Genomic DNA, 72,089 nt, shown 5'->3' with positions numbered 1-72,089 from the left:
TTTTAACTTAATTTGAACAGACTGCTCTAGTAAGAAAAACCCAGGTTATAGGAAAGGCATATTGCATATTCTAAATGAACTTTCATTTTAATAGCTCACATTAAATAATTCCATGTAGTCAGTACTCTATATTTTAGGCAAATTGCTCAGAATATAATAAATTGTTCAACTATTAAATATAGATGATTTAATCCTGAGTATTGTAGAAATATAAATTTTTCCTTTTATTAATCAACCAATTAAGTTAATCAAGTGGCCCCAAATAGAATGTGACAATTTATAACATATACCAGCAATAAAAATATAGGATTAATCTCCCTGTGGTAGCTGTCATTTCAAATGTGAACTTGTAGATGTTTGTAAGTCTTGAAGACTATCCAAATAGAACTCAGTGCTTAGTTGAATCTTGTAATAATTATATTACGACTCAAAATAGGCTCCAATAAAATAATTAAACAATTCAAAACTTATGCACATACACAGGTATGTTAACACACTGTGATTCTCTTCCTTTAAATAAGAAGCAATACTGGCAATTTACAACTTGAAAGAATATGAGACATCTTCTGTCTCCATTTGGGTTTTCTTCTCTTTCTCCGTGGCGTTTGTGGTAATCAAAACCCATTGGCAATAAAAATCGAAGAAACATAAGTAACTGTGTTTATTTTATATATGTTGCTTTTTATTTAGTCTTACATGACATTTAAAGAAAGAAACATGCTAAAGTTTCAACAGGACAGCTCATAGTTTTCCAACAAGTTCCTGAGATCAGCGTTGAGTTCACTTTGCCTTTCTATTCCGGAAACCTCTGATATCTGTGTGCTACTTGGAGCATCAGAGCAAAGCATGTTGCCATGATAGATAAGAAAAAGAGAAAAAGTCATGTTTACTCCTTCATAAAAGTTTTAATTTTTTATTGCCTATGTATGTTAGCCCAGGTATTATTACCCACAATCAAAAGGAAATGCTAAAATGCTAAGTGTATTTTATATTACTACTCTGAACAAAAAAAAAAAAAAAGTGCTATGTACCTATGTACCTTATATGTACCTTACTTTTTTTTTAAGATTTTTATTTTTTTAATTCATTTATGCATACAAGAGCTGGCATGTAGGCCAGAGGTACAGGGGTGGGGGCAGAAGATTCACCAGAGACATAGTGGGGAGCAGAACAGGTGGATCTATTGACATACACTGATAAGGCAAGCAGCCGGGGAGACAGGAAAGGTCTGCTGCGCTGTGTGGGTCAGCTCCCTGACCGGAGATCAAACTTGTGCTGCAGTGGCTGCTGATAGCTTCATAGTGCTGAGACTTAACCCCTACCATCATCAGGAAGGCCCTGAATCCAAAGTTCTGATGAGATTGAGTAACTCCACTGAGAAACAAGCACAATACAATCCATGCTTAGAAACATCCTCATTAAGCAGGACTTTAGAAGCTTGCAAATGTTGCCAAATTTAATTTAATTCTGAGTGTTTTAGGAATGTTGCCAAAACTTAGGGCTGGCAAAGTTACAGCTAAAAATCTCCCCTCCCCTCCAAAAAAAAATTGGAGATTGAAGCTATATTTTTTAAACATTACGGTCAATTTTTCTGAGTTTTATGTGTCTCACTAAAAACACACATGAATGTCAGTGCCCATGCATTTATCCACTTGGAGAACAATTCTTAGTGATGTGACCACTTTTGTACAGGGATTAGCTCTTAACCTTGCATGGGTCCCTCTCTAGGGATCCCAGACCTGCTGATTACAGCCTTTAACTTAACTAGTTCAAACACTTAATTGCTGAAATTCACAGACCCTTTTTCTTCAAGCACCTTGACAGTCTGAAAGTCAAGTAACAGTATCTTCAGAATGGTCTATTGTGAGGCTGAATTTTGGTAATTGACACCAATAACGTAACAGCATTAAATCACCTATATTTTTATAGTAGATAAGCTAGTCTGCTTGTAAATATGTTCAAGGATAGCATGTAGGTGGCAGAAGAATTATGCTACAACTTTCACAGCTAATAAATCTTTATTTAGGCAAGGGACCTCTAACATTTAATTAGGCATATGAAAGCAGAGATCATTCTGAGGGTAAAAATATGCCAATTCTCACAAGAAAAGACATCTGCTTCACGAAAAACCTTCAAGTTAAAATTTACTCTTCTGTTACTTTGTCAATAGAAACGCTTTCTGGTAGAAAAACAAATATCTAACTTAAAAAAAATGATAGAGGCAGACAGGAGGCATTCCTGGCACACCCTAGAGAGGAGAAAGAAAGGCCCGTTTGTGAACTTTGTGTGCATAATTTACCTAATTCAGGTAGAACCCTCTCCTTTTTCTCTTTTCCTCCTTCCTGGGTCATGCAGGGGATCTGCATGGCAAATTTGGGAGGACCCCAGAAGTAAAATTAATGGTCACCTGGTAATTAGATACTTCAGTGCAATGGTCCCTAACTGCTCCCAACCTAAAAGTGTCCCCTCTGCTCACATCACATGACAGCACAGGACTGCACTAAGGTAATATCCTTCATTCCAAAACTTGTAACTTATATATTTAAATTACAGTGGGCCCTTGAGCCCTTTATAGATTACAGGTGCCTCAGTACCTAAAATCACTCCTGTCAGAATGCAGAAACTACTGCAACTGGTCATATTCTAATCCCAGATTCTTGTTCTTTTTATTTATTTTTTATTTATTTATTTGTTTGTTTATTTTAAAGATATTTATCCACTTATGCATACAAGAACTGGGATGAAAGCCAGAGGCACAGGGGGTAAGAGGATAAAGCAGATACTATCTTTGAGGGAAGACATCAATGTAATGCAAAGTAATACAAAGAACTGCAATGGAAGGAGAAATGCAATTAATTATCTTTCTCAAGATTCTAGGAGTAGACAATTCTACACTGGACACCCATAGCAAGAATTCACTAGAGACAGAGTAGGGAACAGAACAGGCAGACCGACCAAAATACACTGCTGAGGGTAGCAGTGGGCAAGGCAGGAGAAGTCCGCTGCACCATGTGGGCAGCTCCCTGGCTGGGGATCGAATTTGTGCTGCAGGGGCTGAAGGCAGCCCCATAGGCTGCGTCTTAACCCCTTGCGCCACCAGGGATGCCCTTAATTCCAGATTCTTGTAGTGTGATTCTGTCTTCCTGTGACTTTCCTTCTTTGGTCTGTGAAGCCTTCATGATGACCTCGGGAAAGAGAGCAATGGACTGTAACCATCACTAGTACTCTTTCAGCAACTTTTCTTCTTTTTTTTTTTTTTATAGTTTATCTTTTTTATTTTTTTAGATGTATTTATTTATTTATACAAGAACTGGGTACAGTCAGAAGCGCGGGAGGGTGAGAGAGCTCACCAGAGCCAGAGCGGGGAGCAGAACAGGCAGACTGAGGTACACTGCTGAGGGGAGCAGCGGGCGGCAGGAGAAGTCTGCACTCCATGTGGGACCCTCCTCCAGTGGCCGGGGAGCAGCCGGGAATCGAACCAGCACTGCAGAGGCTGCGGGCAGCTTCGCAACCCAGTGCTCAACCGCTGCGCCACCGGGGAGGCCCCAACTTTTCTTCTTTTTGTGTAGAATTTGGTAGGCATTGTGAAGGTAGATATTAAAACAGTCTCATCTCTCATAGAACTTGATCCATTTCAGGCGATGAGACATAAATACTTGAAACATGCAGTTACATTTTATTTGTAGAAAGTACAGCCCAAGGTAAGATACACATACACACACAGGGCTGGGATAAACAACCCTGATCCCCGCCTCCCCCCATGGGCCAAACTCAGTCATTGAGCCAACAAAGTTGTTTTTGTTGTTGTTTGTTTGCTTTTCCTTTCTCATGAGTCCTTCATGTAAGAACAGGATAATATATTTTAACAAAATTAACTTTAGGGATGCATCCTTTGTTGATACACGAAAGAAAGTGAATGAACATCATGAAAACAAAACCAGTTTGTGATAGGATGCGTACTTGCTTTGTGTTTTTGTTTTTTTTTCCTGCTACCATTTGGTATGTCCTGCAGATGTTCTTCTGCTTGCATGGTATTTCCTCTAAATCACTTATTTTATGCTAAGAAGGTAACATTGGTGACTTGCTTCAAATGTCAACAAGCATCATAAATAATGAATTCAGAATCAAGCTCATATTACCCAATTAAATAGTTCCTTCATCTGATCAAATGTCATTTAGGTCTTTTAGTGCACTTCATGCTACTTTAAAAGTCATGCTGGTGTTGTTTGTAAAAGAAAGTAAAGCAGATACTATCTTTGAGGGAAGATAGTAAGCCTAGCCTTAAATAGCAAAGTAATGCAACATAATACAAAGAACTACAATGGAAGGAGAAATGCAATTAAGTATCTTTCTCAAGATTCTAGGAGTAGACTATCCTACACTGGACACCCATAGCAAGCACTCAGAGTCCCTAAGCCTGCGACTGAAAGTCAATGCCCAATGAAGTAGAAATAGGAACCTGGTTGGTCATGAGATGAGTGGGTGGACATGGGCAAGTTTTTTCAATCTCAACTCTCTCATCATCATATTTCAGGAGAATAGATGACCTCTGAGCTTCTTTTCAGTTCTGAAATTCTTTGAGCTCACCCAACTCCATCAAAAGCCTACTGTATGAGATTTAATACAAAATGAGTTTTAATGTGAGAACCTGCAAAATTTTTTAGAATGCAAATGGTTTCAATCTTTGCAAAACTGACATCAGGCTGGGGCCTCCCCTGGTGGTGCAGTGGTTGAGCGCTGGGTTGCTAAGCTGCCCACAGCCTCTGCAGCACCAGTCCAATCCCTGGCCACCGGCCACCAGCGAGGGTCCCACATGGCTCGACAGACCTCTCCTGCCGCGCCCGCTGCTCCCCTCAGCAGTGTATTTCATCAGTCTGCCTGTTCTGTTCCCCGCTCTGGCTCTGGTGAATTCTCTCACCCTCCCGCGCTTCTGACTGTACCCAGTGCTTGTATAAACAAACAAACAAACAAACAAACAAATAAATAAATAAATCTTAAAGAAAAAAAAAAAAAAAACTGACATCAGGCTGGAGTCTGTCATCTCCAAGACCTAGCGATAGACTTTTAGTCTATTGAGAAATGAAAGAGATTTTTTGGGAACATTTGGGGGCTTCTGATTCATTGTATGAAGGACAGCAATACTTTTACACAGAAAAAAAAAGTCTGTTCAATACAGAGATCTTCAAGGTTTTGCTTCCAGTATCCACTGGCTCATGGTTTCAGGGTTTTGTGGAGAAGTCAATATTATTCTATTCTGATCCACAGTTTTCTCAAATGTGAAATGGGTAGGTATAATACATATTTTAGGGGGTTATTCTGAAGACTGAAATATAGTGAAAATAATCTTGTGTATCAGTTATAGTCTTATATGTATCAATTATGCCAAACCTTAGTGACTTAACGTAACCACCATGGCATTGCTTGTGATTATGTCAGTAAGGGGATAGGGGCAGACTCACAGAGATTTGCTCATCTCTGCTCCATGTGGTGTTGGCTAAAACTAGATGTTCTCTGTGATCATCCAGGTAGCCTCTCACTCCATGTGGTGTCTCATCCTCTCCTCATGGGGTCTCTTGATCTAGCAAGAGAGGTTGGACTTCTTAGCATGATAATGAGATTCCAACAGGGAGTCCCAGGAAGCCATTTCTGCTATAGTTTGTTGGTCAGAGCAAGTCACCAGCCCATCCTAAATTCAAGGGGTAGGGAAAAGATTTCTTTCTTGATGGGGGCAACAAAAATGTTACTTTGCAACTGATTTAGACATAGAAAGACTAGATTCATTGGGGCCATTAATCACTCCTTGATTTGGGGCTCATGGCACACAATTGATGAATGTCTAATGTATACCCTGAAATTATGATTAACTTTCAACCTTATTAGCGAGGCAACACATATTAACTCTCTGATTTGAGGAAACTGAGAAGAAATGTGTTCCCCAAATTCATACAGTAAAAGAATGATACAACTGAGACTTGAACAGAGTTTTACTGACACTAGATTCTCTATGTTTTCTTTAAAAAAAAAAAACAACTATTTTTTTATGCATACAAGAACTGGTGTGTAGGACAGAGGCTCAGGGGGATGAGAGGATTCACCAGAGACAGGTGGATCTACTGAAATACACTGCTGAGGGGAGCAGTGGGTGAGACAGGAGAGGTCTGCTGTGCCGTTTGGGTCAGCTCCCTGGCTGGGGATCGAACTCAGGTCTCAGTGACTGCTGATAGTTTGATAGTGCTTTAATCCTTGTGCCACTAGGAAGGTCCTCTCTATTTTTTCTGTAGTTGAATATTTGCTACAGATTTGGGGAAAAATGGACTATGGAAAGTGTTCCGTGAAAATGCCATGGCCATAGAAACCTTACATCACTTTGTTACATTAGAAAAGAGCACTTCTTTGTTTACGAGCCAAATGCTAGTTGAAAACAATGAAAGAATATTTTTCTTGACTACATTTCTTAGGTATCCTTTTCCAAAATTTAATTATATCTGGGGCGACTTTACAACTGAAATCTAGACATATAATTATTAGTAAACGATTTCTTGGAAATATTTGGAAACTTTTACATTGTTTCAGCTTTCACTAAGAAGTCTACAGAGAAAAGAGGTAAATTTATTGGAGTCGTGTCAGGCATTATCTGAAATCTATACCTATCATGGTCTCCTGAATTTAATCTCTGTTAATTCTTTTCTTCCTTCAACTTTGATATAAAAACTGTGACTACTTTCAGCAAGAATGCAAAATGAGGAACAAAGAAAAAATATTGATATTTTTAAAATTACAGCATACTCATAGTATAAGTCATATCGAGTTTGTGTAATACTTAACATAAATATAAAATTTATGTTAAATTGTCATACAAAGGTTTTTATTCTTTGCATTATAGTTGTTGTTATTGTCATTATTTTGATTGAGTCCCTTGTTGAACTCTGAATTCTATTTGAACCTGAAATGGTAATCAAAACTGTGGGCTATTTGATAATCCCCATGAATATGACTGAAAAGTTTTCATGAAAGCCCTACAGACTGAACCCATTGAATTTAGAATAGTTCTCATTCCAGTAGAAAGAAGCAGATGTCCCAAACTAAACACACTTGGTTTAATATACTTTTACATTGGCTTTAATGGACAGATGTTTTGACTATGACATGGCAAGACAAGGATTTGAAATGGTGGATTGGAAAGATTTTGTTCATAAAAGTAATTGCTCTTACATTACAAAGTGCAGGATTTACATGTGGAAAATGTCAGTCTGTTGCAGCATCTCATGATGGATCGTGTTACCACAAGCCATGGAGTTCACTGGAAATAACCAACTTACTTCTGCAGAACCCTTTTAATAGGCATCACATACGGAATGGCAGGGAAGGGGAGCCTCAAATCTAGAGCCATTCTAGTTATGTTGCTGATCCTTGATTATACACTTTTAGGATTATCTGTGACTTTTTTCCTATCAGAATTTGACTTCTCTCTATATTATTTTACAAACTAAAAGCAATTCTTACACAGCAGGCAGGGCTTTGCAAATATAAATAACCTATTTATATTCATCAGAATTCCTAACAACAGGTGAGAAAAATGATGCCCAGAGAAGTTACATAACTTGCTTGCAGTCACAAGTAAATGACAAAGACAGAGTATCTCTGTCTAGCTTCAGAGTTCATGCTCTTAACTCAGAGTCTACTTTCTCTTTTATTATTTAACAGCTGGTAGGAGCTACATCTGGTTATTTGTGTGGCTTAGGAATTTAAGTGACGTAAATTTAGGTAAGTATCAATTGCCCTAGAACTTCAAAAGCTCCCTCCTCATTTCTCAGGAAGTCAGTTCACCAGCAACTTTTCCACCCAAATCTGTTAAGTCAAAATGGTCTTCTAGTTCATGAAATAGTCACAAAGCCCTTACACTAATTTCATACACTTTATCCCTTGGACTCTCCTTCCTAATGCTTATTTTGACATAGAAGAGACAAAAGGGAAAGGGACAGAAAATTTATAAATAATAAACCTATTTGTATCATGACATAGCACAATAAAATTTTTATGATGATTCCACTGAATTGTTAGCAAAAGGTTAAATAATGTTCACTGCCCTTTATTTTAAAAAGCAGGGAAATAGACAATATATGTTAAAAGGTCTTTTCTCAAAAATGTTCAAATTCCAGTTAGTTGTTCTGTAGGCTCAGCTTCTATAATGAGAGATCATATTTGTGGAATAATCTGTTCCCAGCAGTGCCAGATAACTAAGTAAAAGAGGCATCGTTGTGGAAAGAACACTGGGTGAGTTGGAGACTCTCTCCCACTAGCTTGCTGATAAATGATCTGGGCAGGTCATTTATCCTTTCTGTGCCTCAGACTGCTTATGTGCCTCCCTCAAAGAGTTATTGTAAAGATTAAATGAAATAATGTATGTGAAAGTGCCTAGTATGTAGTGTGTTCTCAGTAAATATTTGTTAAAGAAAAAAGTAGTGTTGCATTCCAGTGTCAAAGATAAATTATATTTGAATTATGCCTTGGATATTGTCTGTGCAATAACACACATGTAGAAATATGGATAAAGGAATGGATTCTTCAATAATTATTATACCTTCCTTTTGATTTATTCAACTTTTTTGTCTTTGACTTACTTTGAAGAATGTAACTATTCAAAGACAGAATCCTTCCCCTTTGATAAAACCCAGATGCACCGGGCACATGCATTTTCTGCAAAGATTCATTCAAGGACTGAAAGGTCTGGGAACTTTTCTCTTTTAATTCCACCATACTTCTGTTTTGTTTGACTTGGCAAGTAGGGATGGAGAGTGGACCTTGGTTCATATCCTATTCTTGTGACGAGAGAATGACCTTGAAAGGATCAAGCAGGTTATCAGTCTCTGTCACGAACAATCCCAGGCCATAAGCATGGCAATCAACACAAATAACTAATTGTATTTTGCTGTCTCAAACAGTATTTAATGTGCAAGGGTGAGACTGGGCAATTCAGAGTATCAAAATGACTTGGAGCTTTAATTTTTTTTAATAAGAAATGTATATAACTCCTTTTCTCAATTTTAGATAATTTTTCAGAGATTGAAGGTAGCCCATGAATATTTTCTAATACCTTTCCAGGAGATTCTGATCCACACTCCCCACAGCCCCCCAACCATGAAAACTACTAGCTTAGTATATTAATTATGCTTGGCAACAATTCGACCTCACCCCAGTCAGCATAACAATGAGCTGAAACTGATCACTGACTGCTTCCTTCAGTAAGGTGACATCCTCAGTGTCCCTATCATGAACTGTATGTGGCATATGTCTTTTACACTAGGTCTACTGTATGATTTTAGCTGGGAATGAAGGGATGTATCCCAGTGCTACTCTTGATCTTGGGCCTCATCAGTCATGCCTCTCTGTGTAGGGATAAGCAGGTCTGCGTTGTAGCTCTGTGCCTTGCTAACATTAATGTGCTTATAAAATGTCTCTGGATCTTGCTGAAATGCAGATTCTAATTCAGTGGTCCTGGAGTGGGTCTGAGAGTATTCATTTCTAATAATCTCCCTGGTGCAAAAAGTAGCAAGGGTCCACATCATGCCCAGGTCCCCAGGCTCCTGAAATTCCTTGAACAAATGACATCAACTCTGCACAACCTCTTCCCTGGGTCTCTCCTAATGAAGACAGGATGTTTGGTCAGTGTGACACTCCAAGGCCTGAGAAGTAAGCAAGTGAATGCTTAGGGTGTGGGTCTGTGGTGACAGTGTAGATGTGTGAAGCTCTTGAGATGGTGCACAAAAGAGCAGAGTTCAGAAAATAAGAGGGGATCATAGGATTGACTCTGGGATTGGGATCACAGACCATGAACTAATTCTCCTGACACTGCCATATTCTAACACAGAATTCCAATATACAAGTGTTAGCAAGGAAATGAGGGGGTCCCTGGAACCACCATGCTCTAAAGGGGCCCAATCATCCATATGTATAAAGACAAAGCATACTCAGTATTAAAGAACGTTAATGGAATTAGTGTGCATAAAGAAGGATAGGATAATAGCTTCTCAATAAAACATCCCAAATTACCCATCCCCTCGTGGGTAAATGTCCAGCCAAACAGAGTTGGTTTGAAGTGGGCCCACTGAGGCCCAAAATCTTGCCACAAATCTAAGGCATCTTCTGGTAGGGAACTGTGGGAAGGGAATGAAAGAGGGCAGGCAGGTCTGGGATGAAAGGAGAAAAATCAAGATTATGACTATCATTGTGAGCCTCCCCATGTGTCTCTCACTCATATGTCTCTTCCAAGTATCTCTACATGTATCTCCTCCATGTCCCCCATGTCCCTGGTGCAAGTCCAAAGTCAAGAAGCAAGTGCCCTTCTTCTCCACGTGTCTTTCTCTCTCCTGGCCCATCTGTTTTCCATGTTAGATATCTTTACCTATTCACTCAGCTCCACCCCCTAGTTCCCATTAGCTAAGGAGGCAGTCCAAGGAAGCTGCTTAAAAGTCTGAGCAGGGAACATGGTTCATCCCCTTTTATGGAGATGTCTCTGCTATATAAGTATTATAAATTCAGTCATTCAAGGTTGTTAATTAATGTAGAAATATAAGACACATTTTTGTTTACTTGACTATGGATATTTTAAAATATGAAGACATACAATATGTGGTCCTTCATTTGTAGCCCTGCTGCCAGTCCCCAAATTGTTAGAGGTGTAACTGTCAATAGCCACGCTAATTTGTGTCCACAATTTAGCACTCAGCTAGAGCTTTCTGAACATAGACTTCAAATGATGAAAGGAGCAAGGGAAGTTATTAAGCTTTATTGGAACAGTTCTTTTGCAGCTGAATGCATTTATTTCCAATGTTATTTGAATCTCTTTCACTTTCCACACATGTCTCTTTCATATGCAACGTGGGTTTTTTTTAAGACCTTTAATATGTATATTTGTCTATACAGTACTGAATCTCTAGGGTATGAGGCAGTCACAGTTTCTTTTGGTTAACAGTCTTTGCAAATGTGACTCCAGAGTTGTAAGACAATGAAACCCACCCAGTTCAAAAGAGAAGATTGGCTTGCCATGCTCTTTGACTTAAAAAAACAAGCTAACCAAAAGCCAAAAAAAAAAAAAGTTAGAAAAAAAGGAAAAGAAAGAAAAAGAAAAACCACATTCTCTCATCTTTTTGTAGTGGCATATTTTTACAAGTTCTGGGTTAGCAGTCAAATCTCAGTTCCACTATTAGAAACTATATGATTCTAACATATCCAGGCCTCAATTTTTTCACCTTTAAAATGTAGATAATAATATTGTGCTTTCAGTGTTATTAAGAGGGTCAAAGGAAATGACACACATAAGGGTCATTAAAATGGTACCTAATGCAGAATTATCACTCAAATAATATTTTCTGTTGTTTAATTCATTCAGGTTTTTCTTTTTTACAGCTTTATTGAAGTGTAGTTGATATGTAAAAAACAGCAGATATTTAATGTATGTATTGTGATGAGTTTGGTCATACTCATACACCCAGTTTTCCAGTGCCACAATTTCCAAGTTATAGTTCAGTGGTGTTTTATCTCCTTATTGAAGTTGTATGAATGTTTTCTTCTCATATTGATTTTTCTCTTCTTTGAAGTCCTTCATCTTTGATAATTTCTATCTTACTATTTAGCTTTTGCTTATATTTCATTGTGTATCATTAATTTTACATGGTTTTCCTAATCATAATATCCCTCACTTATTCTGTGTCCTCCACAGTTCTGTGTTCAGTATTGAACACAAGTAAAAACCTCAAATTTTGTAAGTGTTCGATTAATTAATTATAAGAGAACATTTAAAACATTCTGACTTGATGTTCAAGAAAAAAGAAAAGAGAAAATGGCTCAAATAAGACTGGGGCTGGAATCATCAGAAAGCAAGAAAAGGTTGGAGAAGGGAAATCACACTGTTTGCTGAGCAGGAACAGAGATTAAATAACTGTCACCTGGCAGAACTTGGTGCAAAGGCTAACTGGCTGCTTTTACTGAGTGAGGGGAGCAGGATTACTTGAAATTTCATTAAGTAACATCTTCCTACTACATCAGTGATTGGATTAGCTCTTTTCTATGGATCCTACTTTCCACTATGGGTAAATTCTCAGAGCATAACTATTAAAAACTGAGCCCTAAGAACAGTAATGGACAACGGGACCATCAAGAAAAAGCAGAATTAGAGTGAGGATGTTTGTAGAGACAGTAATTTGCATACATGTATACAGCCTTGTCACTCTCTACTACTAACCTGAAAGCAAAATCTCGTCAGTCCCTTCCTACTCAACAGCACTTCATCTCTTATTTGCTTAAGGCATCCAGTGAAACCAAACAGCATAGAACTGGTTCCACGCCACAATATAGGATGAAAACAAGCAGTGGATTTAGCAAAATCCTAATTTGTTTACCCCCATCTGACAGAGAGAAATGTTTATATTTATTTCTGTGACTGCAATACCATGTGGCGTTCCAGAGTTGTGACACTTGAAAGCATCATGCAAGGTTGAAAGTCCATTTGTTCCTTCCTATTTGGTCAGCAAATATATTTGGGTTTTCACTTCACACCAGTGAATGTGGGAAGGGATGCAGTTTTGACATTGTTTCTTTACCCTCACGCTCCATGTAAGCAGAAGTTGTCTGTTTGGCAGTCTAGTGACTGTACATAAAGCCCCTGTTTACTTAATCTGAATGTCCGTTCCTTTCCTGCTGGGCCTGCAAAACAAATGAAATGAAAAAGTGTGTCTGATTATAATTGTGTGAGTCTGAAATAGACATTGGGGTCCCTGAGTAACTAAAAGCACCCTCTGTTTACATGTTTCTGCAGTTTCTGTCACTGCAGCTGTATTATAGCTTATAACAACTAATCTCTTTTTATTTGTATTGAACTTTATTTTATTTTGTATTAAAGGCGCTTTTAAGCTGTCTCTTCCAAACGTGTCCAAGGTTTCATAACTGTCTTAATGGTGTTTACACATTATAGTGACGGCAGAGAATTTCCTCCAATCTGGATTTTGTTAAGAGTGATTTTAAGAATAGTTTGCAGGACAATTAAAATGTGTTAATCTGTATTTGAAAACTTAATCCGGTTAAAATTGGTTTCCATCCATTTATATTTGCCAAAGTTTCCTACGTCATGTAGCTAGGGTTTTCTTGAAAGGTGGGAAAAGGGGGTTGTGGGGAGGAGAGGGCTGGTCTGGAGTCATGCTAGATTTTGGGCCTCTGGGCCAATGTCCTCTTAACATAACCCATGTTCCACTTCAGGAGAAAATGAAGCACTGAAGGGTCGGAAATGGGGCTTGAGCAAGCACACTTTTCATGCTCAACAAAGCCTAACGTCATTTCACTATGCAATTTGAGTTATGTGTGTGCTTTTAATAAACATCCTCACAAAAAATAAATAGATTTGTTCTGCTTAAACTGGCATACAAAGGGTTTGGGGGGAAAAAGTCTTTAATACCTCCTGGGGATTGTAAGGTAACTTCACACCCCAGCTTCCTGTGGGGTATGTGTGATAGCGATTTGACAGGAAATAAGTGGATCTTGTCCTGGGCTTGGAAGGAGACTTGACCCTGGAGCTTAATGGTGTGAGTCTGAAGGCCTGGGAGCTTCCCGCCCAGCAGGGGGTAGCCAAGCACTGGTAACAAGGAAAGAATTCAACCTTGTAGGCTCCATTCTCCCCTGCTCCAGCTAACTAGTCTCAGATTCTAGAAGCTGGGCTCTCCTTGTCAGTGATTAGATTATTTACTCTGAGGGAACCACCCATCTGAGGCACAATCACTCACCTGAGCTCAGATCTATGCAACAGACTCTTGAAAGGTGTCCCAATAAAGTGGTAAAAGAATAGTTTAACTGCCAAAGGTTTGGAATGAAAATTAGTGGGCTGGGGGGAGACAAGTTTTACTTTCCTTCTGACTTTTTTCTCTTCTCTCCCAGTGGGCAGAAACCCAGAGTCCCCTGGGGAAGGATGGAGAGAGAAGAAGGCAAACCAATTGCCCTGGTTGTGGTATGTGGATGTGTGAGTATGTGTGTGTGGTATGTAATTGTGTGTGGTATGTAATTGTGTGTGTGTGTGTGCAAGTATATGATGTGGGGAGCCTGTGGACAGAATCCCCACAACCACTCCTGAGAAAATCTGGGATGAAGCAGGTGAGCCCCCAGGATGGCTGGCTGGAGGTCAGAATGGAGGAGAATTCAGTGTTGAACTGCTAGGCTGCTGGGGAGAAAGAACTGCTTAGCTGAACTGGCTGATAGGGAGGAGGAGGGGGTAGGAGGGTGACAAGGTCACTAAAGAAAAAATATTTTGAAGGAAGCCTGTGCTCCTAACTGTCTGCTGTAGAAGGAGACTGAGCCTGCGTCACTGTGGCGCCCACCGAGAACCTTGGCCCCAGGTCTCCCGGGCACTTCACCTTGTTGCTTTCCACTCAGGCCATTTTCCGTTGATGCTGCTTTTCTTTGTTCTGTTTTCTCCCAGTGCAATGAACCCTTACATTATGGGTTTCTGTTGTAGTTCTAACCTCTAATACACAACCATTACATCTTATCTCGTCTTCTAAATTACTCTAAAATCCAATTATAAACCCCCCTCCCCCTCCTTCAAGAGCACACAACTTGCCACATTACTGAAATGCTGGGCTGCTCTTTTGTTTTTCTAAATTAATAATAACTACCATTTTCCGTCTGCTCTTAGCATGGGAGTCTTTTCTATCACCACACAGCTTTCCAAAATGCATATTATGATTCTTTTTGCATTTTTGCTGGGCTACAAAAAAGCTAAGGATAATTTTCCAAATATTCATAAAAGATCTGTCTTTTGGTTTTTAGTATCCAGACATTTGAAACACTACAATTCTTATAAAAGAAAGAATTTTAAAATGTATCAGCTAAAATTTCTCTACTGTTTTGTTTTGTTGTGGGTTTTGTTCAAGAAGTCCATCGCTTAAAACTTTGAAAACCATTTATTTGAAGGTTTTCAAAGGTTAGGATGAAGTTTGTTAACAATTTCATGGATTAAAAACTCTTAGTCCTATTAAGGGGTCAAAGCATAAGTGATGGTGTATTTTTTCTGAATACCTGTTTTAAGTTTGTTAAATCTATATGAGGGAGTGATTATCTTAAAGATGGATTAAACTACTACAAATTAGAGAAATATTTCAGTAAAAGTAAACATGCCAGGAATATTTTAGGGAAAACTTTAACACTACTGAGAATATCCTCAAATACTTTCTCTGGCAGAGGGATAATTGTGATTTGTAATAGAAAATTGCTCTTCGGAAAATACGGTGAAATTCAAATCCAATATTAGAAAAAGGAATCTGACGTCTTTTACTGTTTTGTAATCACAGATATATAATTGGACTGCAATTGCTTTTCTTACTTCCAAATTCTTACATTTAGTCTTGGAGAAAAATGTATTTGATATACCTAAAGCAACTGATTATGCACCAACAAAATATGTTTGATGTGTGATTATTAAAAATACATATTTGGCTAATCAACCACTGTGCTGTAACTTCACAAACTTGAGCAGTGTCCAGTGGAGCTTTTCAGTGTGCTGTGAATTTTTTTTCATGCTCAGGCTTTAACTTCTTAGCATAAATATACCATAAATGTCAGAAAGATCGGAAAAGTCACTCTAAAGTGCATGTTAAATTTCAATTGAACATTTAAATAGTAACATCTCTAGTTAGATGTTTTGTATATATTTTTAATATACAAATGAACTCTAGGCATTTTCAGTGGCCAAAGTGAAGACCCGGGACAATGACTGATAGTAGAACTGAAATGGCACCACAAGTGAGATGAACCAGAACATCCTAATCACTAAATAACATAATCACATACAAAATATAGGAACATGATTGCTATCAGGAGCATAACTCAGAGAAAATGGAGATCAAGGAAAAGAAAACCATAAACTATGAAAAAAAACAAGAATTACAGTTTTTTGTTCTTATAGTGGTTATATATTGCCTGTACAATAATTATAGATATGTAGTTTTATACAACAATTATCAAAATATATACTGTATATCATATGCTCCTTTTAGTTGTCTTGAACAAATAGACCCTATAATCTTGATTTAGACATGATGAAAGCATCATTTAACTTTTCAACAGTGTTAGAGTAGCTACCTTTTTCTTGTTTTTTTCTTTCTGAGTGCCTTTTTCCCCCTCTCTCTCTTTTCCTTTTTAAATTTCCCAATGAAATTAAACATAGCTGGGATTATTTCTAAATTCTGAATATTATCTTGTAGTTTCAGTGTGACCTAAAAGCCATCTATAAGGCTTTTTTTTTTAACCTACTCCAGTATGTAGTACAACTCAAATTTCATTCAGGTTTAGATGGCTTAGAAATTGACTTTATCTTCTCCAGTATTCTGGAGTTCTTTAAGACTCTATGATATTTTCTTTTATTCCTGTGTTTTAATGAGTTTCTAATCATCTGAGCAAAGCAGGTTCAGTTCACATAACTTAAAATACATGGGTAGGTTTTGTGGTATTGATCTTTGTTAATATAAAGAGTGTATTTGCTATCATATATGAAAATTGCATAGCAAAACCGAAAAGAAACATTAAAATTTATCATTACATTGTTGTCCACACTCTATGGGGCCTCATTTTTTTTTTTTATTTAAGATTTTGAGGACTTGTGGGTAAGTTAATATATAGACTATCTGATCTCTAAACTTTTAAAAATAACCTATTATTTATATCTACTAAACAAATCAAAAGCAGCTATATGATAAATGACATTGAAAAAATGGCATCTAGTAGATAAACCATATTCCCCTAATTTATAAGCCACCACTAGCAGTTGAGAATTTGTGTCAATTTAGAGATAGACCAGGCCTTGGGTCACAGGAGCACTATTTGGAGTGATTGTAGCAGTAATTACTCTGTGGAACCCTTGAGGCTTAGAAGAATTCATACAGCTTGCAGGGAAACTGCACACCTGACCAGTCACTCAGGTAGGAGGACTGCCTGATTGAATGTGTCATAAGCATGTCTCAACTGTGATTTTTAAGGAGCAAGATGCAACAGTGCAGTGGGACTTTCCCCCATTTCTCTACCCCTCTGCCAACATGCTCGTAGGGCACTGAGCACTGGTGCCCCCACCCCTTGCAGTGCTGCAGCACTGGGAGATTAGGATGGCCTTAAAAGTGAAAGCCCATCATTTAAAGTCATGATTCTACCTTCCAAAAAGAGATTGAAATACAGCGATATAAAAATACATAAGGCATCAAGATGTAGCAAATGTGGCCTCCCATTAGAGTTCTCTATTTAAGTGGGATCATAGTTTTGAGCCTATTTTCCGTAAGATTGTGTAGATTTTCCACAATCAGCTTTACAACTGAAAAAAGACTCCACTAGACCCATTTTTTTTTATATCTACTAAATGAAATTTGCTGGCCTTAAGTAAGATAAAATAAAATAAAATTTAAAAGCCCAGCAAGGAAAGATCCCACTGCCTAGAATACCAAATATTTCCTAGGAAACAATACCAAACAATTTATCAGTTAATGTAATGAATATACATCTTGTGTTTCCCCTAATATGCCAATAGTTTACCAAAACGTAAGAGAATGCTAAGTGTAGATAAATGATCCACATTTTCTGGTCCTTGACTTCAGGAACAAAAGAGTTCAAGACATTCAGTAAACTCACAGCATCCTCTTGCCCACCTTTTCAAGTCCTGTTTGTGTGTTTATTTCTTATAACACTTCAAAGCTTTTTCATGATGCTGTGTACTGATTTGAAAATACCAGTTTTAAAAACTAAATAACGGTGAAATAAAATTTCCTGTGAATCAATTTTTTAGCCATGTGAAGAGAAAATTATAGGGAAAATGACTCTACTTTCAGAGAGAAGGAAATGTCATGAGCCTCTGAATTGGGGAGAAGAAAAAAAAAACTTGCTGTGGTGCCTATTGGAAATTACCAGCAATAAGTATCTTTTTTCTCCTTGAAATAAAGTTCAAGGTAACATTTAAATGAATAATTATTTACCATTTTGTTAAATGCTAGCATGTATGGCAGGAATCATCTATTAGTACAAATGCTTTTTCTGCCTGAAATGGCTCATTAGTTTCTTTGTAGGCTGCACTGGTTTTAAGATTCAAATTCAAAATCTCCTCTGATTTTGCTGTTCCATTTCTGGCAGCTGGCCAGTGGCAGATATGCATAATATTTCACTGTTAGGCCTTGCAAACATTATATCCTGCTGTGCTAAAGAAAACATTGTGTTTCTTACCACATGAAAATAATCCATCACTTTTCAATCAGCACACACAAAAAAAGCTCTACCTGTTTTTTCCATCAGGCTCAAGAAAAATTAATGGCCCCAATGTGAAAGGTGGACCCTCCATACATGATCCATTAAAGTACAAACTAATCAAAATACATCTAGCATCTGATTTGCTAAGCAAGATGGAACAAAAGAGGTGTGATGAAAAAAAATAGATCCTCCTAAGACCCATACCACCTTGTTCTATCAGTATTAACCCTATTTGTTTACAGTGTGGCAGGGCATAAATAAAAGATCATGAAGCGGATCTGTTAAATTCAGTCAATTGAAGGAGATGATCTGTATTTGTCTGGAAGAGATGGTTAAAGACACTTGGAGGCAAAAAATTATAATGACAAAAAGTTTTGAAAGTAAAGAAAGACAAGTCAGCTCCCTCCCCCAAGTGGGTCACTATATAACAGTACAGATTAAGGTAAAAGTATTTTGTTAACTTGTCCATGCCTTTATAAATAATTTCATGCCTTTAGCAATACTGATGTTGTAGGTATTTTTCAGTGAGGGATGAGGACTTTTCTTTCTAGGACCCTATCTTATGACATAACATTCTAATCAGAAAGATAATAGCTAACAGACATCTTAAAGGAGACCCAGTTTAAAAATACATCATCTGGGCCTCCCTGGTGTCCCAGGGGTTGAGTCTCAATGCTATCACCAAGAAGGCCTGAGTTCAATCCTCAGAGAGGGAGCTAACCCACATGGCATAGCAGACCTCTTCTGTTTTGACTGCTGCTCCTCTCAGCAGTGTATTTAAATAGATTTGCTCTCCACTTTGTCTCTGATGAATCCTCTCCCACCCCCACCTCTGACCTACACTCCAGTTCTTTTATGCAAAAATAAATAGGTAAAAATCTTTAAATACATAAATAAGTAAATAAAAACACATCAGCTTACAAATCTTTAACAGTTCCCTGGGAATTGTTTGAATTTCTTTGCTACCATTGGGTTGGAAGATTTCTTATTCTTCCTCATTTTCCTATTTATTTATTTATTTATTTATTTATTTATAAGATTTATTTATTTTTATACAGGAGCTGGGTACAGGCCAGAGGCGCGGGAGGATGAGAGGATTCACCAGAGACAGAGCCAGGAACAGAACAGGAAGATGACTGAAATACACTGCTGAGGGGAGCAGCGTGCGCCACAGGGGAGGTCTGTTGCGGCCATGTGGGATTCTCACTGGCCGGCTGAGATCGAACCCCCACTGCAGAGGCTGCAGACAGCTTCACTGCGAGCTGCTCATAGCGCGGCGCTCATAGCGTGGCACTCAACCCACTCAGCCATTGGGGAGGCCCTAGTTAGTCTTTAGGTTGGTTTTCCTAAAGCATACTGATTATTTCACTTTTTACATATCCTTTATCCCCATTGAATGAAATAATAGATTTTTAGAGTTGAAACTCTCAAAAAACATGATTTTGTATACAAGGGAAGTAAAGCTCAAGAATTTTTTTTTTTTTTTAATTATTTATTTATTTATTTTTTTATAGAGGCATGTTTTATTTTTATTTGTTTGTTTGTTTTGTTTTTGTTTATACATGCACTGGGTACAGTCAGAAGCGCAGGAGGGTGAGAGAATTCACCAGAGCCAGAGCAGGGAGCAGAGCAGGCAGAAGGACCGAAGTACACTGCTGAGGGGAGCAGCGGGCGGCAGGAGAGGTCTGCGCGCCATGTGGGACCCTCCTCCGGTGGCTAGGGAGCAGCCGGGGATCGAACCGGCGCCGCAGAGGCCGCGGGCAGCTTCGCAACCCAGCGCTCAACCGCTGCGCCACTGGGGAGGCCCGAGAATTTTAAGTGATTTATCCAGAGAACTCAGTTTGGAAATGATACCCCTGCCTGGGATCCTCAGGAACCCCAATCCCATCCTTTTTCTCCTATGCAGATGGGTCTCCTCTCCTAGAGTAGCGATTCTCAAATTAACTAGTATACATATATGACCTGGGAATTTCTTTAAAATGAAAAGTCTGATTTAATTGGCCTGGGTTGGACAGGAAATCTGCAGATCTAACCAGTTACAGGACATTCTGAACAGTTGGTTTGGAGACCACTGTTGGAGTAGTATGGATTGGTGCTCAAGGACTATCTTCTGTTTACCTGTGTGAACATTCCAATCCAGTTATAGAGGGTACCTGCTCACTTATAGAATACTATTTGATTGTTTTGACTTCTATTTATTTTTTTTTCTTTTCAAGACTTTCTATTTTGACTTTTACTTCTATTCATTCCTTCTGCCCCTTGATGTGCCTTTGCAATTAAATATCTACCTTTGTTTTCAATAACAAACGTAAACTTCACTTCTCCATGAAGGCTCTCTAGTGATCAAATGTAAAGTGATATTTCCCCCCTCTTATCCTTTCTATCATTCCTTAGGAGTTTAAAGCTTTGTAAAAACTATCCTTTAAGCAGAAGAAGAAAACAAATATATGAGTGAATAAAGTAACAGCAGAGTATAAAGTACATTAAATTGTAGAAAGAGAATCTGTAGTCCCTAAACTCTGGAAAATCTCAGAATTAATAAAATGTTTTCCTCCTTTCTTTTTACTGCATCTTAGGCAGAAAATACTTCTAGGTCAATGGCAGAAAAAATATTTAGGGGGATTGTGGATTGTCATAGATCAAGGGTCATCAAATTTCATTCTTCAAGTTCCAGATCAGAAAATATTTTAGACTTTGCCTGTTGAATGGTTTCCATGACAAGTGTTCACTTCTACTGTTGTAGCAGAGAAGCAGTCACTGGCAAGATATCCACAAATAGACATTGGAAGTGTTCAGTAACACTTCCTTTACAAAAAAAGACACCTGTCTGCCATAGTTACCATCCATATCCTAGATGGGACCCAAATATATTGTAAACAAAGAAAGAGAAGGACTTTAAATATACAGTTGTTCCCATTGACTCTATAATGGGAAGCAAGTCTGAGAAACTAGGTCAGAACAAGTAGAAGATGCAAAGGGTAAATTAAGAAATCTAGGTGATTTTCCCATATAATCACCTTTTAAGGACAACCATCCAAATTTGTGTCCCTTATCTTCAAACTGAGTTTTCAAAGTCCTATGACCTTGCTACTAAAGTATGGTACATAGGTCATGTTATCGGCAATATTCTGGAGCTTATTAGAAAAGTTTGTTAGAAAAATGAAACTTACCCTCACTGAATCACAATCTGCATTTTAACAGGATCCTCAGATAATTCCTATTCACTTTACAGTTTGAAATTGCACAACCAGGTCTGTCGATCATCTGCAATTAGTATCATAATGGGGTTGATAAAAATGTCAAATTTTGATCCAATCGCAGATCTACTTATTAAGTGTCACTGTGGATATGACCTCAGGTTATTTTTGAACCTTATTGAAGTTTTAGAAACATAGATCTACACTTGAACTCTAAAACTAAAGCTCTTACTCCATAAGATAGTCACCAATTGTTCTCATTCTTCCTTATCATGAATCCCTAGCCTCATTTTTGGCCAGCTGTAGTTATTTTATTTGTTAATCTCTTCCATATCCCTTTTATTAAGTTCTGAGTTTGCTTTCCTTAATATATGAATACAGTGTACTTTTTGTTTACCTTGGTCAGGATTAGTATATGTCAATAAAATGATTCTAAGACTATTTTATTATCATTTTTAAAAAGATTTATTTATGTATGGATACAAGAACTGGGGTACAGGCCAGAGTTGTAGGGTAGGTGAGAGGATTCACCAGAGAGAATGGGGAGCAGAACAGGTGATCTACTGAAATACACTGCTGAGGGGAGCAGTGGGCGTGATAGGAGAGGTCTGCTGTGCCCTGTGGGTTGCTCCCTGGCTGGCCAGGATGGAGCTTGTGCTGCAATGGCTGGGGATAGCTTGATAGCGTTGTCTTTAACCCCTGCGCCACCAGGGAGGCGCTATTTTATTTTATTAACAGAGGTAGGAAGGTTCCTCTTTTGGATAGCCTTAAGCTTGGCTGGGAGAAGCTCCTGATAAAGCCACTTGGAGTGCAGAGTTTTCAAAGGCAAGCTCAAATAGCAACATAGTAATGAAGATATTTTCTAAGGATGGAGAGAAATCTATTAACCAACTTATTACTGCCTGCTCTTTTTATTTTTGCCTGTAAATAACCAGGTTGCACTAGAAGTGAATTTTTCTAGAGAACAGAGGAGACACGAGCAATCATTGAATGAAAAATCAGTAGGAAAAAAAAAAATCTGGCTTGCAATAAGGGAGACAGGGCTTTGGGGAAAGGTAAAGGTCAGTGGCTTATGGACTATATATTATAAAACCCCTGTTTTGAGTCCTCTGCTAGATCTTCCATCTTCAGCAAAGTTTTTATTGTTTGCTATGATTTCTTTTCATATTGGATTTATTTAGAGTAGGGCATGGGCTGGGAGGAGAACAAAGGTGATGACAAAGGTGAATCATGGTGGATATGGTAGACAAAATGGCCAGAGAATGAGAGGACAACAGACATCTAGGTTACATCAGAGTGGGAAACACAACAGGCAGATCTGCCGAGCAGCAGGCAAGACAGAAGAGGTCTGCCGTGCCATGTGGGTCAGCTCCCTGGCCTGGTACTGAACTCAGGCCAGAGTGGTGATAGAGTGACAGCACTGAGACCTAATTCCTATGCCATTAGGGAGGCCTCATGAAATAATTTTAACTTACTGTTTATTTTGTAAGCACTCAATACATGTGCTAAATTCTGACGAAGACAGAATGCCATTAAACTAATCAATCAGTATAGACATGCACCTCAATTATTATAATCTACTTAGTTCTGATTATTAAAAGGTATTAATGGATAATACAAATTTAGTAGTAATATATTACAAATAGATGTGCATCTGATTTGACAGTTATATGAATAAGTATCAGTCTGTGTTATACATAAGCGGCCTTTTTTTCCCCAGTTAGTAAACTTCCGAGAAACCATCTTTTTTTCAAAAACCATTTTGTTATGGACCATGATTTTAGGACTCGGGGTATTTTGAAAGAAACCTGTGCATTGAAAATGTAGACATGGCATTTCTCTGCCTGGCTGTATCTATGCAGGCATGTATATTTCCATTTTTTCCCCTTTCCTTAATAAAATTTCCTTATGCTGAAGAAAATGAAAAAGAAAATGTAGACAGGTCTTAAATGTTTTTGAACTAGTCTCCAATACCTGAACATTGTAAAAACTACAGAAATATTGGAAGAAATATCATATGATGTTGAAAAGATCAAAGGTAAATCATGTAAAGAAAGGATCCATTGGTAATAAAGCATTCATTCATGAGATAAACCCCGGATGGACTGACTCTGCTATGCTAAGGCATTAAACAGGCAGCCATAGGTATAATCAGAATAATCTCTCCTTACAAGCTCTTCTAAAATGGAGAGAAAATTTAAAAAATAATCTCCGTCTATGTCCTTAATTTAGAGTGTTATTGGAGAGTTATTTAAGAGACCCTAAACAGTTAAGAGTTTAATACAAGCATATATTATAGTTGTTTAATAGAGAAAAGTCTCAATATATTTGATTATTTCTGTATTTGCATAAGGACATGTTTTTTCGAACCCATCTTCTTACATAAGAATAGATAGCTTTTATTAGAAATATATAGCTACAACTTATCAGATTGATACAATATGTTATGACTCTTTCAAAGTAAAATCCTTCCTGATAGTAGTCCCATTAGCACAGATACTATGCTCAAGATTGTTCAATTAAGTGATTTGATTGATTGATTACTGCTTTATTGAGATATAATTGGCATTCAATAAATTGTATATATTTAAAGCTTGCTATTTGAAATATCTGGTGTATGTATAAACCCCTGAAAACATCACCAAAATGATTAAGATAATGAGCATACATCACCCCCCAAAGTTTCCTCAGGCCCCTTTGTAATTTGTCCCTACCCCCTCCCAACTCCTCTGCAGCAACCAGGACTCTGTTTTCTGTCACAGTAGGTTATAGTTTTGTCGGGCTTCTTCCTTGAACATAAATATTTTGAGTTTTTTTATTACATGTATCAATAGTTGATTATTTTTTCTTGCTGAGAATTATTATATTGTAGATTGTGCAAATGTGCGTTTACCTATTCCCCTGTTGAGGTGCAATTTAGTTTCCGATGTTTGGCTATTTCAAATAAACTTCTATGAATGTCTGTTTAGAAGTCTGTTTATGGACATATACTTTCACATTTTCAGGTTAATACTTAGTAGGGGGATGTGGGATGAGTGTGTTAGTTGCATGTTTAACTTTTTAAGAACCTATAGAACTATTTTCCAAAGAGGTTATGCCTTTGTACACTGGTAAAATATAGTGTATACCACCAGCAGTGTAGGACAGTTTGTGTTCCTTCTCACCATCAATGACCCATTGTATGAACAGTATTTTTAATGTTACCCTTCCATTCAGTGGGTAGCTATATTTTAGTGGAACTTTAGATAGTGATTTCAAAGATTTCCTTGCTAAGGAAATGAAAAGACAAGAAAATAAATTTAATCTTTTTCATTCTGCCTGTCCTAGATATTTCAGGTTGAGCATTGATTCTAAAACCTTCCTTTTTGCTCTGCCATGGTCAAAAGAGTTCATTCACCTCTCCCCTTTGACTCTTGCAGACAATTGTGTGCCCTTAAAGGAACTAACAACAAGAATTAAGATGCCCTGGAGGCAAGGTAAAATTTGGCCCATGTAATCAATCATATCTGCTTCACTGAACTATAATGACCCTGTGTACAGCAAAACATCTTCAGAGAGGCAGACTTATTTCCATTAGGTTTTTAACATTTGGGGAGATAGAAGGCAGTTTCTGCACTTAGTTTCCACAATGTTCAGTCATATCCACTCCATTTCTGGGGGCATATAATGTATTACATTAGTGCATAGTTATGCTGGTATATCAAAATATAAAGATAAGTAGATCAGTAGACCACCTCATCTGTTTTTTTTTTTTTAATATTGTCATTGATAATTCAATTTAAGGAATGGGATAAGTTACAGAATATCCAACATCACAGTAGCCACATACAAATAGTGAATAGTGATAGCTGCCTTGGGTTTCATCAAGAATTATTCCTTCAAAATGAAGTAAAGTAGAAGACTTGGAGATAGATATATGACCTTGAGGAACAATTTCCAAGAGACACGAAAGAAAATAATTTGCTGTTACCAGCATTAAGGAAAGTAGCTTTAATGTTTTAAGCAGTTGCCAAATTATAATAGTGACTAATTAGACTATTACAATCCCAAGCACCTGCAGCTTTATAGGAGAAGTCACTTTGTCATCAGTTTTCTGGTATTGTTTTCAGTGAAGGTCAGATATACACCTAGTATTTTATTCATCTTCCAAGGAGCTTTTATGCCTTTCAGATACATGACTTTTTTGTTCACATTTCTTGTAAGCCATGTCAATCTATTTTCATACAACATAAAGAAGAAATTGAGAAATTCTCCAGACAACTTCCACCTTTTAGAAAATTATTCCTGAATTAGATGCGATACTGTGGACATTATGACCTCAAAGAGTCTAATCTGCATCTCATATAAGTGCCTAATCTTGACCAAGATGATGGTCTTGATGAAAGTGATGATGAAGTTGATGATTACGATGAAAAGTTAATGATGATGGTGATCAAAAATACTACTAATGATAACGGCAGCTAACATTACTCTGGACCAGCATTCTACGAAGTGCTTTGCATGCATTGTCTCATTTAATCTTTGCAGCCCTGTCAAGTCAGTCTTATCATTATTGCCCTTTTACAAGAAAGTGCAGTGAAACAAATTACTTTGACCGTGCACCACTCTGTAAGCTTCCCCCATGTTATTCTAGTCTCTGTTACTACAAAAAAAAAAAAAAATGGAGCTTGTTCCTAATAATTATGATTAGCGGAAAAGTTGAAGGACAGGTAATGTACAATTTGGTTGGAGGAAAAGTTTGATAGTTCTCATCCTGGATAACAATCAGTTAAATGGATGTAGATATCAAGAATAGGGGGGAAAGTACTTCAAGCAGCAGATCATTATGCAGGAGCTCAGCATGTTTATTAATCATTGTGCACAATTAAAATGCCATTTCATCCCTCTAATTAAAACAAGTAGTTCCCTGAGGCTAGCACCTGAACTAATGAAGCCTGGTTGCCTAAGGTTCTTACTCAGGGAAGGGAATTAAACAATGGAGGAAGCAGTATGTTTACCAAGTTGCCTGGACAACGTCAACCTATCCATGACATCATGAAAGAGTGGACCAGTTGAGACCGTGATTTTAAAGAGCCAAGGAAACTCCTTTTTTTTTTTTTTTTTTTGACCAAAGGCTGAATTTAAACATTGAAATTATTCTCACTTTTCAACTGGTGGATCCCGTTTTGTGTCATCCTCTGTGCTCAACAATTAATTTTGAATTATCTTCCATCTTGGTGTGTGGGTTGGGAGTCTTAATGTTCAGAGGAAGGATCCAGGGATTGTAGATTGTTATCTAGGAATTGGGGTGGGTGTGTGCAGGGATTTCTACATTGGTTGGTCTAGCAAATAAAAAGGAATATTGACAGGTGGTAGAAACACAATTTAAAACAGTGTACTGATAAAATACACCAGATGAAGAAAAGCTTCAGATTCGGTTCTAGCACAGCCACATCAACTGAATGAACCTGAGAAAGGTCCTTAGTGTCTTTACTGGAAAATAAGAGGTTTGGACTAGGTAACATTAAGTTTTCACTTAACTCTAAAATTATATGACTTTGGGAAAATTTATGATTAATGAAATAGCTAAAAAATTTTAGTTTATTATAATGCCCTACAAGTTTGGCTGAATCAAGTCTTGCTTATTTTCCCCTTTTAATGTGTGTTTCTTTAACCACCGTATCTTTAGTAGTTGGCATTTTATCTGGCATGCTGCAGGTGTTCAGCTAAATATCTGTAGAATACATGAATCAGCTTAAATCTACAAATCTTAGTAACCCAATGGTTTTATTTTATTTTCCCACACCTCTCTTATATTTTTCCCCACCATCATCCCTTATATCCTTTTGATCCTTACTCCCTCTGCCTTACCTTCAGAAATATCTTTTTGTTATTAATTTTATATGCATTTGCATTTTTGAATCACTCACTATCTAAATGTCCAGTATTTCTCTTTGTCATACTGACTTTCTTTACTACACATAATCCCCTCAAACTTCTTCCATTTTGCTATAAATGGCAACATTTTATTTTTTCCTTTAGGTTGAAGAGTTATTTTTAATAACTTCAATGGTTTTAGTGATCTGTTCCTAACAATGTGGTAGTACAAACAGAAGAACTACACTGCATAGGATTCTACATTACTCACCTGGTCAATGGTAAATCTAAGGATTCACCAGAAATCTAAGGATTACTCCAGTCAAGTTGCCAATTCACTTTCCTACTTTTTTTTTTTTTTTTTTTTTTTTTTTTTGTGGGATCCTCGCGCGGCCGGGGAACGAACCGGTACTGCAGAGGCTGCAGGCAGCCTCGCAGCCCAGCGCTCAACCGCTGCGCCACCAGGGGAGGCCCTCCTACAATTTTGTGCTTGAAAGGTATGGTCCTATGTTGCCTCCTCTAATGTGGGCAAGAAGTCATGGTTCATTCTTCCTCTGCTTCACCTGTTACTCCAGAGAACTCCCCAGTGTCTCAGAAAAATATCTGTGCTAGAAGCTTAAAGAATTTAGAAATATTCATTTTTGTTTATGAGAATCTCATATATTTTATGAAATATCTCCCCAGAAAAATGTGCATCATAATTTTATTTTAAGATTTATTTATTTATACAAGCACTGGGTACAGTCAGAAACGCTGGAGGGTGAGAGAATTCACCAGAGCCAGAGGGGAGAGCAGAGCAGGCAGAAGGACCGACATACACTGCTGAGCGGAGCAGCGGGCAGGCCAGGAGAGGTCTACACGCCATGTGGGACCCTCCCCGGCGGCCGGGGAAGGAACGACGTTACAGAGGCTGTGGGCAGCTTCGCAGCCCAGCGCTCAACCGCTGTGCCACAAGGGTTGGCCCTGCATCATAATTTTACTAGCAACTATGGAATGAGAGGTATGAAGCTCAGATTAAGTTAAAAATCCTTATTTGAAATTATCATCTAAAACATTCCAATTGATATTGGGGGGGTCTATTTCTAGCCATCCCTCTTGCTTCTCCTCAGCAATTGAAGAAAAATGGCCATGTTATATACGAGAAGGTATTTCTTGGGCTGAGACAGAACCAGTATTACTTATGTGCCAATGGTGAATTGCTTTTTTACAGTGTGATTCAAGAATGAAATATCATTATGATTAATGAGATATCTTTATCATTACCAAGCAGTTGATTTCAATGTCTTTATTTTGATTGCAGTAATAAGACAAAAATGAGGTGATGCTAGCCATACTAGTAGAAAGCAGGTCAATTATAGAAAAATATTAGGACCTTAATTTTCTCACACAATTTATCCTATTCTTAGGGCCAGAAGGAAATTAGTAACTGAAAATTACAGACTTAGGTTTGTAATTAGGTCTTAGGAGCTAAGACTTTATAAAGATATAATCTTTCTGATTTTAGACAATTGTTCATATATTGAACCTAAATTTTTCTTTGAAACTAAACCTCAGTTTCTCTTGTAAGTCATAGTAGGAAATACAATTTAGTCAATAAGACTTCGAGAAACCAGCAGAAATCAGCCAATAACTCAGATTAAGTGGCATGATAATTGGGTTTCCTAAGCATTTTTTGGTATTAAAACAAATTAATCAACCATAAAACACAAACTCATCAGAATCCAAGGTCTTATTCAATTAACTTCTGGCCTCAAATACTTAAGTGTTTTTTTTTTTTCTTTCTTTCATATCATTATGTCATATTTTGCCAAGAGAAAGAATTGTCTGGGGTGGGAAATTCCAAAGATGAAATAAGAGTCAATTCTTTTAAATGATATCATTTTATCCATAATTATTATTTTAATAAAAATGAAAACAAAAGTTTCCTTCTTGCCCAGAAGGGAGATAAAATCTTGAACTTAGAAGTTCAAGCAGAGGGACTGAAGTTTTATGGTATTTTGTTTGAAGTGACCTTTATATTTTTATATCATATTTACTCTAAAACACTGGATAAACTAGAAGCCTGGGAGGCAAAATAATTATTAACGTAATACTACCAACACATAATTTTGTGCCTAGATTCTTTATTTTTAAATTGATTTACAATTTCTTAACATCTTTTTTTCGTATTAAGGTCATAGATTCATAGTCAAACAAGGTAAGTGTAAACCTTTACTAGTCCCCAAATCATAGCTCTAGCGTTAGCTTTCCTGAATATGAGCCTTTGGAAATGAAGCATGAGCCTGTATATTGTCAAACAATGTGGTAGAGTTAAAAAAGCAGAACACTTTTTTGGTCAGATAAAACTGGGTTAAAAATCCCATATGCCCCATATTTAACTATGTGACCCTGTCTAAATTATTTGATCTATATGAATCACAGTTTCCAGCTGTATTTGAAAAAAAAAATCTCTTTCATAAGGTTCATGGTAGACACACTCATAAAAAATCATCTCCCCCCATTCCCTGCATCATCATTACATTTGGATAGTATCACTGCAACTTCAAGGGTAGCAGAAAAGATGCCGTTAACTTTCTGAAATAGGTAATAAGTAGTAAAAGATCAGGAAAGGCAGTGGGTCAACATTTTGGTAGGTAACTTAAGGGTGAAGACATAAGTTACTGGTTTCCAGAGTCAAGGTGGCTTCCAGATGTCAGAATGTACCACTAATAAGAATATAGATAGTTCTGTCTATTGTCAGGATAGGCAAAGGGAAATCCAGGATGTTGCGTATGATCACTATGTATCAGAGCATACTGACCAACCAGAAAAAAGAATAAGAGTTAAATATTCATTCATTTACTTGAAACTGTATACTGAGAACATGCCTGCTTTTGGTCCTGGAGTAACTCATGGTCTATTTGGGGAGATAGATAATATACTCACAGAAATTGTAGTACTTTGGTAAGTGCTAGTGATATTAACATAATTGTTTGTATAAGGAAGTGGAACAATTATCATTGGAATCTTCCTGGTTCACTAAATGTGAAATGAGGAAGAAATATTTGATCTGGGTAGAAGTTTGCCAATCTGAAGATACTGGGTAAGGGACCATTCTAGTTTGAGGAAACTATATAGAAGTCATGAAGGTCTGATGTACAGAGTGGTGCAAAATTCAGCGCAATAAAGTAGGTTGGGTAGGGAGCGATATGGGTCCAGATCTGGATATCTTCACATGCCTCTTCTGCTCAGATGGTGTAGGCAAATGGAGAGCTGCCTAAGTTTGCTGAAGTGTTTGATGATATGACAATTTTGGTTTTTATGGAAAGTAGTTCTAGTAGCAGTTTGAGGATGGATAAACAAAGAGAAGTCAAGTCACATAAATACCATGAAACTCATTGATTTCCAAATAATTTTTTTGAGGGGTGAGAAACAGCCATGTTAAGTATACATAGTACATGCACTTTGAGTATTGCAGTGTTTCTGGTTTATAAAATTTTGTGTACAGCACTTCATTGATTTTTAGAGAACTCTATGGAGTAGGCATTATTTAGTATTATTCTCCTTTTTCAGAAGAAGTAAGTGAAACTTTGAGAAGATCAAAAGCCTACCCACCTTTCATTTACTAAGAGAATACTAGATTTAATTAAAGTGCTTGATACTAAAGAGCAATTTTTTTCTTCTATTATACCGAGCTCAAAAGTTAATTGCATTTTAAGTTGGGCTGAACTAATGTATTATTTTTCCTTCTATTTTCAAATATTCTCACATAAATATAATTTATTAGTTTGATAAGTTATAGAAAATGAATTTTTAAACAACTATAAATGGGTAGTAATCACACTTGTTTATTTTTTTTCATAGTGTCATTCTCTGTAGTTCCTATGGATTTATTGAATAAGGAAAACCAAACATTTAAAGAATTATAGACAGTAACTGAACAGCAGATGTTACTAAAGATTGGCAAGAAGTGTATAAGTTAAATATTTACTTTCATGTTGAGGTTAAGTTACTAATGGGGGAGAAAGGAAGGGAAAGGTAGGAATGTATTTTTAAGAGAGGAAAGAACTTAATCATTGGGGGAGTGTATATTCTCCCAAAGTAGAGCACAGACAGAGAGAAACAGAAGAGCAGGTCAAAAAGAAAAATGCAATGAGCTTGGTAAGGTATGACTTCAGAATAGTTTAAGATTAATACTTATGTAGCAGTCTCAAGTTTCTTCAGAGAATGTATACTGTATCATGGAGACAGCAAGATTCATGAAGCATAAAAGAATACTACAATGCCTGCTAAAGTATTGGTGTCTTCTAACCAAAGGAAAGGGGAGCTGAGAGCCAACTCCCAGCTGAATGAGGGGGTCCAGTTACACTATGAGCTCAATTAAGAGAAAATCAACTGGCTCATTATTATACACAAGGACATTCATTCTTCTGAGTGAGGAGAATGATTGCAACTTGAATAGGAAAGCCACAAACCACTAATCAGAGTATCTCAGGTTTGACCTATTCAAGTATATTTCAAATTACCCAATTAGCAGGATTGCCAATAAGTTCCTTGTAGCAGTTATATTGGCACTGATGATACCATAATCAGTTGTCTTAATCAAGCCTTTGACAACAAAAATGATGGGCTGAATATACTCCTAACAAGGACTGGGGAATTAGGGCCACCAGGTCACTGCTGTTGGGTCACTAAACTTTCTGTTCTGTCAACTGCTCTTGGAAGACTATGTGAGTTTTATTTGGTTTGCTTGTGTATCACCACCCACCCACCTGTCCACAGGCTGTGCTCCCATTTCTCAACTCCCAGTTTCTCTTCAAAATGTGGTGGTGTTACCTAGGTGACTCTTAAAACCCTTTAACTGGTCCTTAATTATTAATTGGCCTTCTTGAGCTCTATCTTGGTAGCCTGGAGTCTTAGACCTCCTCTTTGTCACCAAATTGGGTAGGTCTTTAATCCCTAAATTATAGAGGTGGAAAAGGGGGGGAGGGAATCCTCCCACTCTAGGCTTTTCTGATGATAACTGAGTGTTTTGTATTTGTTGGACAACTATGGTTGTTTAAGGGCAGGAACTAATCATTCTGTGGTCCAAGATACAAGCCTGACACATAGTACATATTTATGAATGCTTGGCAAATTAATCAGTAAATAAATGGGAAAAATGATATTTTAGCTCAGTTATGGCACTACTCTAGAACAGGACATGGCATTTAAAATAAGTCTGACCATAATAAACAGGGGCACTGTCAGTCTTATCCATGTTCTCCACATCCTAGAATATCTGGAATAGCATTTATGCTTAGAAGATTATGTTGGAATGGAATGAGTATCAGTAGTATTCTTATCCCACCTTACCCCAATTTTTTTGGTGGAAATTATGAAAAAGGACTGGGTTCAAGATATAGGTTATGGCCAAAAGGTAAATAAAGGAACAACCACAGCTGCAGTATAGGAGACAAGAGTTCAGCATTTACTGAACTTTGAATCAGAAACTGTGAAATTCTAAGTTCCCTGGTAGTAAAGATTTCTTGGGGAGGCCACTGGACTTATAGTTTTACATAAAGAATAAGGGTTTAAATCCATTTTCTCAAGAGGTTGAGGAACAGAGGGATACTACAACTGGTTACTCAGTTAATTAGAGTAACAATAATTGCCATAACAGAGTACAATACTGTAGGAACAAAAGGGTTGGGTAATTGTTTAAATGTGGGCAAGTTGAGAAAAGATCCAAAGAAGTTATATGTAGGCTGGTCTTTTTAAAACATTATTGGCAAATAAGGATGTAAAAGTCAATAAATGGTCTATGTTGTTTGGGTTCCCCTAGAAGCAGACACTGAGAAGAAGTATGTAGATATTGATGAGTTCTTTAAAAGGTGGTCCCAAGGGCCTCCCTGGTGGCACAGGCGGTTGACGGCCCACACTGTGAAGATATCCGCAGCCTCTGCAGTGCAGGTTTGATCCTGGCCGGCCAGCGAGAATCCCACATGGCGCAGCAGACCTCTCCTGTCTGGCCATCTGCTCCCCTCAGCAGTGTATTTGGTCAGTCTGCCTGTTCTGTTCCCCGCTCTGTCTCTGGTGAATCCTCTCACCCTCCTGCACATCTGGCCTGTACTCCGGTTCTTGTATAAATAAATAAATCTTTAAAAAAAATAAAATAAAAGGTGGCCCCAGAAGACTAGAGAAATAAAGAAGTGAGTATGGGAAGGAAAGGAGGCCAGCCAGCCAATGTGAGGTACCAAATCAGTTACTTAACTTGACCACATGGGGCAATCAGGTCCTCTAAAAAGCTGGTAGACAATGTAGTACACCCCCCAGCATTATTCCAACAAAAGTACCAAGAAACTAAGACATTTTTCACCAGTCCCCTACAATTAGTTGAATGGGTCTTGCAGGAAATTCAAGTATATGTTCTGAGTAGGAAAAATTCCCTGGGCAGACCATCACACAGTCACTACAGTCTCTCATTACAGTGCAATAAAACTGAAATCAATATTAGCATAACTTGATTCTGTTTTTGTCTTTGCAAACTGCTTCCCCCTCCTACCTTAACAGGGGTTCTATTATAACAAGTGATAGTTAAAGAAAGCATTGTCCCTTTTGTTCTTGCTCAACTAAGACCTTAAGCAGAGTTGGATTACTTCCACCAAGCTGGGTGGTTGGATTTCATTGCATCAGGCCAATAAGTAGTTTCCATGAGGCAACACCCTCATTGATGCCCCCACCTTCCTCTTTTCCAGCACCTGTATGGAAGAACAGAGTGTTCAATTCCCTAGCCCCTTGGTATTTGCTTGGTTCTCTGACATTTCTGAAATGTCCATATTTCAAACTCTAGTCTCTTTTAGCAATGTCATTATATTGTGAGCTATTTAAGGCAAAGTCTGATTTCTTTGTGGCAACTTTGTGTTCTTTCTTGACTCTGATTTTATCTTAGGACATGAAAGATGCTTAAAAATATTGATGAATAAATAATAAATGAAGGAAGAAGTAAGTGAATGACTGATCATTGCCCCTATAATGTTCTGTGGACTAGCACTTTGGATCAATTTGTCTCACCATTTTATTCCTTGTTCATTGTTTCATGTTATTCAACTTTCCTGAAATAAAGTGCCTTCTCTGCACATCCAAGACCTTCTTGGATGTTACTGTTCAGGACCTTGACTTTTACAGAAACATGTCTTGAACCTCAAATCCACCCTTCTTCCCACATCTTACCCTTTCAGTTCTTCATTAGCTTTCCCTGTCCCATTGGGATACAGACCCCTTCAAGGAGTTAAGCCTTCATTCATAGTAATCTTTAGTTAAATATTATTTTACCCTTCCTTAGGCATAGCTTCATTTAGAAAGATGATGCTAGAACTTACCTAAATTATACCGTTGCCAGTTCTCAAAACAGACAGAATACCTCTTTTAAAGTTGAAGTCTACTATGCTTCTACAGAGCTGTCATCTTATTCTCCTGTGGGCAGAGACTGGGCACAGGGGTGTGACTTACTTCCCCTATCAACTCAGTATATTCCTCTATAACTACTTATCTTATCCCCTCATTTCCTAATAAGAAGAAAGAACCTAGTTTGGGGATTTCAACCATCAAGTTCAGTAATGAGACCTGTGGAACTGAATCTCAATCTTATTCTTGTCTACGTATGTGACATTTGCTGCTACTGACCACTGTACTATCAAGAAAGGCCCACAAATCAAGAAATACATTTTTGAGGAAAAGATGGTAGTAAGGTACTGAAGGAACAAAATTCTAGCTAAGAATACTATATGGGTACTATAGAATGTACTGAAAAGAAGTAACAGTGACTCCAAAATTCTTTATGCAAATATGAAAAGAAAATGAGTGAGAACAGTAAGACTTATGTCTCTACCAAGAAAAAACAATCAAAAAGCTTAGGTTTACAAGTATGAAAAGGTATGATATTTGAGCAACTTGAAGATGGCAAACTGTGGACATTAACCAAGCAGGCTGAACAAATCTTCTTCACAGAGAAAACTTGGATGGTGGCAGAAGGTGGTATAGAGGAGGCATAGGATTCTAGGAGGAAAAAAAGTTATACAATTATAAAGTTAGCAAGGAAATATTTCCCTAGAAAGATGCAAGTGATCCTTCTTGATTTTAGTGAATAATTTTATAAAGACATCACAAAATCTTACTTCCAAAATTAATTCAAATTTGCTTGGATATGAGGACTGTTGTGTATATTGAAACCTAGCCAGTAATGATAAATGGAATAGGGCACCAATAAATGACAATATATCACAGGGAAGGGAAGAGTTTTAGTGCAGAGTTTGAAGGTCTGGTGTTTTGTCAGGTCTTATATAACGTCTTCATTAATGATTTGCAGGAGAGAGAAACCAATAATATATTGATGAAATCTGTACATTTAAATTGAAAAGCAAGCACAGTAAAATCTAAGAAATGATGTAAATGTATAGTAAGAAATTAGAAATTGGATCAGGAAAATACATATACCTATATATTTGAAAAAAAACTCTCCATTCAGCATATATGTATATATACAAATATATTCTAAAAATCACTGTAAAGAAAGATATTCTTTTAGAAGAAAATCTAGAAGGTAATATATGTAGCAAAATTGCAAAAGATTTACAAGACTGTGTGGCAGAAAAGCCTTTAAGAAGGCACGGGGACTGGTGTGACCACATAGAACAATAGCACATCCATTTAGTAGGAAATGTGTGAAATATTATTTTTCCTATCCCAACCCTTTGAGATTCTCATCTCTCTATACTGAAAATACATTCATATACACATGCATTCATGTACACATGCAAATATATATTAATGCACATGTGTGTATTCCCCGCAAAAAAAGAATTATTTTCTTTAAAGGGTTAGGCATTTTTTATCAACTTGAATTTTTAACAGCATGTTATACTAGATATAGACTTTTGAAGTGAAGTTCAGAGCATTTGATTCAAAAGAGAACAAGTCAAATTTAGATTTCTCAAATGAACTGAATGCTACCATTCTTACATATATGAACACGAAATATTCACAAATTTTCATGAATCTTCTATATAGGTTGATGTTTCTCAAACTTTTTGGTTTCAGGACCCTTTATACTCTTAAAATTACTGAATACCCCAAAGAGCTTTGATTTTGTGGGCTATAACTATCAATATTTACCATATTGGAAATTTATTTAAAGCGACACGTAAGTGCAGCATGCACAGTATACAATCACATAATTTATGTCATGAAAAATAACTGCATTTTTCAAACAAAATAATGAATAAATATGGCGTTGTTTCACATTTTTGCAAATCCCTTTAAAGTTTCACTTAATAGAAGACAGCTGAGTTCTTATGTTGCTCCTGCATTCAATCTGCTAGATATGTGTCTTCATTGAAGCATATGAAGAAAATCCAGCCTTGCACAGATATGAAGTTGGAAGAGAAGGAATAATTCAGACTGTGGAAGGATCTTAGTGACCCCAGGACAGTTTTCCATATTCCAAACCTTGAGAATTCTACCATAGATCAAAGATTAATTATATTACTTTGGATCTCTTTATACTGTATATGACCCCTAGTGATTAATAAATAAATCATATTTTTAATCTCTAGTTACATGGAAAAAACATTGGATAGCATGGAAATATCTGAGAGGAATGTTTAATAAGGTACTATATCGTAAATATTTTCATATAGGAATCTATCTTACAAAGTCATGAGAGTCAGATTAGAGACATATTTACAAATCAGATATGACTAGGAAAAGCTCATGGGTTTACCTGCTTACCAGTCTGTATTGCAAAGTGACCAATACAAACTGAAGCCAATAATTTCCAATGTTGAATACTTGATTTCAGTTAACACAAATACTGAGACTACAAAACTTGAAGTTACTGATAAACTCTGAAACATAAACCACCAGAAATTGAGTTGTTTTCCTGAAGAAAGTCCAAAGGCAAACAATAACACTATTCTCTAGAATGATAAGCTCAGAGAAATACTTTAAAATAGTTCCAAGTCAGACCATTGGGTCACCTTTCAGGCTCAGTTGGCCAATGAGTTTGGCAAATATTTTTATTGCGCTGATCCAATGGTTTGAATGACTTGACCAAATAGTTATTTTGGCATTTTCTACAATGTTACCAAAGTATTCAGCATGCAATTCCGATTAAGTAACTACCTTGCTTGCTCATATTTCTTTAAAGGCTTCTCTTTGTGGCGTGGTCTAAAAACCACATAGGGGGATTTGTACAAAGTGCAGAATCCCAGTAGCCACCTCAAGCTATTGAAGTAGAATTTTGGGGGTAGTGAGTTCTGTGGATACACATTTAAAATTACCTCTCCAGGTTAGTCTTTTGATATTAAACTTAAAAATCAAATCTTTGCAGAATTAAATACAGAAGTTCTTCATGATCAGTTTTCAAACTTCCCAACTTAATTTAACATCCCCCAAATCACACACTACCCACACCAACTACTTAGAATTCCCTAAATGTGCTCTATTTTCTTATCCCTTTGCCTTGGGCCCTGCTGCTTCCTTAACAATGACTTCTCCCTCAGTCTCATATATATTTTGATCAACTTCAATTTCTTTTCCAAAAGTCAAAATCACTGCTTCTGCAAAGCTTTCCTTGACTTACCCAATTAGTGTGCCCTCCTCTTTTTTGTGCATTAAACTTCAACTGCACTAGTATATAACTTATTCCACTGTAGAATAAATGTTTGGTTTTTTTTTGACTACATATATCTCTGCTGAACTGTTAGTTTCTCTGGGGACGTAAACTATATATTTTCACTTATATATTCCCCAGCACTTAGACCAGTGGCTAGAACTCTGTCTATGCTAAATGATTCCTTTTGGAAATAAACAGATGATTAGTATTAACTTTAGTTATAAAATTTTACTTTGGAAAGAAATGAGGTATACATTTAGTGAAAGCTCATTTTGAAGTAAATCTCTTTGATAATGGCTTTATGTTTTATTCTAATACATTAGCAATAACATAAATATCAAATGGCAGTGGTAGTTCCCAGAAAGTATGATGATAAGGGGAGAATTTTGAGAGCATGTTTTTGAATTTATTTTTTCTCTTTAAAAATTGTCCTTAGTTGTAGAAACAGAAAGTTTAAAAAATAAGGAAAAACACATACACACACAGAGGGATCTTTACATATGAAATTGGCTAATGTAAATCAGTTTTATACAAATTACATATGAAGCTGGAAAAAAGAGGGGACTGCCACATACCTTTGAGGCAGAAAAATCTCATTAGCATGCAATGGAATAAACAATGGATTCCAAATTCAAACTCAAAACAGTAATAAATCAAAACAATAAGGTGAAAAATGATGGCATCAGCAACAGCAGTGGCTATTAGCATGTGCACCTGCTGTGAGACAAAGCAACCCAGTGAGATGATTGGGAGAAAATTCCAATGCTGAGACCACGAGCAAAGATGTTATTTTGAAATGGGTGAGAGATGAAGTGAAGATTCAAGATGTTTTCATCATTTTTTGCAAGGTCAAGATGGAAAACTGCACTGCCCCAGAATCTTTCTGACAAATGAGCTCCAAGTAGTATTTTTATGGGCAAATTGATCCGCATCTTCTGAAGCTTCTTGATGGAATTAACATTAACACGCTGTTTGACTACTCCTGGTTTTATTGGTAGTTTATAATCTGGAATAGTTAAGATAATAGAATTATCCTGGGAGAAATAAAACACTCTAAACAGGTTTTAAAACTTCCAGAAGAGTAACGAATCAAGTCTGTTTCATTCATACCTACTTGCCATAATGATACCAATTTTTGAACCAAGTCTGCTAACCATGGAAGGCCCTGAAACTGTCATAATCTCTGCTTTCAGTGAGTTGGTTTAATTCTTTTCAGAGAGATTTGGTTTTTGTTTGTCTCTTCTTCAAGTTGAAGCAACCCACAACCACAGAAAAATTACTTCTGTTTGCTCCTAATGAGGAGGATAAAAACATTCAATATCACCCTTTCATATTAAGTTTATATATATTGATCAGACTTGTGATTTTTAAAATGAATAATTCAACAATTAATCTTTTTGTAAAAAGAATCACTGTCTTTGTAAAAAGAATCACAAGACAGTGGTTCTAATAAATATTGTGATATTTGTCAACCCAACATAAAACCTGACGACTAACATGATGAACATATTTGTAAAATATTCCATTTTCTAATACCTTACGCAAACTCCAATACCCCCAATCAAATTCATCTTCTAACAAAATGTAAACCAATGTAATGATGAAGGAACCCTTCTAAATAGCATAGCTAAGCATTCTTGCAGTTCACGTGGTGTGAGTGGTCTCTGAATTCTGACAATAAAATGTCTAGCATATATCCAGAAATAACAATAGCTAGCATTTACTAAGAACTTACTATGTGCCCCACATGGTGATAATCCTACAATCCCCAGATACATAAAAATATAATGGTGAAAACTTTGCAAAGGCAGACACATGCCCAGAGTTCCAGGGTTATGAAAAAATATAGGAAATTAATTTAGGGAATTCATTGATTTACTTTCAAGTAACATATAAATGTGATTACCTCATAACTGTCCCTTTTTGACTGCTACTTCCATGTAAGAATTAGGGTAGCCCCTATGTTTATTATCTTTTGTATCCAAACCTCTCATCACCTATTTCTATTGACGCTTTTCATTTGTCCTGAACAGATAGTTTAATTATCTACTGAAATAGATCAACTTCTTTCAACTCTTTACTTTTCCTGTCTGGCTGCAGTGATGGCAATTCCAATCTGGTCTCAACCTCACCTCTTTGGTCCTCACTGCCTTGATCCTGAAGCCCTTTCACACTTTCTACTTTTCAACAACCACTACAACAATAACACAGCAAATTGGTTTAGGAAGCATTCAGTCCAGGTCATTTTCAAATAACAAAACATAAACAAATATGTAATGAACTGAGTCTCTTGTTTGTGTTGATTAAACTTAGCTGTCAGGGATTTCCTACATGTTAACTACAGTGCTTGGAAATAAAGTACAGGAGTGGAACATAAATATCAAAAATTACTTAATGAATACCGTGAAGAAGTTGAGACATCAGCTGAATCAGGAGAAAGCATTGCTGATTGCAAATCATTAGACTGCTACTCAGCTGAGCAAATTACTATATAAACCATAACTCACACTAGGGAGTACCTGCAGTGCCCAATGCCTGCATTTACATCCTAAAGGTGTGGAGGTCTCAGAGGCACATATTTTCCTGATAAATATTCCCCTGTACTTAGGCAATGCACATAGAATGTATGGATACACATATATGTATATTTGTGTGTATACTTGTAAATATTATATGTATCCCTTTGTTAAAAGAACCATGGCATGACTCATTTAAAGCAAAGTTGAATATTGTTACTTAAACAATGTTTTTTAGTAGCTAACAGCAGATTTCTGCTTTCATAGTTGATATTTAGTTTTAGAAGACCTCAGAACATAAGAACATGCTCAAGAAATCCAGCACTAACTCAATAAGAAAATTGCTAACCTAAATAAATCAATGTGAAGGGGGAAAATCTTCCTTTTTATCTGCAATTTGAAAGTTCTTATTGTATTTGAGCATCACCCCAGGTTATGACTCCTCTTCTAGGGTTCAACTCTGTGCAAGAAAGGGGTGTATCTCTGCTGCAACCAAGCAGTGAGTAGGAGAGAAATAACCCCTGGAGCCCAGGGATGTAATCTCTTGTCTACATCTGTAGCTTGTAAGTAAGCATGAAGTGAGGCATAGGGCCCATGTTGTCCTTAGGCTGCCACTGAACCCTACGATCCTTAATCCTAGGACATTTTTAATCCTTCAGGCATATATGATGATAATGTTTGGACCGAAGGGAGATGTGTGTAAATGACAGATAAGCTATTAGTGAACCAAATCAATGCATGTTGGGGATGGTAAGGTAGTAAATACAGATATCAAAATATAAAGCTGTATACCTAAAACTTGTACCATGTTATGAAGTAATAAAACCTCTACTTAAAGAAAAACCAAGTCTACACTTGGATTTTTTAAAGAAAAATCAAGTCTACGTTTGTAGAAAAATCAAGTCTACACTATGAAGATTTCCAAAAAACCAATCACCATGTATACGGGATCCTGTTGGGGACATGGAAGGCATATGCTGTATGTACCTTTGAAATTGAACACCTCTGGTGAAGTTTAAGCAGGGACTCAGAAAAGACCAAGTAGAAATATGTGGGCATGTCTAAAGAGTACTTCTCTTTATATATTTTTTTCAGATAAAGGAAATTAGAGCAGATGTTTCAGTATCATAACATATCGTAACATATCAGTAACATAAATGCATGTGCCTGGGAGGAAATCATGGCTGGTAGATGTTGACTATATATAATTATTCACAATAGCCTACATGTATCAACAACGTGCTATGTGCCAGACACTGTGCTTGATGCTTTATAAGAAAAATCTCATTTAATCTATATAACAACACTATGAATTAGCTACTATTATTATTTCTTCTTTTTAAGGAAGGAAATTTGTCTAGTAAATTGGCATGCTGAGCAGGGATCCTCACATCAGCAATAAGCTATTTTGCTTTCTGGATTTATGCACAACTGTGGTCTTTTGGAGGATAGGATTATTTTATACACTTGTTAGTAAAAGGTATGATCTTTCAGACTTTGCCTATTTTGACCTTATGCTCATAGTCACAGTGTTATCACATATGCTATATCTCCCACCCAGTGTGTACTCAGTTGTCACTAGTCAATGGAATTAACAGTGGGAGATAAGATGAAAAGACTATTTTGAGAGGATCATTCAGAAGAAAAGAAACTATGGAATAGTGTAAAAAAGGAAGATTTGCTGCCTATGAAACAGGACTTCATTTTTCTTTAAAAAATCCAAGGGATGACTTGGTTTTTCTTTAAGTAGAGGTTTTATTACTTCACAAAGGCTGTGCTGAGAACTAGGGATACGTTCTTAAATAAGTATAGCTGATAAGCCGCCTGTTAAAAGTGGAGAGCAGAGCCTCCCTGGTGGTACAGGGGGTTAAGTGTCAGCACTATGAAGCTATTGGCAGCCACTGCAGCGTGAGATCAATCCCAGGCCAGGAAGCTAACCCACATGGTGCAGCAGCAGACCTCTCCTGTCTCACCTGCTGCTCCCCTCGGCAGTGTATTTCAGTTAATCCGCCTGTTCTGTTCCCCCCTCTCTGTCTCTGGTGAATCCTGTTATCCCCGAACCTCTGGCCTGTACCCCAGTTCTTGTATGTATAAATAAATAAATCTTCAAAAAGTAAAATAAAAGTGGAGAGCAGTATGTTTCCATTAAGTGTGAATCTGTCTCCTAAGCTGTGTGACACATGTTAATTCAATAATAATAATTGTAATTTATTGAAGTCCAGTAGATATTAGTTTCTCCATTTCCATTGAGATTATGTAGATCAAATTGATTCTGTTAAATCAATTTGAATAATTTGAATCAATTTTATAAACAAACACATATATGCACATATGTATATATGTATGTATACATATATATATATATAATATGTATACATATTACATCTTCACAAAAGGAAAGAAATATAGCCTATTCGAAGTCACTGCATTTATCAATGTAACCAATTTTATATTCAAACAAAAAAATAGTCATTAGTGTAACATTCTTTATGGGACTTCTAGGGATTTCATATTCTAGGCCTACTAAGCTCCTCTACACCATGTGTCAGAGCTCCCTTGTGGGATCAAGTCCCATTAGCTCACAGTGGTCATTAGCTGATAATATACCCTCAGTTAATTGGATTCTTTCCCTTTCTCACTTGCTCATTCCTCTACTGATATTTACTGTCATAATTTCCAAAATAAACTACTTACATTCAAATTCTTGTCCTGAAGTCTGCTTCTGTGAATACCAATGTATAACTAAATAAGTTACTTGAATTACGTTGATATATAAAGAAATCATATATAGGAAGATCACCTAGCAAAGGATATGAAACAAGAAGAGAAGAAAGAAAAAGAATACTCCTTGATGAACACCCATATTTCAGTGTTAGTAAGAAGAACAGAAGGAGTGTCAGAGAGAGTTGCAGTGACAGGTGCAAAAACCAGGGGAGGGGTTTCAATGGAAGAAATTTTTCTTTAATATTAAAGAGTTTGGGGCTTGCTTAAATAATACAATTGAAAAGAAGTGTTTGAAAATGCAAGAAAGTGAAGGGATGACTAGTTAATAATGTAAGATTACCAAAAGAATCTCTATGTTTTGTAGGTCCAGAAATCTCCACACAGCTCTCCATAGTGGTTGGACTAGTTTGCACCCCCATCAACAGTGCAGAAGAGTTCCTTTTTCTCCACACCCTCGCCAACATTTGTTGTCGCTAGTTTTTTTAATGTGTGCCATTCTCACTGGTGTGAGATGGTATCTCATGGTAGTTTTGATTTGCATTTCCCTGATTACAAGTGATGTTGAACATTTTTTCATATGCCTGTTGGCCATTTGCATTCCCTCTTCAGAGAAGTTTCTTGATCCAGCAATTCCACTCCTAGGTATTTACCCAAAGGACACAGAAACATCAATTCCAAAGAACACCTGCACCCCTATGGTTATAGCAGCACTATTTACAATAGCTAAGCTTTGGAAACAGCCCAAATGCCCAAAAATAGATGACTGGATCAAGAAGATGTGATACATATATACCATGGAATATTACTCAGCATTCAAAAAAGATAAACACATGCAATTTGTAGCAACATGGATGGAGCTAGAAGGGATCATGCTCAGCGAAATAAGCCAGAAAGAAAAAGAAAAATACCGGATGGTCTCACTCATAGCAGGAATCTAGAAAACTTAAATAAGGGACCAGGAAAATGAATAACTATAAGAAAGCGAAAATCAAAATCAACAAAAAACTATGAACAAGAGACACTTTTTGGGGAGTGGGGGGCGGGAGGGGAGGGATTGGTGTCAGAATGGGGGGGGTTGCAATTGTATGGGGAATATAAAAATAAAATTTATTATTTTAAATAAATAAATAAATAAATCTTAAAAAAAAAAAAAGATTACCAAAAGAATAAGATAAAAACGAATCCAGATCCCAAATGATGAGAAAGACTTTGCAAGGGACCTAGTAGATTTGGTCATTGAAAATAGAGGATGAGGGGCCTCCCTGGGTGGTACAAGGGGTTAAGATGCAACCTATGAAGCTATCTGCAGCCACTGCAGCATGAGTTTTATCCCTGGCCAGGGAGGTGATCCACATGGCACAGCAGACCTCTCCTGTCACACCCGCTCCCCTCAGCAGTGTATTTCAGTCGCTCTGCCTATTCTGCTCCCCACTCTGTCTCTGGTGAATCCTCTCACCCCCACCCATCTGGCCTGTACCCCAGTTCTTGTATGCATAAATAAATAAATCTTTAAAAAATGAAAATTGAGGATGATTCCCATCTGAATAATATCTATATTTATCAATAGCTAAAAGTAACTAACATGAGATATTCAGCCCTTTCTGTTCATCTGTTTGGGAACAGTTTTATCTAGATTCATCTGAACATCTGACAAAATAAAGATCTTTGGCTTTACAAAACTTAGAACAAAATTAATTTCTGTTTTTACTATTAGTCTCCTATTGTAAAGATCAAATTGAATAGAAGTGGAATTTGAGAACTTTTGTTTTATTTCATATTAAGCTGAACTTCCTTCCTATATTCATCAAATTGAATTGAATTAGGGTTCCTTAATGAAGGACCTATAAATGGGGATATAGTCTAGTGAATTTCATAGATTTCAAGTCTTATGTGGGTATATATAATTCCCACATGGATCTTATTGAATTATATTGATTTTTTAAAAATTTTGCTGAAGTGTCATTGGTTTGCTGCATTATATAAGGTATATACATATACAGGGGGTGTGTGTGTGTCTCCAACAATATAATTCTGTATATGCTGCATTGTAATCCCCCAAAATACTAGTTTCTATCCATCACCATACAATTGCCCCCCTTTACCTTATTTGCCCACTCCATCTATCTTCCTTCCCCTCTGGTGAATACCACTTTGTTCCCATAATCTGAGTTTGTTTTTGTTTTGTTTTGTTAGTTCATTTTGTCTTTTTTTTATTTCAGGTATAAAATTTTATATTTTGGCACCTGTATATTATAGTAATATAAAAAATCCACTGGAAACCTAATATATTTTTATTAGAACCATATAATCTGGCAAAAAAATGACATTTGATATACAACAAAAGTATGTGAATATGAGGATTACTTTTACAACCATAGCAGAATTCTAGATCTCTGACCAGTAGTGGAACTAAAATTATAGTGAATATGTAGTGGAGTTTATCTCTTAGTCCCATTTTCCTTAAATATCCATATCCTTCTGTTAGCCTGATGAACTCATTTCTGTTACAAAGGCTAGTGTCTCTTGAGCAAAATAATTGCAGGGCTACTTAAACTCTGGTCCATTAGCCATGGCCCATTAGTATCCACATCAAGGTGCTAGAGGTTAATAAAGTTAATATGATCCTGAATGAAGGACTATATTAAAAATTAACTTTTGAATGAAATAAAAAACATTAAAAAATTTTAGAACTATTAAAAAAATTGTTTTTCCATATATGGGTAAGAAAACTAGTGACCTTTATTTTGATCCTAGGTCCTGCTAGGTTGTAGCCAAATGTATACAGGAAAGAAAGTGCAGTCTTGGTTTCTTTTTTTTTTTTAAAGATTTATTTAAAGATTTATTTATTTTTATACAAGAGCTGGGGTATAGGCCAGAAGCACGGGAGGGCGAGAGGATTCAGAGCGGGTAGCAGAACAGGCAGACGACCAAAATACACTGCTGAGGGGAGCAGTGGGCGTGACAGGAGAGGTCTGCTGCACCATGCGTGGGTAGCTACCTGGTAGGTCGGGAATTGAACCTGCCCTGCAGAGGCTGCGGACAGCTTCACAGCGCTGTGCTCAACCCACTGCGCCACTGGGGAGGCCCACAGTCTTGGTTTCTAAGATACTTATTATTAACTTCAAATATTCTCTCCATAATAAAAGAATGGGCCTCAGTTATATTAGTATAGCCACTGTGATATTTGTAAAGATTGAAGACCTAAAATCAAATGTATGAAAGGAAATTATTTGAAACCCCACATAGAAATCTATTTCATTATTATTTTATAGAGAACTTAGTAAAAATCAAATAACAGAACATATAATAGTTGAATTATAAAAACAATTGGATTTTGGAATGGTCTTTTTTTCTCATGTGCCTGTATTTGTGATTGTGTGATAGATTGTGAGTGTGGTTATCTATTTAACATGGTGATATCCTACCAAATGAGATTGGATAATTTCTTTGTTCCTATTGATTATCCTCTTTCACTACCACCCCCCTTTCATTGCCCCAGAAGATTATGAAAGCTAAAGGAAAAGGGTGGGTAGGGAAGAAATAGGAATTATTTAAATTATATCAAAATGCTCGAATGAAATGAACATTTAAGACTCATGTGATTGAGGGCCTCCCCTGGTGGCGCAGGCGGTTGAACTCAGTGCTGTGAAGCTGTCCGCAGTCTCTACAGCACCGGTTTGATCCTGGCCGGCTGGCGAGGGTCCCACATGGCACTGCAGACCTCTCCTGTCAGGCCCGCTGCTCCCCTCAGCAGTATATTTCATCAGTCTGCCTGTTCACTTCCCCACTCTGTCTCTGGTGAATCCTCTCACCCTCCCACATAGCTGACCTGTACCCCAGTTCTTGTATAAAAATAAATAAATCTTAAAAAAAAAAAAGGCTCGTGATTGAATTTAACCTTTTGTTCCACTCATTCATTGAGGAAATCTGTCTTCAAGTGATTCATGTTGCAGAACATGATGAGTCCAGCCACCTATCCTAGACTCTGTATTGCTATAAAGACTATTGTGGCAGCAAGATAGGTGAGGAGATTTACTCCTATAGTCTTCAGGGGAGTAAAGCGTCAATAATGTAAGACTTTTGATGATCCAGTACTAACTTCATGTTCTAAGCAATCACAACCTATATGTATCCACCTGCTGTCTTTATGACTTAGAAATCACACTATTTGTTTGTTTTGGTAATATATTATAGAAAATGATTTTCAAGCTACAGATTTGCATTGAGTAACGGAGAGAATTAAAATACTTTGCCCCAGTAATCTTGGTAAGTAATAGTAGTCCATTCAATAGGTTGAGGTGTCTCATGGAAATGGGGCTCTTGAGCATTTTTATTTTTCATTTTTGTTTTTGAATAAAATCTGTATCAACATAAACAAGGCTTAGATGAGAGAATGCTGGAAGTCAGAATTTTATTGTAGAGAGGGGTACCACTTACAATATTTTGAAGGATTTCAAAATAATCACGGGTGAATTGGTGGTGGAAATTCTATGGGGACTACACCTGGGAAAGGAAAGCAACCATTGTAAAAAAATTAATTAATTAAAAATTTTAAGAAAGTCTTATCATCTACAATCATTAATATAGTATTTCTCTTATTTCAGGCATTTAATAACTACCCTTTGAATTTCTACAGTAGCCTATGTTACATTTGTACTATTATTTGCTTATTTTTTTCTTGAAAAATATACTTCATAATTATTTTAATGTAGAAACCAATATGTTACTAATAGTAAAGTTCCCAAATGTTGGAAAATGCAGCATTAAAATAGTAGTTCATAGCTGAATTCATCAGCTATCTCCTATCCACCTTTTACCACATTTTGATGAGATCTAAAAAAATCTAATGTTATTGTTTCCTTTTCCTCAATATCTCAATGATGGTTTGTTTCAACTGCATACTATTTTAAATTATAATTGAATCATTCTACTACCAATAATATGGATCCATCCATAATGAAGCTCTAAGTTGTTAATAAATTGCTCTGAATCCTCCTTTAATTTAAATAGTCTTTTATCATTCTGCTCATCTCTATGCCCAATTGCCAGATATAATTAAATGTCTGTGAACATGCATTTTTCTCTTTAATGATATTACTTACATAAAAAGAATAGATGGCCCATTTCACAACTTTTAAAAATAATTATGTATGGGTAAATTTAGAGTGTTCACTGTAAAATTATTTCACATTTCCTGTATTTTTGAAAACTTAAACAATAAAACATTGGGGGGAAATCTAATTTGTACTCTATGACAACCAAAAATATGTATTTTAGAATTTGTTCTCGCTAGCACTTAAAAGTAAGTGAAACAGGGGCCTCCCCGGTGGTGCAGCGGTTGAGCGCTGGGCTGCGAAGCTGCCTGCAGTCACTGCAGCGCCGGTTCATCCCCGGCCATGGGCGAGGGTCCCACATGGCGCGCAGACCTCTCCCGCCGCCCACTGCTCCCCTCAGCAGTGTATTTCCTCACTTGCCTGCTCTGTTCCCCGCTCTGGCTCTGGGGAATTCTCTCACCCTCCCGTGCTTCTGACTGTACCCCAGTGCTTGTATAAATAAATAAATCTTTAAAAAAATATATTAAGTGAAACATGCTGTGTTTAAAATAAAATATTACAGTTTTTCTTCATATAGGTTGTAGGCTCTTAAGTTCTTGAGCTAAGGAATAATACAAAAACCCAAGGTAGATCACAAGTTCCTTAATGTAATAACATTAGTGAACATAATTTGGTTGTTTTTCTCTAATAGCTAAAAGTAAGTAACCAGGCATTCAGCCCTTTTTTTGTTCATCTATCATCTACCCTTTTTTTTTCAAGTTATGATTTACTTTTTTTATTATAATGAAAAGTTCCTGAAGTACAGGATTAGACAAATAAAAAGGAGGGGCCTCCCTGGTGGCACAAGGGGTTAAGACGCAGCACTGTGAATCTATCCACAGCCACTGCAGTGTGATTTCGATCCCTGGCCAAGGAGGTGACCCACATGGCGCAGCAGAACTGTCCACTCAGCACATTAGATTCCCCTTCAGTTAATCTGCCTGTTCTTTTCTCCACTCTGTCTCTGGTGAATCCTCTCACCCTCCACACCTCTGACCTGTACCCAGTTCTTGTATGCATAAATAAATAAGTTTTTTTAAAAAAAGAAAAACAGAATAAATACAAAAGGAATATTTGGATGTAAGGAGGATAATAACTTGAAGTACTCTGGTTCAGCAGTTCATCCCTTTCTGTTCATTGTGTATCAATTTTTCTTGACATGTCCTCTCAAGAAAATATATCAATCTATTTATTACTTGGTAAATTTTTGCCTTTGATAAAGGTTTACCCAAACACTTATATGCTACTTTATATATGGGTGATACTTAAAAATCTTTGTTGTGAAATTTGGGCACATTTACAGTGTGTTATGGAGTATTTTTAAAATGAAACAAGCAGTTTCCTGAATCAGAATAATACATATGACAACGCCATGGTGTGAATAATCCTCATTATCTTTCAACAAATAACAGTGACTCATCAAATAAAAATTAATGATTTTAATGAAGAATCATTGGAACTTTCTGTTATTAAAGAAAGGCAGATGCAGTGATTGATACATATGGTAATAAATCCTGAATTATGACTGCATTAGGTCTTTACTCTTCTCAATTGATATGCAAGCTGTAATAAAGACTTTACTGTTATTCAATACCAGCCATGGCATTAGCAATATAACTGGAGATGATTGGTGGAGAAAAAGCCAAACCAAAGATTATTGAATATTGTTTGATTTCAAATTTTAGGTTCTTAACCTCTTTCAACTTGGTTACATCAAAATTCCCAGAGTAAGAAAAGGAACTGAACAAAGAAAAAGGCATAATATGTGAAACATATGCACAATCATGGTTTTTTACTCTCCCAATAGCTTTTCAAAAACTGATATCTCAGTTAATAAGTTGCAATAGGATAAGCACAAAATATTCTATGACAAATAATAGTACTAAAATATGCTGTTTAGACAGGCAGGTCATACAGCATCTTTTAAAATTCATTTCTTATTTTCTTCATTCCAGTGATTAAGTACAAATGCTATGGTATAAGAAAAAAATCATGGTGCCTGCTCTTTCTAATACCCAGCATCCTAAATCATTGTTAGATAGTGTTTATAAGTAAAGATTGTAGATGTTTCAGGGACAGCATATTCTTCCTCACTCCTGAAGTTTCTGATCATTGACCCCTGGTGTAAAACAATCCATTGTCCACCTGGCACACACCATATCTTAAGCTGTAAAGTTTCATGGAATTAGCTTACCCCACAAGGGTATTTGAATATTTGAATGTCAGTTGACTTCCGTAAGGATGGGTGGTTTCAAGGAAGAATGGTTATGGTTAGTCCAGAAATCATTTGCTTCCAGAATTATTTTTCTTTAATTGAGGAGGTGTAGACTATATAATCTATGGTCATCTACCTGGACATGTTGTACTTGTTTATCACAGTTATTTTGACTCCCAAACAGTCTGACATGCACAAATAAAGTGGCACTCATTAAGTCAAAAGTATTTTGAAACAAAAAGCAATGTGGCTTACCATGCGACTTGATAAATGTTTTTGATAATCTTTAAAATTCTTATGCTTGTTTGAGGGCAATATTGTAACATATTTCTGAATTATTTATGACTTTTCAATACAACCACAGAAGTTGGTTGTTTTTCAAACATTTAAAGGTGGAGAAGGGGGAAGTTTGAAAGAGGCACATACACATATTGCACAACTAAATTAAGATACTAACTGGAACTTCGTGGGCACAGAGGAAAGTGCAAATGTCTTTGAGGATTGGAAAACACTCCTGAGAGTCCATTGATTTCCTTCCTGTAATCATCTCTACATAGCACTTTTGTTCTACTTAGTCCTCATTTGACTCTCAGTGGTGGATGATAGCATTCTGTGGAGTTAGCTGTTTGTAGAAAATGAAGGCAAAAATTCTTACCATGAGAAAAGTCACATTAAAACGCATGTATGCAATAATTTTAATAGATGATTGTTAAGAGTTAGACTAACTGCCCTCATTTCTGATTACACATTAGATTCCCCTTCAGAACTTAAAAAAATACATTGTTTGGTTCTTACCCCAGCAAATTTGATTTGATTGTTCTGAGATAGATTGAGGGAAGTAATATTTTTAAAAGCTCACCAGTTGATTTTGTCCTGCCAAGAGTTGAGAGTCTTTGGTTTAGGTTACTGGCCTTTTTCAACCTATTATGAACTAAATTTGCATAAATCCTACACTTTCAAATACATATTAGCTAGACTTTTTGCTTATTTACCCAGCCTACACAAGAGACTGAATGATTACCTCTGCATTTTCTGAAGTCTCAGAAAAACTGGTATTCTTGCTTTATTCTCTTTCCCTTGAACAGCCTGTCATGATTCTTCCAGTGTAATCATGCACTTCTCTTATTTGGGCAACTTTTCTCACCTAGTTTTTAAGATGCCTTTTCCTAAGTCAGAAAATGAAAGACAGAAACTAGATGGTTTTTACATATTTGTAGAATGTAAATAATCACAGAATTTATATAGGTAAAACACAGCAAAAATAATTCTTAGACTCTGTGAAAAATATGGGGGGAGGGAGAAGGAATAGGGTAAGGAAGGGGATAGATCATTGATACGGGAGTACTGTTAGAGGGTGAGTGAAGCATGTGCACATATGGAGGTATGAAAATGTACCCCCAAACAAACAGACAATTATAAACCAGAGACATCCTGCAGGGGTGGGGGAGGGAGAGGGATCTGAGGGAGGGAGGGAGGGAAGAGCACAGGGGACTGTGGTGATGGTGCATGGGTGTACTGGTGAAGAAAATTCTATGGGGACTACACCTGAGTGCGGGGGAATCAAACATTGTTTAAAAATGAACAATGATGAAAAATATATATAAATAAACAAGTTAAAAAATAAAATAAATTAAAAAATTAAATTAATCCCACCTTTTAAAAAATGCTTTTTAATTGTGAAAGGAATTTTACTTTTCTCTTATTTTTAACTGTTATTTTATTATAAATTATTCATTTTATAGAAAATTTATAGAACAGAAGCATAAAATAAAGAACAAAGTTTACTCTCACTAAGATAAGAACAGGCAGTACTACTCTGTGGCACATATTTTTAATTTTTCTGTGTTGATAGATATATTCACATTTTATTTGCAAACTTAAAATCCGATAGTATTAAAATGTGTTTTGTAATCATTGTTTCACCTGCAAAATTTTATCTTGAAAAATTTCAATATTTATAATCTTGTATAGTTTTTAATGACTGCTTGGAATTCCATTGAAAATGCAATATATATACTTTTGTTTATTTTATTTTTTATTATTATTTTTTAAATTTTATATATTTTTTACATTATTTTTCATTTTGCACAATTTATGCATTTTCATCTTGGTTATAGTCCCCATACAATTCCCACCCTACCTTGTTTTGATCCTACTTCCTCTTCCACCCCCCAGTAGTGTGTCTCTGGTTTATAGCTGTTTGTTGATTTTGATTTTTACTTTATTATAATTAGTCTTTTTCCTGGTCCCTTATTTAGGTTTTCTTAGTTCCTGCTATGAGTGAGACCATCTGGTATTTTTCTTTTTCTTTCTGGCTTTTTTCGCTTGATCATGATCCCTTCTAGCTCCATCCATGTTGCTGCAAATTGCATGAGTTTATCTTTCTTGATTGCTGAGTAATATTCCATTGTGTATATGTACCACATCTTCTTGATCCAGTCATTTATTTTTGGGTATTTGGGTTGTTTCCATAGCTTAGCTAGTGTAAATAGTGCTGCTATAAACATAGGGGTACAGGTGCCCTTTGGAATTAATGTTTCTGTGTCTTTTGGGTAAATACCTAGGAGTGGAACTGCTGGATCATATGGAAGCTCCATCTTTAGCAGATTGAGGAATCTCCATCTCCACACAGATTTCCATAGAGGTTGGACCATTTTGTACTCCCACCGGCAGTGCAGGAGAGTTCCTTTCTCTCCACATCCTCGCCAACATTTGTTGTTGCTAGATTTTTTAATATGTGCATTCTCACTGGTGTAAGATGGTGTCTCGTAGTTTTGATTTGAATTTCCCTGATTACAAGTGATGTTGAACATTTTTTCATATGCCTGTTGGCCATTTGCATTTCCTCTTTGGAGAAGTTTCTTTTTAGCTCTTCTAAAGGGAACTTCCCAAACATGAAAAAGAAGCTGAAATTAGACATACAAGAAAATGCAATATATACTTTTAAAAGTCTCCATGTGGGGCCTCCCTGGTGGCCTAGGGGTTAAGTCTCAGTGCTGTCACCTCTATGGCCCAAGTTCCATCTCAGGCCAGGGAGCTAACCTACATGGTGCAGCAGACCTCTCTTTCTTGCCCACTTCTCCCCTTAGCAGTGTATTTCAGTAAATCTACCTGATCTGTTTCCCACTCTGTCTCTGGTGAATCATCCCCGACCCCCCGCCGCCTCACCTCTGGCCTACACTCCAATTCTTCTATGCAAAAATAAATTAATTAAATCTCCAGAAAAAGGTCTCTGTTTGGAGCATTTACATCATTTTTTGTTTTTTACTTCAAAAGGTCTATAATTGGATTTTGTTTCTTGATTCCAAGTTCAAATCTTTGGGGATTCTAAACTATTCATGATGATTTTAGTGTTTCACAAGTTTAATCTTCTCAATTATATCAGTCTTTCTCCCTCATTTAAAATCATCTTCTGGGCCTCCCTTGTGGCCTAGGGTTTAAGTTCCAGCATTACCACCATGATGAACCTCCCATTGCAAAGTGGCCTGAGTTTGATCCTCGACAAGGGTGCTAACCCATATGGAGCAGGAGATCTTTCCTGTATCCCCTACTTCTCCCCTCAGCAATTATTTCAGTGGATCTGCCTGTTCGGCTCCCCACTCTGTCATTGGTAAATCCTCTCACCCCCAGCACCTTTGGTCTACGTACCAGTTCTTCTACACGAAAATAGATGAAATAAAAATTTTACAGAATGAATAATTCTGAAAAATAGATAAATAAATAAATAAATAAAACCATCCTCCCTCTTTCCTTTTCTTTTTGTTCATCCTCTCACCATCAATGATGAGTGTGAGTTGAGTTGGGAGTAAACACCACAGCAAACTCCTCACTAATATTCGGATATATCCTTTATCTCCAGTTCTCCTAGGAAATGCTGGCCTCTTCTTCCTATATCTATTACTGTCTTTTCCTCATAGGAAAAGAGCAGGCATATGCTCACAGGATCAGAGCTATGTTGTCCTCACTGTTGTCTACATTTTGCAGAAATCTTAGACGTTTCTGCTTTTTGTAACAAATATACCTATCTCTGATTGCTGATACAGGTTTTTGTTTGTTTGTTTTCATGTGTCTATCATCACATTCATTAGCAAATGTCCTGCATAGAGACTTCAGATTCAGATACAAATGGATGTTTATCAAGTCTCCAATATTTATTCATTTTATGTGTCCATGCAATAAAAATAGCTAAGGGGGTCAATTGTATGGTGATAAATGGAAACTAGACATGATGTAGGTCATAATGTAGTATACAATAATGTCAAAGTATAATGCTGTACACTAAAACTGACAGTATGCTTCAAACACAATTCCAAAGCTCTTCTATATAGCTTAAACCATATTGTGTCTGAATTGTGTCCTCCCCTTCAAATTCACATGTTAAAACACTAACACCAGTATCATTTAATGTGACTACATTTGGAGATAGAATCTTTAAAGTGGAAATTAACGGTAAAAGAGGTAATTACGGTAGGCCCTCATCCAACATGGCTGGTGTCCTTTAAAAGAGAAGAGATGGACACAAAGACAAATACAAAACATGTGGAGATGCCAGAGGACGGCAACCATCTACAACCTTAGGTGAAAGGACTTAGAAAAATTAACTCTGCTAATACCTTGAACCTGGCCTTCTAGTTTCCACAACTATGAAAAAGTTTATTCTGTTGTTTAAGCCACCTAGTCCATGGTACTTTGTTACAGTAGCTCAAGCAAACTAACACAGACAATATTTAAGTTTTATCCTCTGAAGAGTTTAAAAATTTGTTGGTTTAACTGATTTTTTGGAAATATATCATCATCATGCTATACTTGGCAAAATGCTTTAGTTTTCAATAATCTTTCTCATAAATTCTATTTTTTTGAGTTTTTTGGCAAAAGTGAAAAAGCTAAAAGGATAAACATTGTTTTAATATGTATATTTACTTTTTTTAAAGACTTTCTTGCTTAAATCTTTACTTTTCTACCTTGGTCTTACTGTATTATTTTGAAAACATTCATATATTGAGAAGTTCATCCTCAAGCTTTTGATGTAGGTTTACCTTTTCTTTCAAGGGTCTCCTAAAGTGCCTAATATCTACAGACCCCTTTTTCTAAACACTCATTTTCTTTCTTAAATCTATAGCTATAGTACATATGAGTGTTCAATCAAAGTTTCTTGTTTGAATGAATGTTTAGAAGAAAATCAGTGAGTAGACTATAATTGCTGTTGTGGAAGACCAAAAAAGTCAACAAGAATTTTAACAGTATTCAGTTTTACAAACCACAAAGTTTAATTTTATATTTTGCTAACAACAACTCCATTAGTAGCCTCTGAAAGATAAGCAAGCATATTAATATATCTGTACATATCTTCATCTAACAAAGAGAGGGAGTCAAAACTACTCTCTCTTGTTTCATTAAGAGCAGGCTCTTTAAGGGGATGTTTCTAAAAAGTATACACTCTAGCAGAATAATGATCCAGAATTCTGAACATGGAAGTTGTCCATTAATATTTTTTTTCTGATTGAGAGATTTGCTAAGTATGAGAGTTTACTGACTTGAACAGAAAAAAAAGTGTGTCCATTGTTAGCTAATGCCTCTCTTAGTTGAATAATTGTTGGTGAAGACTGGGAATAGGAGAGGGAGTGCTCTTGGCACTTTCTTGCTTAGCAGTTTTCTCTTTAAAATCAGTGAATAGATGTAAACTTCAAATTAACTTATGTATTTCACATTTAAAGTGTTTCCCAAGAGACATGTTTTAGAAACATAGAATAATTAGGTAACTAGATGCTATCTCAAGAGCAAACTTTCCCATTTTCCAAGATTTTAGGAAATAGGAACCGATAAATAAAAAGACATCCTACCAAAAGGGAGAAAATATTTGTACATTATGCATCTGATAAAGGGTTACTATCCAAGATCTATAAAGAACTCATACAACTTGACACAGGAAAATAAATAGCCCAATCAAAAAATGGGCAAAAGATCTGAATACATCCATTTCCAAAGAAGACATACATAGCATGAAAAAATACTCATCATCACTTATCTGTAAGTTTTGAAAGAACTTTATAGACAATGATTCTATAATCATCCATAAAAAATTCATTTTCATGTCTATACTTGAATTACAGGAGGAATTGGAAGACATTATATTTATAGACTTAAAAGTGTTAAAGAACTTCATTTAGGAGCAGTTGGGCCCTCAGATCTCATTCCCTGATTATAGTATATGGTATTTTGTTTTCCTTCTTCTATCCGCAATCCCAAGATAATTATTTTTAATTTGTTTTATGGCATGACAACATTTCTGAGTAAAAGCAGATATTCTAATTTTAACTACAGTTTCTTATCAATACCATACATCCTTCCCCATCAATTTTATTCTTACCACTGTAGGCTCTGCAGTTGGTAAGCACTTTTACCTTATCAACATGTAGCATACAGGTCAACTTTTTTTTATCACATTTGAAGCTTTCTGGGGTCCTGGGGTGTTATCATTGCCCTGTTTATAAGAGGCCTTTCCTATAGTGTAAATTAAGTCACTGAATTCAGTTATACTCATTTCCTGACAGAGAATGCAATTAAGCATGTGGGTCCAAAGCTGGTAATGACTTTTCAGTTATAGAGCAACCACAAACCATGGTGATCCATGAAAATGATCACAGCAGACCAACATGGCCTTCATACGAGAGCCTAAGCTTAAAAAAGGTATGCCAAAACTAAGTAGCTAACTATGTCATTTTAGTTTATGTCTCTTGACATTGGGATTCTCTTATTAAATTTACCATTAAGGCTCCTCTTCAATGGAACACTGTGACATAATTTAATTCTTACCACATATTAATTCATCTAATTATTCATATTAGATGAATATAATATTTCATATTCAAATAGTCATAATTTATCCAATTTTTAGAGTTCTAGATGTTTAGTTTACGTGGTCTATTTGTTTCAGAGTTGGATTATTTTATTTTATTTTTTCTGAATGGAGAATTCCACTAAAATATCAGTTAATATGTCATGCCACTGCCACAGGATACTCTGTATGCAATAGTTTGTATGGTTTCGATTTAATCAAGAGGAAGATGAAAGTGGGTGTCCATTTCTTTCAACTCCTCAGCAATTTTATAATCCATCTTAGTCCATGTGTGATTACTCAGGACACAGCATTAATGATAGTTGTCAAAATAATGGTCCATGGGTTAGAGGTCAAGAAAAATATGTAAAAGACTTTAGGGTGAACTGATGATAAAGTAAGTCATTTAGTCATTTAAGTACTACACTAGCATGGTCTTGGTGAGATCAGGGTTAGTGGGAGTAAGAAGAATAAGTGGGGACATCTCCAAGTAGTTTACTCTTGTTAAAAGGGAAAAAAAGATGATAATAGCATTACCAAACAAGCATGCTAGAGGCAATTTTCTTAATTATGGTGCTGACCCAGCAATGTACACACAGTGCTCTTGCTATTGGCATGAAAGCTTTTACTTTCAAATAAAATTAACCCTTCTTGGTACTGTATGTCTTAATTAAGATAATTTCTGGGAGTGCTGGCAATGTCAGCAGTTTTAGTTTTCTATTGGTGTTTATAAGCCATTTGTGAAAGAACTAAGCTTAAGATCCTGGCACAGGGTCTGAAGCAAGTTACTCTATCCAAGAAACTTTTTCAATGAATCTAAAGGAAAAGCTTGCGACATTTTGTTTTATTAGGTTAGTTAATATCACACTACACAGATTCTTGAGAGCGAGTGAAAGAATATGTATTGGTCCCATAAAATAGCAGGAATCTAGAAAACTTAAATAAGGGACCAGGAAAATGAATATAAGAAAGTGAAAATCAAAATAAACAAAAAACTATGAACCAGAGACACTTTTTAGGGGTGGGGGGCGGGAGGGGAAGGATTGGGGTCAGAATGGGGCGTTGCAATTGTATGGGGGAATATAAAAATAAAATTTATAAAAAAAAAAAAAATCTTCCGGGACAGTAAAAACAATGCCACACACTCAATACCAGAAATACATTATTCTATTTTAAATATAAAATTGGCATTTATAGCCTTGAAAGCTCAATTGTTATAATTATAATACATTCCCACTTGTAGTGTATAAAAGCACTGGAGCAATTGCTTGTAGTAATTATACAATGGAAGAATCATTGAAATCTCATTTCAATATCTGAAAAACACTGGGTTGATGTAATTTTAAAATGAATTGTTAAATTTCTTTACTGTTTTAGGGATTCAGGAAGACGCCTCTAAAATTCTCCAAGGAATAAACCATAGTTAACTTATTGCCACTTGAGAAATTGCTTTTGAAAAGAAACCTGACATGCATAATTTTCACTCCAAAGTATGTTTTCCTGATTTCTCTATGTGAACATGTGAAATGGGACCTCTCTGAGAGAATTCATGGTTTATTTAAATATAGTCACATCAACTATAAGGCAAAAGATAAACTTGAACATTATTTAATGAATCTGAGCTCCTGAGTATTCTAGATTGTGTGTCTGTATCAATTACTGGATAGCGGTTAAATCCTCATGTTACTTTACTCTGATTAGAAAGTTAGAGTGATTTTCCTATGCAATATCCCTTAAATTTTTACTGCAGTTTCTTCAGATTTTTATTATCTTAAACAGATTACTTGTTATAGTTATACTTTTTTAGTGCAAGCATCTTTTCAAACATTTTCTTAGTTAATAAACTATTATCAAATTTTATATACCAAATATATTAACAAAATTTTCTTTACACTGCATGTTACTAGGTTGTGAGATAATGTAAAAAATTATCAATTATTCTTTTAGTTGTTTCATGTAAGCAAAATGCCTACTATAAAACAATGTATTTTGCAACTTCTTAAAAGGTGTTTTTCCCTTGGTAAATGTTTCCATGGGGTGGTTAGACGTAGTCTCTTATTTTCTTACCAACCCAACTTTAAGAGTTTCTTCTTTCCAAGTTTCACTTGCTGGCACTGACTTGCTAGGACCTTTTACCATTGGTATTAGAACTATTGGGGAACTGCACATACTTAACTAAATAATGTGTCTAGAAACCACAATTGATGCAAATTTGGGGTAACTGAAAGGTATTGATGAGTACTTTTCCTCGAATGTACATATTCTCACTTAACAAACAAATGAAAAAAATAAAATAATATAAAATATAAATATAAAATAAATGTAAATATAAAATAATAGTTTCTTTATAGTTTTAAGATGATGATGATGTTCATCCATATTCTAGAAAAACTTTGGTAGTATGGACAGTTTAAGTTACATAGGTGGGAAAATATCAATAGTAGACTTATTTTTTTTTAAGGCATATAAAATGAACAGTATAGCTATTATCTACATTTAGGTATAGGTTTTGAAGATGATTCAGTTACTTCTACCTTTTTTTTTCATTCCTTACTGAAGTGTGTTACAGCATCAGAATTGCAAAGGAGGAAAAAAATATCCCTACATTTCTCAGTAGAGGTGAGAAGGAAGAACTTAAGCAGATGTGATTATTATTACCATTAAAAAAAATATGTGTATCAAGTGCAAAAACAATGGTAGGTTTCTCCAATATCGGGCTTCAGTGAGCTATTAGAAAAACAGCAAGAAATAAAATATCATTTCCATTTCATAAGACATAGGGTGATTTAAATCACCTGGATAGAGTATTTCATTGAAATGTAATAATCTTAGGAGGATGAAATTTTACTAGAATGTAATATAAGAAAGGGTCAAATGTAAAAACAATGTAGAAATGATTTAGAAATGTAGAAAATGATTTAGAAACATTAAAAAGTTGAGGCTTACTTAGTAGTGAATATGTAGTTAGTAGTTAAAAGCGGTCTTTCTCTTCCTGAATTATTTATTCTTCTGTTTATTCAGTGAGAAGTTCCAGAAATTGATTATATTTCTCAGTTTTGTATATTTGGGGGAAAATTGCCTTTATCATTAACCATTAACAGGATATCAAATATTTCTAAAATCTTTATTAAATGGAAAGGAACTATTAAAAAGGGAGAAATGTAGCAATCAAAAATATGGATAAGAATTCCAAGTCTATCAGTTTACTTATATATGTTCTTGAGCAAATAATAACCTCTCTAGATCTCAGTGTCTTCCTCTAAATATAGTAGAAGCTGATTTTCACTAATCATTTAAGATGCATCTAGCAGTGTCAGGTGAGCTGGACTTAATGACAGGCTGGCACCCTTTCTGGAATTTGCTAATTCTACAGTTTGATGTTAAATTATATTTCAATTATTCTATTGCTCCAAGAAACTGTAAGGATAGCCACAAACTCAAACCTTAGAACATTATCCAGAAATCTTGACAGAAACCGTACCTTGAGGTATGTCTTCTTCCAAAATGTAGCTTTCCAGACCAACGGCCTTTAACTTACCCTGACTCAGCAAACAGACTCAAGCTCATAAGTTGGTTTTCTTTTCCACCCAGAAGGTAACTGGGAAACACCGAATCTGTTTAAATGTGTGAGGGTGAAAGGGGAGCAGATACTTTTTCCCTAGATTCATATTGAAGGACGCAGAATCACAACTAAATGACACTGGGAAAATACACAATAGCTAAGCAAAGCTGGAAAAGGTTACAAAATAAATAATGACTGTGCTATAAATTAATTTATTAAAGGTAGATTAAGTTTGAGAAACATAAGACCTATTGAGGGACTCTAGCTTTTTTTTTTAAAGATTTATTTATTTATGCATACAAGAACTGGGGTACAGGCCAGAGGTGCGGAGGTAAGAGGATTCACCATAGTCAGAGTGGGGAACAGAACAGGAGAAATGACTGAAATACACTACTGAGGAGAGCAGCAGGTAAGTCAGGAGTGCTGCAGTCAGGAGTGTGAGTCAGTCAGGTCTGCTGCGCCATGTGGATAGCTCCTGGCTGGGGATCGAACTCATACTGCGGTAGTTATGATAGCTTCATAGGTTGTGTCTTAACCGTCTTAACCCCTTGTACCACCAGGGAGGCCCTGGTACTCTAGCTTTTTGTAATAAAATATGAGTTACTGTGAAACATTACTCTTTCGTACCAGAACATTTCGTCGAATATACAAATTCCTAACGCCTTTGGCGATAAACACAAAGTTCTTCTTAAAGAATTAAAGTTTTGGCTATGATTAAATGTAGTGAAAATTTATTCTCTGTGATTTGTACAGAACCTTTAGTTTTTCCCTATGATTATACTTTTATTTATCTTTATTTTGTAGTCACAGTTTTTCTGATGGACCTCAGAAATATTTCTTTACATCCTTTAGTAGGAACTTTCTCCTTCCTCTGTGGAAAACAGATGTCATTCCAGAGAGAGAAGGAGTACCATGCCATTAGAAATGATGGTATATCAGGGAGCATTTATAGAATACAGATCATGTGCTTGGTGACATGGGGTAGATGGAATGGATGAGCAGACATCATTCATAGACCTAGAAATGAGATAAAACTTGCCATTTTAGACAACATGCTGGAACTGGTGGGGATAATGCTAGGTGAAGTATGTCAGAAGTGGAAATACAAGTATCAAGTGGCTTCACTTTTATCTGAAATATAGAAAAACAAAACAAAGGGTCAGACAAAACCAAACTAATAGCAAATCTCAGAAATCTATCTGTTAACTTAAGGCCACCAGAGAGGGAGAGAAGAGTGGAGCACAAAGTGTTGAGGAGCCCAATGGACTATGGTGGAGACCCTGGGTGTCTTGGTGGTGGGTGTGGTGTGGTGATATATATCTGAGGAGGTGGGATCCTGTACCTCTTAATTATATACAGTGTTGTAAACCAGTGTGATAGATAGATAGATAGATAGATAGATAGATAGATAGATAGATAGATAGATTAGATGATAGACCGATAAAAGCATGTGTGAAAAATCAGAGTGCAGTAGAGGTTAAATAAGTAGCCACATCAACCATCCTCACTCCTCATACTTCCAATCTGCCCACTAGATACAGAGATAAGAACTTAAGCTGATTTTCCCCACTCCCAGTCTTGTGTCTCCCTAAACATGATCTATTGCAGTTAGTGACTCATGGAGTCATAAAACAACAGGACTTGAAGGGACAATAAAAGTGGTATTTTACAGAAGCTGAGGGAGGGAATCGATTTGACCAGTGTCGAAGAGTTAGTGATTAACAAAATCATAACTAGAACTCAGGTCACCTTTGGAGCGTAGTCGCAGCTACTCATATTCAGCCTTGCTAACATTAGGCAACTTCCAGAAAATTCTTTTTTGAAAAAAGATTTATTTATTTATGCATATAAGAACTGGGGTACAGGCCAGAGGTGCAGGTGGTGAGAGGATTCACCAGAGACAGAGTGAGGAACAGAACAGGCAGATCTACTGCTAAGGGGAGTAGCGGGTGAGACAGGAGAGGTCTGCTGTGCCATGTGGGTAGCTCTCTGGCTGGCTGGGGGATTGAACACATGCTGCAGAGGTTGTGGATAGCTTCACAGTGCTGTTATTAACCCCTTGTGCCACTAGGGAGGCCCCAGAAAATTCTTCAACTCATATTATGTATTAGTTTTTTAGGGCTGTGGTAACAAATTACCACAAACTGTGAGGCTCAAAATAGCAGAAACATCCTCCCTCACAGTCATGGAGCTAAAACTTCAAAATCAAGATGATAATAATCCACACACACCCCTAAGCCTATGGGTAGAATCCTTCCTTGCTTTTCCCGTTTTGGTGTTGGCTAGCAATTGTCTCATTGCTACATTACTCCAGTCTCTGCATCTGCTGCCACCTGATATTCTTCCTGCATGTCTGTCTTTGCATCATGCACCCTCTTCTTTTAAGAATCCCAACATATTGCATTGAAGGTCTACTCCAATGTGATTTTATCTTTAATTGCATTTGCATTGATCTTATTTCCAAATAGGCTCACCTTTGAAGGTATTATCAGTTAAGAATTCAACATCTTTTGGGGCACAGGAGTGTGACTACACAATTGGACTTACAATACATCCCTAACATGCAAGCCTAGGATTAGAGGGATGGAAGGGGGAATAGAGAGTCCAGTATAACAAGCTCCTCCAGGTTTCCTTCCATTGTTCCCTTCCATGTGATATGTAGCTTATGTTGCTGTTAACAAAAAATTGGAGGAGCTCTGTAACCCATGGTTATAGATGGGATATACATTTCTGTTCCTTTTTTCTTCTCTTTTCTAAAATTTACTCATCATCTCTAATTGGAGAAACCATGGCCCTCTCTCTCCTGCTGTCTTTGCCCTGTTTCTGCTTCCTGTTTCTCCATCACAAGATGTAAGCCTAGCTTGCCTGGTCTGGGCACCAGCTACTCGCTGCCAGCCAGGGAGCCTCACAATGGCTGATGGAAACTTTCTCCTCAGCATAAACTGTGCAGTTTCCTAATTTGTTTAGCTAAACTGCATTAGTCATACTGCAAGTTTTATTATCAGAGTCAAATACAGGAAGCTGGAGTGGACATGCTATATTTAAAAAAAAATTAAAGCATTTTTAAAAATAAGCTTGGCATATTGATTAGCTCATTTTCTAAACAAGAGACTCATTCCTATTAATTCTCAGCATTACTGTAAATTTTATTTCCGCTTATGGGTCATACTGTTCAAATGGGATTTAAATTAAAAAAAAAAAACAACACACTCATATTTCCTGTTAGGTTTTGCTTTAAGATCACCTTTGATTATTAATGAATTGGGTACAAGAGTATGGCCATGATTTCTACAGGACCTTGCCAATATACATTTGAAAGTACAAGCCCAGATTTTTTAAATTAACACTATCTTCATAAATGTGACTTTTCTGTTTTCCCAGTGGTCTAAGACAAACAGTTGTGAACTAGCTGTCATCTCCATGTAGAGCACTTCATTTGACCTTATTTTTATTTCTTCTAGTCTTTCTTAAGAACGGGTTCTTAAGAACTTCTTTTCTCTACCGTAATACCTGCTGTCTATTGTTTGTTTATAACAGATATGCAACAAGTAGCCTTTATCAAGAACTCTGTCAGTGCTACTGGATAAGTCTTCTTATTGTATCAGACATATTACTAATGGACTATATCCTGTTAAGTGAATTAACTTTTTCATCTTAGTGCGTAATATTTGATAGAGACTAGTACTCAGATCTTGAGGAAGAAATTATATCAAGCCTTTTCAGAGTAGTAAACCCACTTGAAATTTTCACTTCCAAATAAACAAGATTGAACACAGCCTCCCAGATTCACCATTATTGTTTTCCGTGCCTAGCTCATGCTGCTCGTAGTAATCTCAACAGTCTGTTGCACAAAAGTGAAGAACAAGCTGATGACTGTTTCTTAGTCTACATTTAAAAACACAATTTTTTATTCTTGGTTCTGAATTAAGCTACTCCTACAATAAAGATTTTACTAAACCTCTATGTTGATTAAAACTTATCATATTACAAAAAAAGGGGAAAAGTCTATGATTGGAAAATTCTGAGATAAATCATTTTACATGTAAATGTTTTAGGTTTGGTCAATTAAGTATAAGTTAAACAGGAAAGAATTAACTTGAAAAAAATGGTGGATTGGTCTTGTCTCCCAAACTTTAGCCAAAATAATTAAATTTAGCAACCAATCACTCTATGTTTGCTCCTGTAGTTTATTTGGGATAAACAATTTATTTAGTAGATTCTGCATTGCCCAGTTATTTTTTTATGACATTTTCAAGTGGATCAGACAGTGCAACATTACCTCCTTTTCCTTGCTAAAAAGAAAAAAAAAAAGCAGCACCAAAAATAAATGTCCTGGGGATAGCTCTCACATAATTCAAATTACCCAATTCAATGTTTGAAACCAATCTAAATGGCTTTACCCATCCCTACCACTGCCCTCCCACACTAGAAATATGCTCCCCTGTAAGATGTCTTCATGATGAATGAGCTAATGTTTATGAAGCACTTAGAGATCCTTGGGCAAGACACTATTTAATTACAAAGTATAGTTCTCATTATTAAATGGAAGCTATTTTCCCCTGTGTTTTCGTTATTCATACCATTTTCATGCCATACCCTCCCGATGGTTTCCATTGTGAAGTGGAATCAGCTTCTTAAAAATAAGGGAGGGGGGAGCATAAGAGCTCAATAATTTTAAGTCACAGTGCATTGCACATGCCCAGAAAAGCCTAGATCACTTCCAAATTCAAGGACTAATAAAAATTGGAAGCACTCCAGTAATTTTAAATTGCTTTGCACATTGAAGAGTGATTTAAAATCATTGAAGTGATTCAATTTTTTTTATATATGCACTTCAATTTAGAAGTGAGTCAGACAGACAGCATCATAGTGTAGAATAGAAGTCCAAGACATTGAATTAATGTTTAAAAAGTTTGGAATTAGACTAAAACATAACTGGAGGAACCAAGATCAAACAACACCAGAGTCAATTGGGCCATTAAGTTGAAGGACTATGGTGAATTTCCAGACACGTAGTTCCAGGTCTTTCCTTACTTTGCCCCTGGTAACCTCTTTTTCTTCTAAACTAATAGTATTTCCAGTATTTATTGCTAAATATAAATGTATTATATATGCATTTTAACATTTCAGATTTATTTATTGGTACTGATATTACTTTTTGTCTGGACATTTAATTTTAATGTGAGGGAAGATTTATGTAGAAATATAATGTGAGTCAGAATATAATCAATACTTGTAAATTTAAAATTTTCTACAGCCAATTAAAATGTGAAATTAATTTAAATATTTTATTCAGCTTAATATAACCAAAATATTTATACTATCATTTCAATGTGTAAGTAATAGAATTATTGAGATCTTTCACATTCTTGTTTTTTGTCTTCGAAATCTGGTATCTGTTTTATTCTTATAGCACATCTCTATATGAAAGTAACTGCCCTTCAGATGTTGCTTGTGGCTACCATTTGGACAGCACAACTGTAGACTGTTAGTGCCTTGAAGGTTTGAGCTGTGTTTTCCACTTTGCAATCTCACTTACACTTTGAGTTTTTATTTTTGTTGTTTATACCATCTCCTTTTATTTTATGGTATAATAGCACAAGCTTATTAGCATATAAAAAAAGCAAGCAAACAAAGCAAAACCAAGCAATTCATGATTATTCTTCAGGCCACACACATTTTGAAAAACATATTCTACCTGAGCTACATGTAGGATCAGAACAGAAAGTTGACATATGGAGCTGCCTGAAGGCCTAAGGCCAAATTTCAGCATCTATGCATTTATGCATAAAATCAAATGTGGGCAAGGAAAAGGACTCTCTAGTAACTATGGCAGAAAGAAGAAAAGGAAAACACTAGAATAATTGTCAATGGTCAAATTGAGCAAGAGTTTAGTCAGAGCTACAATTTTTTTTTTAAAAAAGCATCATTTTCCCAGTAAAAACTCTGACCAGTGATTGGTTCATATCTCAAGTCTCTGCTGGAAAAGACATTCTATGCTCAGGGGACAGATTTTTCAGAGCCTCCAAGGCCAGCACATGAGGATATCAGTAAATGTAAAAAAGATGGCACCACACAGTGGATGCATTGTCGGGAAAGCAAATGATTTTACATGACTCAGAGCAAAGAAAGGATGTATAAGGCCACAGATGACAGTTTGATGGATAGAGATGGATGACCAAAGAGAAACCTCACTTAAAATTCTTCCTTTGAACATTCCTCTACTGAAGAATTGCATAGAACTGCAGTATGTTTTTTTTTTCCCTTCAGTCTTTTAATTATTTAGTTCCCTGATTCTAAAAGCAATGCATGTTCTTTATAGAAACATTGAAAGTATGAAAAAAATAAGAATAATAAAGATGACCTGTCTTCCCATCAACCAGAAAAAAATCATTGTTAACTTACTGACTTATTTCCTTTTTTTGTGGATTTGTATAGAGATAGGATTGTGCTTTCCTCATTTTACATTTTAATGTGAGCATTTTCCTATATAATTAAAACCTCTTAGGCCATAATTGACTTTGTCACTCCAAATAACATATTAAATGATGCTTTGCACTTAAATCTTTTTCTTCATTTCAGTTTGTTTGCTTAAAACTGATTACCAAGAGTATTTACTGGGTCAAAAAGTAGAAATTTTTGTAGGTATTTTGAAATTTTGCTGCACTTTCTTCATAAAAAGTTACATTTTTCTACTTGTAGCTATCTATCATGTTTGGAATATGATATAAAACCAGATCATCTTGATATCTTTATTTATAGTTTTGTTCCAAAATTATTGTTTGAATTTCCCATATGTAGCTTTGATGATTATATTCCAAAAGTTGTTATCAATAACTTGGTGAACTATCCCCACATATGCAACAATATGTCTTTAACATCAATTCAAGCCATTTGCAAACAGACAGTACAGAGAGGCAAGCCTTTGGAAATATTTGCCTCTATTGAAGTGTATTATTGTTTTAATTTCAATAATTAGTGGGAAAAGATTTTGGAAAAAGATCCCCTTCCCATATATTCTATGATAGCACTGTTTGATATTCCTCACTCCTGTTGCCTGATGATCTAATCATCATTTAAGATTTGTAATAATCTGCATTTACTGAGAATTCACTATGTTCCAGACACTCTCTCAAGCACCTTATATTTTGGATTTTGTCAGTTTTCTCTCACAATAACTCTGTGAGGAAGATACCATCACAATCTCTTTTTACTTTTATAGAAACTCACCCTTAGTGATCAAGAATAAGTAATTTACTCAAATGACAATCCTATTAAATAGCAGAACCAGGATTCAAACCCAGTATCTAGAATGTCTGTTTTGAGAATTGCTGCATACAGAACTTTCTTCCTTTTCTCTTATATTATATACCCAGTGTGTCCTATACCATCTGTTTTCTTCACACCTGCAATTCTTGCTCATATATATTTGCGATTGAACTGTAAGGTTTTGAAAGTAAGTTGGTACTCCGAACATCCTCATATCTCTACTGCCTACCACAGTGCTGGGCATCTCTTAGATGCTCAAGGAATGTTTATTGAATAAATGGTTTGAGTCAAAAATCTTGACACAGAGACTTAGATGATAGTTTTTGATGTTATTCTTTTTTCTAGTGTAGATGGTCTTATTCTTACAAGTACATTTTAAAATAATCACCCAAAGAAGAGGAAATGAATCATGTAGTACTGTGAGAACTTCTGACTTATTAAAATGACATTAAGGGTACTCTGGATTATATTCAGCCTTTAACAGAGCAAAAATTTAGCTAACGGTCTTTCAAAGATTTCCTAACCTTTGTAAACCAAAAGGACATTTTTTTTAACATCTTAATTGATGTATAATAGCTTAGTTAGAAATCATGTGAAGTGTCATGCTTTCAATTGGGTTGCTTTGATTTTTTTTTCAAAGTGTAGCTTAGTGTGGACCCACACAAACCAAAACAAAACAAACAAAAAAAGGTTTTGCTCAGTCTTTGGAAACTGAAATGTGTGCTGCTCAAAGTTTTAGACAGAAACTCAAGGGGGTCAGTGTGTCTAGCATTGTAATCTATCACATTAAGAAAAAATAATGACTCCTTAGACAGTTGGACTAAAATGTTTAAAAACTGAGTAGTGAGGAAACTATTTAATGACTCTTATATGCATTTTTGACTTCTGTGTGTTCACGACTTATGTGTTTTTTTTTTGTTTTGTTTTGTTTTTTTTAACAAGGATGGATGTGTTCTTTATAGAGAAAAGAAGTTGCATGAAACCCCAACTGTTCAGGGGGTTCAGACCCAATAACTATTCAGACCCAACATGACAAAATGTCTTTCCCACAAAACAGTCACACAATTAAAAAAAAAAAAAGAATTGGTTTAAAACAGTGACTGAAAACCTTCTGCTTGTCTGGATCACGCAGTTTGGGATAGATCCATCCATCCTCTTTTTCTTTTTTTTCCTTTTTAAATATTTATTTATTTATTCAAGAACTGGGGTACAGGCCAGATGCATGGGAGAGTAAGAGGATTCACCAGAGACAGAGCGGGGAACAGACCAGGCAGACACTGAGTATTCAGAATAAGTATTCTTTCTCATTCAATAGGATGTCTTTTAACTTGTCTTATATTTTCTTTCATCTTATATAGAAACTCCAGGTAATCCCAATTGTTTATTTTTGTTTTTATTCCCTTGCCATAAGGGTTGGATCACCAAAAATATATTTATTGTTGATAAGATGGAGCACATCACCAAATTTTTCTATGTATTTTATTACTGCAGCTAGTATGTCTAAATCTTTAGTCCATTTGGAGTTTATTATTTTTGTATGGAGTTAGCTGGTGATGCAGCTTCATTCTTTTATGTGTGACTTTTCATTTTTCCTAGCACCATTTATTAAGGGAACCATCCTTTCCACATTTTATGATCATAGCTCCTTCATCATAGATTAGGTGCTAGTATATTTGTGGATTTATTTCTGGGCTTTTGATTCTATTCCTTCAATCCATGTATCTATCTTTGTGCCAATACCATATTGTTTTTAGTGCTATTGCTTTATACTAAAATGTGAAGTCAGGTAACATGATACCTCCATTTCTCTTCTTTATTCTGGTTGTTTTTGCAACCTGAGGCCTTTTGTGTCTCCATAAAAATTTCAATATTTTCTTCAATTTCTTTGAAAAATATTGATATTTTGATGGAGATCATGTTAAATTTATTCACCACTTTAGGCATTATAGTCATTTTGATTAAATTGATTAGCTCCATCCATGCTCATGGGATAGCCTTCCTATCTAAGCTTCTTGTAAGCATCTTGATGCTATTAATAGCATCTTGTAGTTCTCCTTGTATAAGTCTTTTATGTCCTTAGTTAGGTTGAATCTGAAGTATTTAATTCTTTTTGAAGCATTATAAGTGATGTTATTTTTTAAATTTATTTTGTTTCTTTTTTGTTGTTTATATACAAAAAGGCTATGGATTTTTTTTTAAGATTTATTTATTTATTTATACAAGCACTGAGTACAGTCAGAAGCACGGAAGGGTGAGAGAATTCACCAGAGCCAGAGCAGGGAACAGAACAGGCAGACTGATGAAATACACTGCTGAGGGGAGCAGCGGGCGTTTCAGGAGAGGTCTGTCGCGCCATGTGGGACCCTCGCCCACTGGCTAGGGAGAAAACTGGTGCTGCAGAGGCTGTGGGCAGCTTCGCAACCCAGTGCTCAACCGCTGCACCACTGGGGAGGCCCAAGGCTATGGATTTTTGAATATTGATTTTGTGACCTTAAACTTTGCTATATTCATTTATTACTTCTAACAACTTTTTAATGGAGCATTTAAGATTTTCTATGCACATATCATCATCTACAAATAATGATGGTTTAATATCTCCTTTTCTAACTTTGATTCTCTTTATTTGCTGTGTCTGTCTGATTAGCTCTGGCCAAACCTCTGGTATATTATAATGAGCTAGCTGGGAGTGGATATACTTTGGTAAAAGTATGTCATGTTCCATGTAAAGCGGAAAATGGAAAAAAAAAAGAAATATAGTAGAATGCTTAATCAGTACCATGTAATTCAGTAGTTATGTTAGGGACACTACCAATCTTCTGTTACCAGCTATAAATAGATACATTTTGTGAGTTGAAAAACACAGAGCTAAATAGCAAGTGTGAATTAGCACTGAATCCATATCAAGAAAGTTCTGAAACCAGTGCAAGGAAGATGTGAGGGAAGTGAAAAGACTTCATTCAAGTGTCATAAGATGGAAGCATGGGTTCTTTCCAGGAACATCTCAACAAATCCTGCCACATCACTTTCTGCTACCACTAGCATTATCATTATGCCATTTCCCTCACAGCAACCTTCATCCAATAGCATTCCTTTTGTCCCATAACAGTGCCTACCTTCCAAAACTTACATTCACACCTGTACCAGAGTCATCAAGTTAAGGGGCTTTTGATGAGGCCACGATGAAACAGCCATGTTTCAAATATGTCCTCCCATTTATATTTATTAATATGTTGCATATTTCTTGTCACTCACAAAGTCCCTTCGGCTTTGAGATATCTTTTCTTCATTTATATCATATTACAAAAGAATTGCCTCTGAAATACTATCATAATTATTGACTTCCATAATGGCCACTTTAATTGAAATCATTTGGGATTTCCCAAAGGTAGTCATTCAAGTGCCATATAAAAGAATGACCTATTAGCAGCTTTAGAATGCTACACAGTATTAACAAGGGGAATTCCCCTTTCATACAGCTTCTATCCCAAGGATTATGTAATTTCAACAGGAACAAATCTGTTTCTCTTCAGGATTCCATCAACTAACACTTGCTTTACATCCTATTTACTATATTAATACATACCTCATGCCAAGTTTATTATTACTTGTGAGTTTGTATGTGAGTTTGGTTATCATTCACAAGACAATGATTTATTATTCTTAGAATTGAAAATGTTAATGAACCCTAAATTTTCCTCTAAATCTCTCATTTCCCAGATACCCTAGTGAATTGACAGACATTGTGATCCTATATGAAATGTTACAAAAAAGAAGATTCTTTTTTTGGTAGGGAGGATTTATAATTAATTACCTTAAAATAAATTTAACCAGAAATTTACTGACAAGAACCACAATTGACTAGTTTTGCATTCAATTTATACAGACAAACAATGTCAAAAATTCATTCTTAACATATTTATTGAAG

General features: G+C 36.1%; 1 long non-coding RNA gene across 1 annotated transcript; it reads right to left on the bottom strand.

Annotated features, from left to right (window-relative positions):
• Positions 1–12,582: 12,582 nt before the first annotated feature.
• Positions 12,583–34,939, bottom strand: LOC129146946 (uncharacterized). The gene is made up of 3 exons (XR_008554350.1): positions 34,658–34,939; positions 21,435–21,528; positions 12,583–12,702 (listed from the first exon to the last, which is right to left on the bottom strand). It is a non-coding gene; the product is annotated as an uncharacterized LOC129146946 (long non-coding RNA).
• Between the last annotated feature and the right edge of the window lie 37,150 nt (positions 34,940–72,089).

The sequence above is a fragment of the Talpa occidentalis genome, unplaced genomic scaffold (assembly GCF_014898055.3).
Source record: "Talpa occidentalis isolate TD23 unplaced genomic scaffold, MPIMG_talOcc4v2.1 talOcc4.5, whole genome shotgun sequence".
Lineage (NCBI taxonomy): Eukaryota > Metazoa > Chordata > Mammalia > Eulipotyphla > Talpidae > Talpa > Talpa occidentalis.
Note: the sequence above shows the minus strand (reverse complement) of the source record. Positions and strands in the feature narration are given on the sequence as shown.